Source organism: Coptis chinensis, chromosome 5, assembly GCF_015680905.1.
Source record: "Coptis chinensis isolate HL-2020 chromosome 5, ASM1568090v1, whole genome shotgun sequence".
NCBI lineage: Eukaryota > Viridiplantae > Streptophyta > Magnoliopsida > Ranunculales > Ranunculaceae > Coptis > Coptis chinensis.
The window spans coordinates 78,443,308-78,515,396 of NC_141460.1; the positions used below are offsets into that span (position 1 = coordinate 78,443,308).

At 38.4% G+C, this 72,089-nt stretch overlaps 2 protein-coding genes and 1 pseudogene across 3 annotated transcripts; all 3 read left to right on the plus strand.

Moving 5' to 3' along the window:
- The first annotated feature begins 1,208 nt into the window (after window positions 1-1,208).
- On the plus strand, window positions 1,209-2,806 carry LOC147499081 (uncharacterized). Its single transcript, XM_086563408.1, has 2 exons — window positions 1,209-2,002; window positions 2,428-2,806. Exons 1-2 carry the CDS (start codon window positions 1,209-1,211, stop codon window positions 2,804-2,806), a joined length of 1,173 nt encoding a protein of 390 aa, XP_086419534.1.
- Window positions 2,807-4,281: 1,475 nt separating this feature from the next.
- LOC147499082 (uncharacterized) lies at window positions 4,282-4,731 on the plus strand. The gene has a single exon (XM_086563409.1). The coding sequence runs from the start codon at window positions 4,282-4,284 to the stop codon at window positions 4,729-4,731; it is 450 nt and encodes a 149-aa protein (XP_086419535.1).
- Window positions 4,732-13,200: 8,469 nt separating this feature from the next.
- On the plus strand, window positions 13,201-35,972 carry LOC147499083 (potassium transporter 5-like; annotated as a pseudogene). The gene is made up of 10 exons (XR_015196984.1): window positions 13,201-13,380; window positions 15,669-15,899; window positions 16,053-16,310; window positions 17,227-17,277; window positions 17,983-18,084; window positions 20,936-20,960; window positions 22,408-22,542; window positions 31,969-32,132; window positions 34,532-34,790; window positions 34,930-35,972. The product of XR_015196984.1 is annotated as a potassium transporter 5-like (transcript).
- Window positions 35,973-72,089: the final 36,117 nt, after the last annotated feature.

The following is a 72,089-nucleotide window of genomic DNA, read 5'->3' on the forward strand; positions in this document are numbered from 1 at the left end:
CTTATTATTAGAATCCTAATATAGTAGGATTCTTTATTTAGCATATCTTAACCATTATATAAGGTTGCTTTAGGTTGTAATACGGAGGATAATAAATAATATCTCTTTTAAGCCTTAGGGTTTGGTAGTTAGATCTTCTAATCAAAAGATCAAAGGTGGTGGATCGACCAATCAAGCGATCAATTGTTCTATATAGGATCTAGATCCTATCATCTGGTTTTAGAGCAAGGTTCGATTTTTTTTCGGGTTTCATCATCATGACAGTGAAAGAACTCGAAGAACTCACTGGCTGCCATAACACCACTCTCACAAATCATACCACTGCTATTGACAACAACACCACCACGCTTACCAACCACACCACCCTCCTCAACGTCCTAACCACCAACATGCAGCGCCTCTTAGCAAAGTTAGATGACCCCAACCAGAACTCCTTCAACCCAAATTCATCTAACACTAATCTAATTCAGCAAAGACAGCACCAGCAACCCATCATCCAAGGTCGACGGTTACGCCTTGATTTTCCCCGATTTGAGGGAGAAGACCCAGAGAGTTGGCTATTCCAGGCGAAGAAATTCTTCACTTTAAACCCTATTTCTGAGGAGCAGAAAGTGATAATGGCGTCTATTCATCTTAAGGGAGACGCAATAGCATGGTATCGGTGGCTAAATCAGTCCCTCGGCGAACTTACTTGGAGACAGTTTTCTACGTCTCTGTGCAAAAGATTTGGCTCCAGGAAGCATATTGATCCCATGAGCTCTTTGTCAAAACTAACTCAGCAAGGTACCGTCCGCGAATATATTACCAGTTTTGAGACTCTCATAAACCTTGTACCTGGTATTCAAGATCAACATCAGGTTAGCCTTTTTGTGTCTGGGTTAAAAGCTGAGATTCAAGCTGGAGTTCGTATTCACAATCCTTTAAGCCTTAGTCATGGTATTGACCTTGCATTCAAACACGAGGATGCAATCAAGACCACAAACACATCACTATCTCACAACACCAACAGACCTCCTAACCGTCTGTATCATCGACCCCCTATTCCACAACCATCCACTAAACCTAATGCCACTACAAATTCACTTCCTACAGGGGTTAAAAGACTCTCTTGGGCAGAATAGCAAGAAAGGCGTGCTAAAGGTCTATGTTTTAACTGTGACGAAATATACAAGTCGGGTCACATCTGCCAAAAGCCTCAACTCTTACTTATGGATGCTGCATACCAGGTCTATGATGATGAATATCATGATGCAACCACAAACGAGCCACAAGATGATAGAGCAGTAGAAATCTCACTATATGCTCTCACAGGCACCGTGAGCTCAACTACGATGCGTGCTATAGTTTACTGCAAAAGTAAGCCTTTATCAGTCCTCATGGACTCGGGGTCTACCCACAATTTCATACACCCAAGCGTAGTTCGCAGCTGCAGACTTTCTATCACACAAAAACAGACGTTTGCTGTAATGATTGCTAATGGAGGATTTTTACAGTGCCATGGCTCATGTTTGAACGTCACGCTCAACCTTCAAGGTTACATATTCACTACAAATTTATGTGTTTTAGACATTAAAGGATGTGATGTTGTATTGGGCACACAATGGTTATGCTCACTAGGTCGAATCACTTGGGACTTCAAACAACTCGTCATGCAGTTTACCAGCAAGGACCAGTTCTACACAGTTATTGGGACGGGATCTCCAATAGCCCATTTGATCGATGGCCTAACTATGCGCAAGGCTTTACAGCAGGAACAACATAGATTTCTACTATCACTACATGCAGCTGAGTCGAAGAACACAAAGGTGACATTACCACATTCAGAACACGAGGCTATAAGGGAAATTTTATTATGTTTTCAAGATATATTTGGTATTCCTCCAGCACTACCACCTTCACGTTCACACGACCATAGAATTCCATTGATAGATAATTCCAATCCTGTCAGTGTTAGACCTTATAGATATCCACATTTTCAAAAGATAGAAATCGAGAAGATAGTGTAAGAACTGAGAGATCACGAGGATTCATTAAGCTCTAGCTAGCGTTAGCCGTTTTCATCTCGGTGTTACTAGTTAAGAAGAAAGATGGATCTTGGAGACTTTGTGTTGATTACCGAGCTTTAAACAACATAACCATTAAAGATAAATTTCCTATTCCTATAGTGGATGAACTATTAGATGAGCTCAACGGTGCAACAATATTCTCCAAATTAGATCTTCGGGCTAGATATCACCTAATAAGGGTCCACGAGGGAGATATACATTAGACAGCCTTTCGTACACACGATGGACACTATGAATTCCTTGTGATGCCCTTCGGACTTTCAAACTCACCATCGACCTTCCAAAGCTTAATGAACGAGCTGTTTCGACCTTATTTACGGAAGTTTGTTCTGGTCTTTTTCGATGATATATTGGTCTACAGCAAATCCCTTGAGACTCACTTGCAGCACCTCACTGCAGTCATGGAAATTCTACGCAAACATGCGTTGTTTGTCAAGGCTTCTAAATGCTCATTTGCTCAAACCTCAATTTCGTACCTAGGACATATCATTGGGGCCTCAGGTGTATCAGTTGACAATGACAAAATCAGCGCTATGACAAACTGGCCAGTACCTACATCTCCCAAAGGATTACGGGGATTTCTTGGCTTGACAGGTTATTACAGGAAATTTGTTAAAGATTATGGTAAAATAAGTGCACCGTTAACGCAGTTACTCAAGAAAGACTCGTACAAGTGGACGATTGAAGCTACAGAAGCGTTCAACAATCTCAAAGTTGCAATGACACAACACCAGTCTTAGCACTCCCTGATTTCTCACTCGAATTCTCTATTGAATGTGATGCTTGTGGCTCACGGCTTAGCGCTGATCCTTATGCAACAAGGGCGACCCTTAGCATATTTTAGTAAAGCTCGGCGGGGAAAAATCTTAATCTACCTATCTATGATAAAGAGATGATGGCGATGTCGCTTGATCCACAAGTGGAGACCTTACTTACTTGGCAGACATTTCAAAGTTTTCACAGATCATCGTACCTTAAAATATTTTCAAGAGCAGCGACTTTCTACATTAGAGCAGAAAAAATGGGTTTCAAAGTACTTGGCTACGATTACGAAATCTGCTATCGTGCAGGCAACCTCAATAAAGCAGCTGATCTTCTCTCAAGACTCCCTCTCGAAAATACTCTATTTGCGCTATCTACTCCAAACTTTGAAGGCATTGCTGACATCAGTGAAGAATGCACCAACGATCCAGCAATGAAAAAAATCATTACAGCTATCCAAGCCAACTCCTCAGCACATAAGTTTTTTACGTTTGATCAAAGCATCTTGCGTTATAAAGGATGCATAGTGGTTGCCCCTAACTCTGCATGGTGCGACAACATTCTCTTTGAGTTTCATGCTACCCTAGCAGCGGGACACTCAAGATTTTTACGTACTTACAAACGACTGCAAACATGTTTCTATTGGCAAGGAATGAAAGCAGCAGTGAAGAATTTTATGGCACAATGTGTGACATGTCAAAAGAATAAAGCTGAAGCAATCTCTCCTCCTAGCACCCTCAATCCATTACCTATTCCTGATGACGTTTGGCTCGATATATCCATGGATTTTATTGAAGGCCTTCCACGATCCCTCAACAAAACAGTTATTCTTGTGGTAGTAGACAGACTCAGCAAATATGCGCATTTCAGCACCCTAGCACATCCTTACACTGCAAGCTCTATTGCTAATGTTTTCATCCGAGACATAGTTAAACTGCATGGGCCACCTCGCTCAATAGTCAGTGATAGAGATCCGATTTTCATCAGCACCTTCTGGGAAGCTTTTTTCTGTTCACAAGGAACACAACTGTGTCGCAGTTTTGCCTATAACCCTCAATCGGATGGACAAACTGAAGTCACAAATCGCACATTAGAATGTTATTTGAGATGCTTTGCAGGAGAACGTCCAAGCACTTGGGTGACTTACCTTCCTTGGGCCGAATGGTGGTATAATACCACGTATCACTCAGCAATTAAAATGACTCCATTTGAAGCAGTCTACATCCATGTACCACCCTCCATTTTAGCCCATATACCAGGCTCAACAGCAGTTCATGCAGTTGATATTACTCTAAGAGACAGAGACCGCACACTTCAACTACTCAAGTCTAACATGGCTGAAGCTCAAAACAGAATGAAGATTTATACAGATGCTAAAAGAACAAAAAGGGAGTTTGCAGTGAATGATTGGGTATATTTACGCCTCTAGCCATATCGACAAAGCACTGCAGCAATGCATTCGTATTCAAAACTTTCTCCAAAGTTCTATGGGCCATTCTCAATAGTAAGTAGAATTGGTGCAATTGCCTACAAATTGGATCTACCTACTACATGCAAAATACATCCCGTGTTCCATGTTCCGGCATTAAAGCAATCATTAGGAGCAAGAACAATTGTTTCTACAGAGTTACCAGTACATGCAGATGAATTTAGTTGGGTACCAATGACAGTATTGGACTCAAGATACCAAGACTCCGAGTTACAGTGGTTAATTCAGTGGGATGGTTTTTCTGTTGAAGAAGCTAGTTGGGAAGATGATGCTACTATTCAGAATCGTTATCCATCATTTAAGGCTTGCGGACAAGCCTCTTCTCAAGGGCGAGGGGATGTTGGAAACCCTAACTCAGCCAGTGTGACACGCACCATGACCACTAGGTCTATGCATGCAAACCGTGTTCTATAGGCATATATTTATTTTAGTAGTTTTCTTATTATTAGAATCCTAATATAGTAGGATTCCTTATTTAGCATATCTCAACCATTATATAAGGTTGCTTTAGGTTTGTATCTGAGGAGGATAATAAATAATATCTCTTTTAAGCCTTAGGGTTTGGTAGTTAGATCTTCTAATCAAAAGATCAAAGGTGGTGGATCGACCAATCAAGCGATCAATTGTTCTATATAGGATCTAGATCCTATCATCTGGTTTCAGAGCAAGGTTCGATTTTTTTTTCGGGTTTCATCATCATGACAGTGAAAGAACTCGAAGAACTCACTGGCTGCCATAACACCACTCTCACAAATCTTACCACTGCTATTGACAACAACACCACCACGCTCACCAACCACACCACCCTCTTCAACGACCTAACCACTAACATGCAGCGCCTCTTACAATACCACCAACATGCAACATGATAGGATCTAGATCCTATCATGAACATTGTTTTTTCTTGATCTACAGGATCTATGACTATTTAAAAATATCTTAAATAACCATCAAGCAAACAGTTATATGCATGACCTGCTAACCGTTCAAGCATTTGGTCGATGAAAGGAAATGGGAAATGATACTTACGAGTGACCGCATTAAGTTTGTGATAATCGATGCATATTCTCCATTTCACTGGAATACGAGCAGAGATGCATTCATTTTTATCATTTTGCACAACTATAATGCCAGACTTCTTAGGAACAACATGTACTAGACTCGCCCAAACACTATCAAATAATATCCGCATCGAGTAACCTTAAAACTTCCTCCTGTACCACATCCTTCATGGTGGGGTTTAGACAATGTTACGGTTCACACGACATCTTATCATTTTCTTCAAGATGTATGCGATGGGTGCACATACTAGGGTCAATGCCTTTAATGCCATTGAGAGACCATCCAATAGCAGAACGGTGTTTTTGACTGACATCTATTAAACGGGCTTCTTGATCATCAGTCAATTGTGATGATATGATAATTGGGTGACTACCATCTGGATCGAGATGTACGTATTTTAAATCCAAAGGAAGAGGCTTTAAGTCAGGGGTGGGATGAGTGGGTATTAAAGATTCTTGAGGAGAATCATCTTTGATGGAGAAAATAGATTGATGGTCTTCTAAGTCGTTGGACAGCACTCGGTAGTATTGTCAAATAGTGGTATTGACTCTAATAACGCGTTGACTTCCTATGTATAAGCATTAACATCAAATTTAGAATCGCCAAAGGAAAGAAATTGGTGTACTTCATCGTCAGGAAAAGAGTTGGTTAAATACTCTTGCACAAAGCTGTCAACCATGTTAACCTCACCATCAATGTCAACCTTAGAAATTTGTTTCATCAACTTGAACACATTCACCTTGATTGAAAGATTTTCGAAAGACATGGTCATGGAACCATCCCTACAGTTAATGAGAGCATTAGCAGTCCTAAGATGATAAGAATGGAATCACAAGCAACTTCTGTATCCAGAATGACAAAATCAAAGGGATAGTAAAAGTCTTGGACTTTTACAAGGACATTTTCCACAATGCCTTTTGGATACTTGATGGAACGATCGGCTAACTACAGAGTCATGGTTGTAGGTTTAAGCTCATGAAGACCTAGTTGTTTAAATAAGTAATATGGAAGTAAGTTCACACTAGTGCCTAGGTCTAGTAGTACAGTAGCCGTATATTTGTTACCTAAGGTGTATGGAACTGTTGGTCTACCAGGGTTCTTGTATTTGACTATACTATTGTGTTCGGTGATGGATGGAAACTGTTCGGTGAGAAACGCTTGTTGAGGAACATTGGTTCTCCTTTTTGTGGTACCGGTGCACATATCTTTAAGAAACTTTGCATCTTTTTGCAATAGTTTGAGGGCATCGAGAAAAGGTAAGTTGATTGTTAAATTCTTAAAAGTTTCTCGAATTTCATCAAAATTTTCATCTGGTTTATTCCTTGCCAAACGGGCAGGGAACGGTGCCTTAGGGTGGAATTTAGCATAGGGGTCCGCTTGCTCGTTTCCCAATTTCTGAGTTGTTGACTTTGTTGGACTTTGTGTATCCATTGTAGGTTCATTATTGGAAACAGATTCATTGGAACCTTTGGATACCTTTTGTTGATCATCTGGTATACAGTTTGATTGTCTACAATTTTGCCAGATCGAAGAGTAGTGATTGCGTTTACTTCACCCTAGTTTGGAGTACTTGTACTAGGTGCATTGGTGAGTTCAAAGGCAGTGTTTGCCGGCTTAGGGTTCAGAACTGCTTGTTGAAGTGATTGTTGGATAGACGTTAATATTTGAGATTGTTGGTTCATGTAAGCTAAGAAGGTCTCGCTTGTCCTATCCGTAACTTGTGGCACAGGTTGTGCAACTGGTACTAGTTCACGATTAGTGCTGAGAAGTTGTTGATTGTAGCCAGAGTTGGGATTGGCTGGAACAAGGCTGCAGTTGTTTTGATAGTTAGCATTGGAATTACTTTGAAACTGATTTTGATTTTGTTGGTACTGCTGATTATTTCCTTGGCGGTATGGAATAAAGTTGTTGGGTGGTCGAACAGGTGGATTGGCAAAACCTGGAGGAGCCATCTGTTGGGTATTCGGGCGCCAAGCGAAATTTGGATGTTGTCTCCAAGGTGCATTAAGAATGTTGAATGCGCATGCCTCCTTTGAAGGTTGAGAGGGGTTGGCATATAACAAGGGACAATAAGCATCAGGATGGTCAGGACTAATATAAAGAACACACGGGGAGGTGCTAACGTTCATGACCTATTTTGGTAGTTGATCGTTTACTTGAACTGCGAGGGAATCAAATTTTTTAGTCAGGGATTCTATTAGATTTTTTAATTCAGGATTGGGTTTTACTTCAAAAATAGATGTAGCTTTTGTAACAGTTTCCTTAGATGTCCTTGAAGAATTATTGTTACCCCAATGTGTACCTCTTTTTGCTTGTTTTTCAAGAAAATTATATGCTTCAGTCGCTCCTTTGTCCATGAAGCAACTGCCGTTCATTATATCAAGTGTTTCTTTTTGATGATCGGAAAGTCCATTAAAGAATAAACGAACAAGGACAGCGGTGTCGAGTTAATGATGAAGACATTCTAAAAGAAGATCAGTAAATTGACTCTATGCTTCCGTAAAAGATTCATGAGGATTTTGACAAAGGAATTGGATTTTCTGAAGCATTTCAGTAGTTTTCTTCTGAGTATATAATTGTAGCATGAAAGCTTTCACAAGTTTATTCCATATGTCTATGGATTGTGGCGGTTGGCCTGCTAGCCAAACTGATGCTTTATCAGCTAAAGTGAAAGGAAACAACCTTAGTAAGAGTTGTTCGGTAGAGACTGTTGGATGGTGAAATGTAGTGGTTACTTGCTGAATCCTACGGAGGTGATTGTACGGTTTCTCATGATCTAGACCATGATAAACATGTAATAATCCAAAAATGTTAGGCGGGATTCGAAAATCACCGGCAATATCCTCGAGTTTGATGCAGGAAGAAGGTCCTTCCTGTAACGCAGTATAGAAGTCCGAAAGGGGCTTCTCAATTGGTGGAGTTTCGTCTGCCATAACAAATGAAGGGAATGGCGATAAGGGGTCTTGATGATGTTGATTAATAGATGAAGAACTCTGTGGAGGTGAGAATTTACGCAAATGCTTATCGTATTTTCTCCTACGATAAGTATGTTCAAATTCTTTAGTAGAACCAGACCTTAATCTCATGCAAGCATAAAATTAGATCTAATGCATTGATGAAGCTTATTATTACTTGAATTTTATTATTGTCTGAAGCATTAGAGTTGAACAACGTAGGCCTAAGCTGCTACTAACATAGCAGTGAAGCTAGGAATACGTGTACATAAACCAATAGGTAGGTCACAAAAAAGATATGAGGGAGGATTTCCGTGCAAGCACGGTTCTAATTAAGTAACCCCAATCTTTCAAGTTTCCTAGACATTGTTGGAATATGATTAAGATTTATGGATTTTTTTATTTTATTTTGTTTTAATATTTATGCAAGGTCCTAATTAACTAATTTAATATAATAATAATAATAATTTTTTTTAAAATATTTATGCAAGGGATAAAGTACAATCATGCAAATATAACTATTCATACATTACTAGATACAGTAGCATGTGAATATACTCTACTCATACGTATAGAAATACGAATATGCAAAGTTGTATCATCAATAAATACTTCGATACGTATAGGCAAATACACATAAGTAATACGTATATGTAGGCTAATAGGTAGATATATATTACGTATACGTATATCTACATTAACAAGCAAATTATAATTACTCATATGTATCTAGATACAGTAGCATGCGAATGTACTCTACTCATACATATAGAAATACGAATAGGCAAAGACGTAATATATACGTAAAAACTAAACATGCAACGTATTATACATAAACAAATATATGACCCTTGTTTTGAATAATAATTTGATTTCGTCAATATTCATTGAGATTGCGAATGTCATATAGAGAGCAACTTCACCCCGCAGGGTTTAGAAACAACTTACCCAACTCAGATTTTAACCCTCGTTGGAATGTTCTCCTCTTTCATGACAAAATTGACTTATTAAACAAGACAGTTTACTTATACGTAGATAAATACTAAACATGCAACAATAGGCACTTATACGTATATATAGATATAACCATGCAAAACAGTACCACGAACATGTACATATACATTTAGATGCAATTCATAGTCACTTAACCGTATATAGATATTCACAGGCGTATTCACATGATTCATGCATATTTCTAACCTAATATGCAAATAATAGTCCATGCTACGACATATTAACTACATACATGCGAATCATACAATAATAATATAAAATTCGAAACCTGCAAGCATCCCACAAATCCGTCTAAGAAATGAAACAGTCGTTTCAGCCCGTCGATGTCCCGAACACCAAAAGGAATTGTGCAGTAACAATTTCACTTTCAGAACTTAGGCCCTTTCCTGGAATGAGAAGGTTCAGTAAGTGCTGCTGTTGAAAAACGAGCAAGAATGAAGAACAAACACTAGCACACGCTGAAGTTGTGGGCGGGCGGATCGAAGTTCGATGCAAGCGCGACGCCAGAATTGTCCACAGTGAGCCAAATTTTTTTACAGCAGTCTTGTGTCAATGTATAAATTGTGCTCCAGGTCCTAACTTTTGGTTCCTGTAAGTGCCACAAAAAATCAAATCTTGGATCAGTACCAAAACGTGGGAAATTTTAAAAAAGAAACGATGAAAACACAACAAAATGAAAGGAATGAGAGTGGGGTTTCCACTTGGAGCAATTCCAGTTTGTAAGCACCGGTCCTTGGGTCTTTAGAATGGTAGTGACGCCATTTGATACTCGCACTTTTACGTGTGTTAGAGATTTAAATTCTCTACTCCGTTCGGTGTAAACTCAATCTTTTCCTTACTCACGAATCTTCGTTCGTTTAGTTCGAGTAGGGATTCGTTCCACCTAAAGTCTAGGACAACCTACAACTTGATTATGCTATTTTAAGAAACTAGTGAGTAAGTTCTTTATTTTATGGTTGTATTATACTAAAACTACTTAGCTGTTTTTTTAGATTCTTAAAGTTACATAACATGCGCACTAAAACAAAGTAAAAATCGATTTATAGAAAGGTGTGGAGAGTTAGTTCTTCTCATGTGAAGACAACCTCTATTATTTTACTCTAGTTTATTGCATCTTACATTCTTTTAGAATTCATAGAAAAATCCTAATAAGTTTATATTTTAGATCCCTAACAATACAACTCATCTCTAAGATTATATTGCTAGCATGAGAAACCAAGGCAATGACTTATCTCTAAGTCATCAACTTAATTCCTAACTAGACTCTATACAAACTACCATTTTGGGTAGGATATAAAGTCTAGTTTGTTTTTCCTAAACAACTAACTAGAAAATCAATACAAAAGGGGTTCCTCACATGAGCATCATTAACCCTCTAGAAAGGGAGGGTTTTAGCTCATGATCCTTGGTTTAATTGAAATACTACAAGAGATTTATTCTAATGAGAGAGAGGAAGAAGAAAAAGAAGAAGAATAAAAATGATTTACCTAAAGGAATTGAAGTTTTTATTCAAGAACTAGTAAATTGTTCCACCATTAACATGTTACAAGAAAGCTCTAAGCACTTAGAAAAGAAAGACATAAAAAGTAAAATGAAAGTGAAAGTGCATGTGTTTAATAAATGAGAGAATGAAATTCTATCCAAAAGTAGCTAAAGACTTAACTCCAAAAATCCACCACACTTAAGCTTTCTCTCTCCTTTTTTCCACGTGAAATCACCTCCCCCCTCTTTATTACATTTATTACAAACCTATCTTAAAAACCAAATCATGCCAAAATTTCACTATTTTGGATAACCATGCATTTAACCACATGCAAGGTGTCCATTTGTGCCAATAATTTGGAACTTTTGTCTTGACATGCTCCATGATTGATAACTCATCTCTTCTTGTGGGCTCGGAAGGTGGGTCCATTTGCTATGTCCATTGGTGGGCTCAGACGTCGATTTCTGTAATTTTTGGCCTGAGATAGAGCTAGTCTTACTGATCATCTGGACATCTTACTTGCTGAAATCGGAGTCCAGGTCAAGAGATATGAGCTTCGAAAGTTGACACTTTTCTTCCCCGTCGTCATTGAGCTTCCCACGACTAATTTGGAAGACTTTAGATATATACATTGTTCCTGTGCTTTAACGCAGGTTTAACCAATATTTTTACGTTAACTGCGAAAATCTACAAAAGTACGAAAATATAATTATTTCATGATTATTAAACACATAATTAACCAAAATATTATGTCTCTATGGGGTTTAATATTACAGTTTTGGGTGCTTATCAGAGGGCGAATCAATTTTGCAAAGAAATGTCAGTGGAAGTATGCTTCAAATTTTGATTTGGGCTCGGTTTGTTCTGACTTTGGAGCGGCCTTTTAGATCATTCTATATGTTTTTCCTTAAGTATTCTTCTTAGTAGGCTTTGCTTCAGATGTGAGAAGCTTGGCCTCCATTCCTGTAACTTTATGGTACTAATTATAAAAGAGGAATTTTCTTGCTTTCATTTCTTTTGATTGTGTTCGACTCGATCACCGTCTTATCTTCAAGAATAGTTTTGGAATTGTTAGGTTCCCAATTACCAATGTTTTCCCAATTCAAAATGTTATACAAAAATGTTTACCTACTTACAAATGCTTTCGATGAATTAATGACAAAATTTCTAAAAGTAAAATTATGTGCAACACTGGATAAGTTGTTGCTTAGTGCATTACACTTTCTGAGTAGCCTACATTTCCAATTTTGTTTTCCATCTATATAACAATACAGAGTAGTGTGGGGCCCGAAGGGTCCCATTCGGCAGCTACAATTCATCCTCACAAGTTGTGACTTGGCAGATCCAATGTATTCCAGGCCTTGAGTTGTTTACTCTCTTTGGGTGTGATCCACTGAATCAAGTCAATTGTGGTGGGTCAGTATTGTCCCCCACCCCCTATTAGTCAACATTAGCGGCTGGGTTTTGTCTGATGGGTCTGTCCTTTATGGGCCGGGGCCGGCCCCAGCACGGACAAATACTAGTTGCAAATAAAGCATGTGTAATTTCCATTGCTTAGCATGTGTAACACACTATCGAGGCATCTATTAAATATTAAACATATTAATACCCAATGATTCATAGTTTACATTAGGTGGTGTATTATAATACACCCAATAACTTCACTAAAACATAATCCTATACTTATTGCGTTCAACATCAAGCGTATAACTAACCACTAACCACTATACATATGCTAGCCTTACTCAATACACATATTTACAATTATATAGCAACAATAAAAAAACTACAATAATTATAATAAAATGTTATAGTAACTTTATGAAATCCATGCTGAAGGCACGAGCACTAACTAGTTTACTAACATAATATCACAAATTTTTGACTTCCAAATTTTTGCAACCAAACGTTTAAAACACGTATTAATTAAACACCGCATAATTGCCGTATTACAAATTTTTGACCAAATATTTGACCGTACAGTTTTTTTTCAGTCACCAAATAACTCTTGAATTATTCCCGTAACAAAGATATAGAGTGAAATTCGGATGAGGAGTAAAATCCACCACTTCCCACTCCACTTTTATGGGGATATAGGCCATTGGACTCATCCTTAGATGGACACATACTTGCCTTTTTCTCTATATAAAAGACACCTTGCACTAGATGGACACATACTTACCTTTTTCTCTATATAAATGACACCTTGGACAGTCTTTTTATTTTCTAACTTCCTAGTTCCAACTACTTGTAGTTACTACCTTCCTCGCTTGTAACTCTTTTTCTTTCATATACTCTTATCTCTCTCTATATGATACTCTGATCAGTTGTTGAAAGATTAAAAATCATATCGTTTGAAATATAAGAAACATGTCTGCTGATTTTGTTATTAGTGAAGAAACACTCCAAGAAAATTATGAACAACAACAACAAGAAGTTGATGCAGAGGTTGTGAAGGAAGAGAAACTCATTTCCAAAACTCTTGGACGTTCTGACTCTTTAGAAACTGAATCTGGCAAATTCTTAAAGCTTCATGCTCATGGATCAAAGGTCTGCCTCCTATTCTCTTCACATCAGAAGTATACTTAATAACAAGCTAGTAAAGGTCTGGAGTCTGGTACATATAACCAAAAAATAATGCAAGTTAGTAGGGCTGTAGGAGTTTATTGCATGACAACTTTAAACATTCTTACATAAATCAAGGGTTAAACTAGCAGTGGTGCAGTTCAACTTAGGGGCTAGATATTTGATTGATTTTCTTATTTTTGTATATCTCTATCCCGTGACATTGTCAGTGCCGGCCCTGAGGCAAAGCGACCCAAGCAGTTGCTGTGGGCCACCAAACCAAAACAAAAAATAGAGGCCACACTATTATCGTCACAAAACAATAAACTTTCTAATAAAGAGTTCAGTTAGTTGCCACTTATTTATGACCAAAAAAATAAACCAACCATATTAATTTAAGAAAAAAATAAACACATGATTTCAAGTAATCTCTCAATACGATAACCCAACTCTTTATATTAAACTCTTTGGCAATACTTACCCCACTCGTTACAAACAATTAAAAAAAACAAAAAACACTAAACCAACTCACAATTAAAAAATCCAAACTTTTATCTATATCTAAAAAAACAAATAAAACTCGTCTGTCAAATAACAAAATCACTCACAATCCTCGAGAACCCAACTCCTTATTAAACTCTTTGACAATACTTACCCCACTCGTTAAAAAAAAAAAAACACTAAACCAACTCATAATTAAAAAACCTAAACTGTTATCTATATCTTAAAAAATAAATAAAACTCATCTGCCAAATAACAAAATCACTCACAATCCCCGAGAACCCAACTCCTTATTAAACTCTTTGACAATACTTACCCCACTCCTACTCGTTAAAACGATTAAAAAAAACAAAAAATACTAAACCAACTCACAATTAAAAAATCCAAACTTTTTTCTATATCTAAAAAAATAAATAAAACTCATATACCAAATAAGAAAATCACTAACAATCCCCGAGAACTCAACTCCTTATTAAACTCTTTGGCAATACTTATCCCACTTGTTATAAACAATTAAAAAAAAACAAAAAACACTAAACAAATTCACAATTAAAAAACCCAAACTTTTATCTATATCTAAAAAAACAAATAAAACTTTTCTGTCAAATAACAAAATCACTCATAATCCCCGAGAACCCAACTCCTTATTAAACCCTTTGACAATACTTACCCCACTCGTTACAAACAATTAAAAAAAAAAAAAAAAATACTAAACCAACTCATAATTAAAAATCCCAAATTTTTATCTATATCTAAAAAAATAAATAAAACTCATCTACCAAATAACAAAATCACTCACAATCCCTGAGAACCCAACTTCTTATTAAAATCTTTGGCAATACTTACCCCACTCGTTACAAACAATTAAAAAAAAAACATTAAACCAACTCATAATTAAAAAAACCCAAACTTTTATATATATCTAAAAAAATAAATAAAACTCTTCTGTCAAATAACAAAATCACTTCACTCTCTCTCTCTTGAATTATATTGAATAACACAAGTTAAAACAAAATTGATAACATTAACACATATAGGGCCACATTCTATTGTCTTGCTTTAGGCCATCAAAATGTCAAGGCCGGCACTGGACATTGTATATACTTATATTGACTAAGGGCTTAGTAATGTTGGTTGTAAAAATGTAATTAAATATGAAAAATATCTTATTTCCACATTTTGTTTGTTAAATATAAATTTATTAAACCCTTTGACAATACTTACCCCACTCGTTACAAACAATTAAAAAAAACAAAAAAATACTAAACCAACTCACAATTAAAAATCCCAAATTTTTATCTATATCTAAAAAAATAAATAAAACTTATCTACCAAATAACAAAATCACTCACAATCCCGAGAACCCAACTTCTTATTAAAATCTTTGGCAATACTTACCCCACTCGTTACAAACAATTAAAAAAAAAACATTAAACCAACTCATAATTAAAAAAACCCAAACTTTTATCTATATCTAAAAAAATAAATAAAGCTCTTCTGTCAAATAACAAAATCACTTCACTCTCTCTCTCTTGAATTATATTGAATAACACAAGTTAAAACAAAATTGATAACATTAACACATATAGGGCCACATTCTATTGTCTTGCTTTAGGCCATCAAAATGTCAAGGCCGGCACTGGACATTGTATATACTTATATTGACTAAGGGCTTAGTAATGTTGGTTGTAAAAATGTAATTAAATATGAAGAATATCTTATTTCCACATTTTGTTTGTTAAATATAAATTTATTATTTTTGTATTTTGAAGCGAGACGATTGGTCTACGATACTGATTTTGGCCTTCCAAACCAAAGTATTGGGATTGTGTATGGAGACATTAGGACATCACCTTTGTATGTCTATTCAAGTACCTTCAGCGATGGTATCAAATACAATGATGATATAATAGGTGTTCTTTCCTTGATCATCTATACGCTCACCTTGATCCCATTGATCAAGTATGTCTTCGTTGTCTTACAAGCGAACGACAATGGTGATGGTTAGTTCTAATTTCTTACTCATGATCCTCTTACTTGTGCAACATATTTTTTTTAATATAATCCTATCGATCAAGTACGGTTTGTTAATTTTCATTGTTATTTACTGAAACAATTGGAAATTGAAGCAACATTTTCTAAAATTATTTTTGTAGGAGGAACATTCGCATTATATTCTCTAATATGCCATTATGACAAGGTGAGTTTGATACCCAATCAACAAGGTGAAGATCAAGAGATATCAAATTTCCAGCTTGAGGCGCCAAACAGACGTCTCATTCGAGCCTCCAGACTAAAATATAAACTAGAGAATAACAAGTTTGCTAAGTATGTACTATTGTTTGTAACAATGCTGGGTACTTCTATGGTGATTGGGGATGGGGTCCTGACTCCTTGGAGTACTTGCATCTCAGGTTCTTTTACTACTTTTTACTCGCATGTTGCTCAGCTTACCATTTTTTTTTCTAGACTTAGGCAAGGGCTACTTTTCCAATGAAATCAGCCTTGCGGAAGTATCTTTTGTGGCCACTTCTTTACATAGACTTCAATTAATTGTTCAAAATTTAGATAAAAGTGAAGATTTTTAAGTAGGGTTAACTAGTATTACCCTCCTACTAGATGAGCCAATTAGGATTGTCCCCAACTAGATCGGAAAATTAGGGTCTCCCTCTTGAGTACAAAAAAAAAAAAAAGTCAACTTGGATTGACCGTGTGTTTTTTTGTGTGTATTCAGAAAGAGACCCTAATTTCCCCATCTAGTTGGAGAAAATCCTAATTGGCTCATCAGGGGAGTAATACTAGTTAACCCTAAACCCTTTTAAGTATCCATCAGCAAGAACAAAAAATCAGATTCTAAAAAAGTTTCTGTAAATTTCAGATTGTCGACTTATCAGAGTTTTGAAAACATCGAAAGTCATTACTCTATATGCTTCCAGGTGAAGCAGAAACCAGTTGAAATTTCTGTCGAAGTACAGAAGATGGATTCGGGCGAATCTTTAGTATAATTTGTCAAGACTTTGTATGTGTTATAATACCTTAAAATATTGTACCCAAACTCACAATGACACTTTATAAAGAATATAGTGGAGGCATTCGAATTTTCGTTTTTTAAGATCTATTGTCCATATTCTTTTTCAAATCATGTTGTCGACCTCTAGACTTCAAATCCACGCGTGTGATTTTTATTCCTCCAAGTTTGTTGGACTTCTAATAATTGAATTTAATATAGGACAACGTCTTAACATATAAATGAGTAAATAACTGCTTGCTGTATTTTTTAAATTTTGACGTACGGTTACCAAATTTCTCTTTGTTTAACTTTGGCTGCAGTATTATCAGCAGTTGGAGGAATCAAAGAAGCTTATACCAAGGTTACTGAAGGTACTCTCCATGCTTTACATCATCATCATCATCACTATGAGTCTAAGATAAACCATATCCTTGACTTACATAACCTTATTATTTCGATAAAATCTTTTGACTTAACCAACCATAAAGAAAATTCTAATGAAAAGAAAATGATTGTTGGACTAAGCTAGGTTCCAAAGATATTGGTATGGGTCCAAGGTTTTAAGGTAAAGTGGCAAACACAAACACTCCAAGTTTCTACTTTTCAATCCATATGAACTATGTGATTGGGATTCACATGTGTTTTCGATTTTTTACCACGTGACGATAGACATGGTTGTACACTATAACAATGACAATTTTTTTGTAGATCATACAATTGATAATTAGTTAATTAGTTATTGTTATTACTATTGTTATATTTTATTTCTATGTTTTTGGAAGTACGAATTGGACCACATTATTCACTCAAACTTGTTCGCACAAATGATGATATTCAATGTCAGAAACAGGGGAATAGGGGAGTGTATATTTTATCCACATTTTCACAAATCATGAGAAAATATTGTCATTATCAGATAACAAACATGCTAAGAAAGTAAGAAATTGGTAATACATTAAAAATTCCATTTTGTCATAAATGTAAATTATATTGTTTACATTGATTTTTTTTTGTGTTTATCCGAAAAATAGAAGAAATTACAAAGGAATTCATAGTTTTTTTTTTAAAACATGCAGACATGATCGTTTGGATATCAGTTGTGATCTTGATCTGTCTATTCCTATACCAGAGATTTGGAACCGATAAAGTTGGTTATAGCTTTGCTCCAATTATTTTGTGTGATTCATGCTCATTGGTGGAATTGGTGTCTATAGAAAACTTATTCCAAAAATATACTTATTGTTAAGTAAAACAAGAAATCAAATTGATATAACAAATATATCATGAACAAACCTTTAATTTCAACAAACAAACAAATATTTTAGTTCAACGAATGAACTTAATTTACCAATGATTAAATCCGAGCCTAGTAATGATCACTATGTCCTTAAGACAGATTTTTCCCCCTCATGGTGCTTGAAGGTTGATGGGAAACTGTCTCCCAAGATAGAACGTATTTCCTTCTATAGAAAACTAGCACTTCAATTCTATAGAATCAGCGAATACAACATAGTATTTGACTAAGAATATGGGGAGACGAGAAAGATCAGAACTCTATGTGATCTGGTGTGTCTTTCTCTCCAAATTCATCCACTATTTATAGGTGAGTGGTGCTTCTTCGAAACAACACAGTGACTCTTGGGAAAAAAGTAAGCAACTCTTTGAAAAGTTACATGTTTTGAAAAGACAAACCATTTCGGCATAAAACACTGTTTCGAACCAGTACCTATTTCGAAAGGTCACACCTTTTCGGCATGATACACTGTTTCGAACCAGTGCACATTTCGAAAGGTCGCACTTTTTTGGCATAATGCACTGTTTCGAACCAGTACACCCTTTCGAAAAGGTTTTTCTCACTTTACGTGCTGTTTATTTTCAGAAACCCATTTCATATCAATATGGGATAACTTGGGAGACAAATTACTCATTCATATCTCAAATGGATTTGAGCAAATCATTTTTCTAACAATCCCCCACATGAATAAAAAATTGACTTCTTCTATCATAAGCATCGGATTTCTGTTCTTTTACAAATGAAAAGATACCGCATCAGGTCAAGTAGCATGGGAGGCCTTGAACTTGCCTTAGTGAAAGATGATCGGATTTAATTGGACGATCAGTAGACTTCAATTAATGTCCTTGAACTGTCAGCCGTTTGTATAAACCTAGACAATCATCTTCACGCAGTACCTTCTCGAATACTGTTGGTTCTCACGTTTGTGTTCATTTTGGCCTTGAACACTTCTTGGTTCAGATAGTGCTTTTGAGACATTTGCCTTTAAAATTCTCATAGAAGTGGCCCCACTTCGCACTAACATAGGTGATTTCTATAAAGAGTATCTTGCAATACTCCACTTGGATAACATAACTTTCTAAGATATAGTAAATCATTAAAAGCTTGACTTATCTTGGTTCTCGCGGCAGATATACACTGTCTTATATCCAGTGCTAACTGAGTCACAGACATAATTCAGTTGACTCTTTGAACCTAGATCTTGGGATCTCCAGTCAACTAGGTTGGTTTTTTTCATTATGAGGACTCTTGGTTGATTATCTCTAAAGGCTTTAAGCCTATTCCCCTTGATAATCGTTCTGCTTGCTCTCTTATTAAACCTTTTGTAAGCGGATCCACAATGTTATCTTTTGACCTTACATAGTCGATTGAGATAACTCCATTTGAGAGCAATTATCTAACGGTGTTATGTCTACGACGTATGTGTTGAGACTTCCCATTATACATGCTACTTTGTGTTCTACCAATAGCAGATTGGCTGTCACAGTGTATACACACTGCTGTCTAAGAAATTTTGAAGCCACTCAGCTTCTTCTCCAGCCTTGTCTAACGCTATGAATTCTGATTCCATAGTGGACCTTGCTATGCACGTTTGCTTTGAGGATTTCCAAGAAATTTATGCATCTCTCCTAGAGTAAAACACCACATTTGATGTCTTTTGAGTAATGCTTCAACAAATTTCCAATTTTAAATTAATTAATTCAAGGAGGTTCATAATCCCCCACATTTTCCAATTTCTCATGACTAAGTCAATAAATTGGAAAATCATTTAGATATATGTTTAACAAGTGATGTGTCTTGTTAAAGAATGTCACATATCATTCATATCGTGTCGAAACACTTCTAAGACCTCAATTTTGCTGACAAGTATGCTTACAAAACAATATCTTAAACAATCTTCTTTATTGGCACTCTTTGGCGCAATAGTAAAACACATACATCTTACAAATAATAAAATATTTTTAGAACCCTTTTAGCACCAGCCATTCCTAACATCTGGAATGAAACAAGGATTCTCGGAATCTTGGATCATAATTTCCCCCAAGTGTGGCATTACTACCACCTTGTTCTCTTTCAAAAAGTCCATTCCAAGAATGACTTGAAAATGGTCTAAGCGAGCTACCATCAGGTCCACCTTTTCTCGCCAGTTGTGCATCTTAATGTCAACTTCCAAAGCGAGTCCTTTCACCGGTTCGGCTTCTTGGTTCAAGCCTCTCATAGAGCCTGTACATTTTGCGAGTTTCAATCCAATAGCCTCGGATACATACTCAGAAATTAACGTATGAGTTGAACCAGTATCCACCATTGCTAGTAGACACCCGTAGTTGTTGAGTTCCACTTTTACGAACATAAGGTCGTCATCAGGGACCAAAATGTTCATACCATTTAACGAACTAGTAGGTCTAGCAAATGAAATCGGAACAACATGAATAGGAGAACCTGGTGGTGTTGTCATTTCTATTCTGAAATAGAAACACACTTTGTTATTCTTTAAAACCAAAAAAGGAAAACTGAAACGAATTCTATAAAAAAGATACACTCACAAACTAATATGTGAACTTGCTTCTGTTTGAGAGAGAAAGAACAGTGCATGAGATGTCCTTTTCAGAAGGTTCAAAAATGGAAAGTGTGAAAAGAACTTGTTGTCAAATTTCCTTTGTGTCGGTTCAATATTGGAACCAATGAATGACTTTAGTTCTTCACCGTTTCGTCCTTGATCACATCAATGATTAAAGTACTTTATCACTTTATAGGATTGTTGTGACTCTCTCGCTGGTTATTACCAACTGGTAAAAGTCGATAATTCAAAACCTCGAGACTTTAATTAGAAACGATTGTCTACTTCTGTCGTTTACAGTGTAGAAACAATTTGCTTTTAAAGTCACGTGGAGAACATAACGATTCTCTAATAGAGTAATAGGTACAAAACCTTTATTAAAGTTGAATCGTTAGTTTAGCATGTGCACTTGTACTTTATGACACATGTCATCTATTAAGTAAGTCTCGCGGTTAGGACATTAGACTCTCTAAATTTGTACCTTAAACCGTCTTTTTTACAACAAATATAATTACCAACATAACGGGTTTGGAAGAAAAAAAAATGTACCTGTTCGCAACTTTTCACAATTGTAACATAAATTAATTAACAAACCCCACTTTAACCAACGAGAAGCAACTGCCCTGTGGTTATGCAAATACCATTTTTGGTGCTATCAAAGAAATCCAATTCACATATGACATACCTGATATTTGTACCAATTCCATGCGTCAAATCTAGTATTTATGGTGATAAAATTTTCTGCCACATTACAATCTTTTTCGCTAACGTCTTTACCAATAAAGAACGAAATCCGCTTCAAAATTGTTAGTGCATTTGTACTAAACAATAAGTATAGCCAAAATTAATTCAACCAAATTAATTCAAGGAAAAAAGAAATCTGTCTTAAGTTTGTAGAAAACTTATTCCAAAAATATACTTATTGTTAAGTAAAACAAGAAATCAAATTGATATAACAAATATATTATGAACAAACCTTTAATTTCAACAAACAAACAAACCTTTTAGTTCAACGAATGAACTTAATTTACCAATGATTAAATCCGAGCCTAGTGATGATCACTATGTCCTTAAGATAGATTTTCCCCCTCACGGTGCTTGAAGGTTGATGGGAAACTGTCTCCCAAGATAGAACGAATTTCCTTCTATAGAAAGCTAGCACTTCAATTCTATAGAATCAGCGAACACAACATAGTATTTGACTAAGAACAGAGGGAGAAGAGAAAGATCAGAACTTTGTGTGATATGGTGTGTCTTTCTCTCCAAATTCATCTACTATTTATAGGTGAGTGGTGCCTCTTCGAAACAACACAGTGACTCTTGGGAAAAAGTAAGTAACTCTTTGAAAAGTCACATGTTTCGAAAAGACACACCATTTCGGCATAAAACACTGTTTCGAATCAGTGCCTATTACGAAAGTTCACACCTTTTCGGCATGATGCACTGTTTCGAACCAGTGCACATTTTGAAAGGTCGCACCTTTTAGGCATAATGCACTATTTCGAACTAGTACACCTTTTCGAAAATGTTTTTCTCACTTTACGTACTGTTTCTTTTCAGAAACCCATTTCATATCAATATGGGATAACTTGGGAGATAAATTACTCATTCATATCTCAAATGGATTTGAGCAAATCATTTTTCTAACAGTGTCTACAACTTTGTTATGTATGATCCTACTGTCATTAAGGCTTTAAACCCAAAATACATTGTAGATTATTTCAGGAGGAACAAGGATAAAACATGGATTTCACTTGGTGGGGTTGTTCTAGCCATAACTGGTAAATGATACTTGTCGGGGCAAAACGTTAACCCGACACTCCCGATGTGATGGTGCTTCCGAAGGCTCGAAAGAGATGGGGGATTGGGATTTTTGAGGAAGAGAGACTGCACCAACATTCTGGTTGCCTACATACCCAGTGAGGAACCCGGGATCAAGTCTCTTAAAAACGTAGTTCTGGAGGATGCAGAAGCCTCCGTATATATAGCAATATCCTGCCTTGGCGGCCAAGAAAGTGATTCTTGAAGATTGCATTCTTTCATGAATCCTATCATGACTCTATCTAAAATAGGATCATTCTCTAAGATTCCATTCTATCCTTGCGCAAGATCTTATCGGATTGCATTAGGATCTTATCGGGTGACTGGATCAGAATGATCCGGACGGATTGGGTCCACGAACTTGGGCCACCCGGATGGGCCTTAAACCTGTTGTGAACTCTAACGGATTAGAGGACCGGATTATTTAAAGTGTTTGCCCCCAAACTGGTCCGCCGCTGGTCTTACACCCGGTTCATAGTCCGAGTATACTTTGGACCGGAAATATGACGTAGGGTACACACATTGCCCCCTCTTCAACAAATGATCAAAACGAAAATGAAGATGATGTGTTGAATAATTAAAGTACCGAAAAAACCAAAATGAAGTAAGAAGGAACGTGTAATGGAGATAGGCCAGAAAGTTTGAAAAGCTTAAATGCTTGAGTGGGTAAAACGAGTGACCAATTAAATGATATGACCATGGAAGAGGCTAACCTGGTCGAAAAAAGACTAAAATTGGCTAGAAAACCGGTTGATCCGGCAAGCACACTGCTGACCCAGGAAGAAAAAATAATGACCCGGCTTGAAAATGTAGGAAATTCATCAGACCCAGATCTAAGTAGGCCTAAACCGGCCTGACAACTGTTGGAACCGGCATGTATACCCGATGAATCGGTTGGGAAGTCTTTGGACCCAAGAGAAAACCGCCTGGACAAGCTGGAAAACGCCTGAACCGGCTGGAAAAAGAGTGAACCGGCTGAAAAAATGTCGAAACTGGATGGAAACCACCTGAACCGGTTGGAAAAATGCTTGAACCAGCCGGTGCCGGTGCCGGTTGCCGGTGCCGGTGGTAGAGGGTCAAGAGTTGAAGTGCACTGTTCAAGAAATAGAACTGACCCGGCTAGCAAACTGTTGACCCGGCAAGAAAATATATTGAACCGGCCTAAAAACTAGTGACCCGGTAAGGAAACAGTCTGACCCGGTGCGGAAATAGATAAAAATCGGCAGATCTATATATAAGTAGGCCTGAATTGGCATGAATACCGCCGGAACCAGCTTGTAGACCACTGACCCGGTAGGGAAAAGCCAAAATCAGCAAGGAAAACGCCTGGACAAGCTGAAAAATATGTGACCCGGCTGTAAAAACTCCCAAACCAGCTGAAACCGGCTGAAAAATACAGGAACCAGTGGTAAAAATGCTGGAACCGGTTGAAAAATTGTAGAACCGGTGGGAATAACGCCTGAACCGGCTAGAATATGCCCGAACCGGATGGGAAACTGCTGAACCGGTGGTGAAACGCATGAATCGGCAGGTTGCCGGTGCCGGTCACTGGTGGGAGAGGGTCAAGAGTTGAAGTGTACTATGCAAGTACTGTGAACAGTATATATATATATATATATATATATATATATATATATATATATAATATATATTTTTTTGGAATGGGCCCTTTGGATGGGGCTTTGTTGAATACATGGGAGGCTATTCGAATAATGAATTTCGGATGTCTTGAACGACTGGGCTTGTGGCTGATCAATTATTTGATAGTCAAGCCTTAAACTATATATGCTCTCGCGGCAAATCTAGCCGACATGGTCGACTTCGTAAAGGTCATCAACTAAAAGATGCCCCGCTTGTGTTACCGCGGCCGGTATATAGCACATCATTAGAAATAACATGGGGTTTGTGGCGGAATAACACCAAAATAACATAGTAACTAATGAACCGCACCGCGATCCGTGGTCGCGGTGAAGAACAAAGTCAGTAGCAGATGAAAGTATGAAAGCCAAATCAGGAGAAATAGAAGTGGAATCTTTGGAATTGGGACAACATCTCCAACCGATTCGACACTAATCCGTAAGATTCTCTTCATAGAACCTGCGAAAGTGGACGTAACACGGAAAGAATATGTGTAATATCTTTATAAAATATTATACGGTGGTCTACCGTTGTCGCGACGATAACAATGCCACTAAGTCACTTGACGAACAAGCGTAGTTACACTGCAAAGATTCTCCCATAGACGATCCTTGAGGAGACCAACAGGCAACCCAGAAGTGCCTCAGTAGTTGGGTTTAAATCAGAGTGTAGCTTAGACTCCGCCACCAAGGGTATAACGCTTTGATGTACTCTAAACAATCGCACCGCACCAAAAGCGAGATATTATCGTTCTTGGATTTTTATTGTCGAACCATGATGCCAGGCGTAGGCACACTGCACCACGCAAGCCGAAACTGAAGTGCAGGATTGCCTTCGCTACCCGGGTAAATTTAAAACTAAATGACCAATTTGAAATTAAAACACAACATAAATGGAAAAGAATTTTATTGATGAAAAATGGAAGGAAAGTACAATGTATGTGAAATTTATTGGTGGAACTAATGATAAGTAAATTACTTGTGAAATAAGCGCAAATGGTACGCGTTCCATGGTTTGGTTAGGACATCGCCAACCAAGTTCTTGAGAAAAATAAGAACCTTTGGATGCGAGCCTTTCAATGATAAAAGGCCCTTCCCAGTTCACCGAAGAGTTTCACCGTTGGGTTTTCCGTTTCCTTTGGGTGCGTAAGACCCAATCTTTGGTTTGAATGCTCGTAAGCGTAACCTTGTCATAACCGCGCTTCATAGAATCATGTAAGTCATGAGATTCTGCAGGCTTCATCTCTAAGGTCCTCCACCATGGCTCTCATCGCTGAGCCAAGATGTCGCGATTGACCTCTGTGGAGATGGCTTGTGAGCGCGCTTGTTGGGGCGATTATTTCAGTTAAGGATCTTGCTTCCATTCCATATGCCAATGAAAAGGGTGACATTCCTGTTGAACGACGGGGGGTTGTCCTATAAGCCCAAAGCACCCCTGGTAACTGTTTAACCCAGTTTCCTTTAGCTGATTCAAGCCTTTTCTTCAACGTGTCCAGAATAACCCGGTTCGTTGCTTCCGCCTGTCCATTTCCCTGGGGATAATAGGGTGCGGAGAAGTTATGCCGTATCTTCAGGGATTTGCAGAAGATGTGGATCTCAGCAGAATCAAACTGGCGGTCGTTGTCCGATACCATTTCATTTTGGGACATCGAATCGGCACAACAATATCGCCGGATGAACCGTTTGACGTCAAGACCGAATCGACTCAAGGAGACAGCTTCAACCCACTTAGTGAAGTGTCGATTCCAAGAGAAACCTCACATTACCGGGGCCGTAGGTAAAGGACCCACAATGTCGAAGTCCCCACTTAGCAAATGGCCAAGGGCTAAGTATGGGATGAAGCTCATTCGCAGGAAGCTTAATGATCCGAGCATGTTTCTGGCATGGTACACATATTTGGACAAACCGTTTGGCATCTTTTTGCGTATATGGCCACCAATATCCTTGGGTGAGAGCTTTGTGAGCGAGGCTCCGACCACCAAAATGATTACCACAAATGCCTTCATGAATTTCTTTTAGAATCTGTTGTCCCTGTTCAGGAGTAAGGCACCGGAGGAGTGGGCCTGAATCCATGGGTTTTCTGTAAAGGCAGGACCCCCCCTCCGAGGTAGTTAACAACACAAACTGCCATGCATCCCGTTTGACTTTGTCAGATAAAGCCCTGTCTAAGGGGAGTTCTCCAATTTGTAAGAATTCAACCATATTTTGACGCCAATCGGGAAGTAGAAGTTCCATTAACTCAATGTTGGAAAACTGATCATCAGGTATTTCGGGAGCATTGTCAGCAAGATCCGTTTCGGAATCAGTTGCAGAGTCTTCCTTCTGTACAACCTCATTTTCCGCCACTACAGAGTCAGTATCCACCGTGGGGGAGATGTCAGCATCCTCCTCATGGCTGTGAGGAGAATCCTGAGTGGGATGCTCTTGGTGCTTGTCCCGCGCTTTGCTGCACGTAGTGACCGCATAAATCTGCGTGAATGCCGCGCATTCGGCAGCGTAGACGTCAGCCATATCGGGCAATGGGAGGTCAATGCTAGGCAGTAACTGGACCTCTACCCTGATATTGCGAGGTTCAATGGAATCAACTACGGCTGAAAGGTAGGCCAATGCATCAGCGTGCCGAACATCATTCCTTGGTCTTTGCAAAATTGAGATGCGCTCAAATTTTGCAGCGAGATCGCGTATCACATCTAAATAAGCCGCCATTCGCTCATCTCGAGCTTGATATGACCCTCCAAACTGACAAGCAACTAGCTTAGAATCCGTTACCATATTGATTTCCTTTGCCCCCATTTTGAGCGCCGCTCTCATTCCAAATATTGCTGCTTCATATTCAGCTTCATTGTTGGAAGCAGGAAAGCAAAGTCGGACGGACCTCTCGATTCGGCAACCATTTGGGTCGACTATCACACAACCGATCCCTGACCCCTTCCTATTACTTGAACCATCTGTATACACAACCACCGCCTCGGTGAAATTCTCTTCAACGGAGTCAGGTTGGTGGTTGGGAAAATCTGGCAGTTGTTCCTCCTCGAATAACTCGGGTGAAATCATGATATCTTCTACCGGGAAATCTGCCATCAAAGAAGCTAATGCATGACCTTTTTCTGCAGTGCGAGGCTCATATGTGGTAAGCAACTAGCTAGACCAATCAGCAAGGCGGCCAGACTCTTCGGCTCGTCCGAGTGCCTTGCGAAGGGGATATTCTGTATACACTTTCACCACACGTCCCTGAAAATAAGGCTTAAGTCTGCGTGCTGCATGCACAAGGGCAAGCGCGATTTTCTCAATTTTAGAATACCTACTCTCTGATCCAGTCAACATTTTGCTAATGAAGTAGATTGGGCGCTCCTCCGGGTTTTCCACAAACAATACTGCACTTACTGCGATCTCAGAAGCTGCCAAATAAATTCCAATGTCTTGGCTAGTTTGCGGACTAACCAGGACGGGGGGTCATACCAAGTATGCTTTAATTTCTTTAAAAGCCCTATCATAGTCCTCGTTCCAAACGGAGGCACCTTTCAACGTTTGAAAAAATGGCCTGCATCGATCTGAATACTTTGATATAAATCTATTTAGGGTTGCCAAGCGACCGGCGAGCCGCTGAATTTCTTTTTATTCAAGGGTGGGGGCATTTCGAGAATGGCCCGAATCTGTTCAGGGTTTGCCTCGATACCCCGTCGAGTCATCAGAAATCCTAAGAAATTTCCAGATGCTAATCCAAAAGAACACTTCGAAGGGTTCAACTTCAATTTATATCTTACGAGCCTATCGAATACCTCTTGTAAATGCTGAAGGTGGTCGGGTGTTTCTTTGGATTTGACCACCATGTCATCGATGTAAACTTCCATGATACACCCAATCAGATCGACAAACATTGTATTCATCATCCTCTGATAGGTGGCGCCTGCATTTTTCAGACCAAATGGCATGACTCTAAAGCAATACAGGCCATGGTCCGTTACGAACGCCTTGTGCTCCTGGTCCTCCTCAAGCAGAGGTATCTGGTTATAACCAGAGGAAGCGTCCATGAACGACAGATGCTCAAAACCCGAGGTCGCATCGACTAGATCTGAGATGCGAGGTAATGGGTATGGATACACTGGGCAAGCTTTGTTTAGGTTGGTGAAGTCAATGCAAACCCTGAGCTTCCCATTTTTCTTTGGAACCGCGACGATATTGGATACCCAAGTCGGGTATTCAACGGGCTTAATGAACCCTGCTCCAAGTAGTTTACCAATTTCATCATTGACCTTTAGTTTTCGCTCGGGAGCCATCCGCCTTGGTCTTTGTCGAACCGGTTTGAATCTCAGGTCAATATCGAGCTCGCGGGCGTTTTACATCTGTGTCGACTCCGGGCATTTGGTTGATATCCCAGGCAAATATTTCTTGATAATCCCATAACAGGTGAATTAGAGCCCTTTTTTCGGTTGGGGGTAAGCCGACAGCGATGAAAGTAGTTTCGTGGCTCTCGCCCCCTATCTGAACTTCCTCCAACTAATCGATCGAGGGACCCTTTTCGAGGAGCATCGGGCTTCGCACTGGAAAGCCCAACGTTTCTATAATTGCTATTTGGCATGATCAACCGGAGAATTGTGTTGCCCGGACTTCGATTTCCTCAGTATCTTCTAGTGCCAAATCATGACACTGATGTGACATCATCTGGTCACTGCAGATCTTACATACTCCTGTTGGCGTGGGGAATTTCAACGCCTGGTGGAAGGTGGATACAGCAGCTTGATTTGCATGGATCCAATCCCTACCGAAAATTGCATTGTAACAAGAACCACAATCTATCAGAAGGAAATTTATCCCGACAGATTGATGCCCAACCGTGACAGGGAGATGAACCTTTCCAATGGCATGGGCTGGTTCGCCGTTGAATCCAATGATTGGGTTACGGTCTTCTATGATCAGGTCCTCTGATAGTTTCATTCTGGAGTAAGCCCTGGTGAATAACACGCTTAGCCGAGCTTCTCGCGGTCGATAAGAATCTTCGCCACCCTAAAGATTCCTATCCATGCAGTAATGACAATAGCGTCATTGTGAGGGTAATACACCCCCTTTTCGTCATTCTCAGTGAACTTCAACTCGTGACCTTCATAGGTTTCCGTATTGATACCTTGGTCAAAATTGAAATTGTTGACCTGGTAATGATCTTGTATATGACGAAGTTTCAAGCATGTTTCTATCTTGCGCTGACGACGTGAGACGCTATCGACACGCGCGTGGCATACATCGATAACGTTGTGTTCAGCCAAGTTGAGATGGGCTGACCGAGGTTTGTTTTGAACAAACTCAGTAAGCTGTCCCTCGTCAACGAGGTGTTGAACTTCTTTCTTCAAAGCTCTGCAGTGATCTGTTTCATGCCCAATATCATCGTGATATTTGCATTTTTGATTTTTATCCCGCCTACCTGTAGGATCTTCTGGTAGCGGCCGAGCTAGCAGTAACATTTTTTTAGTTCTGATTTTTTCGTACAGGTCTGCAAGGCTAAGAGTTAAAGGGGTGAATACCTTTTCCTCTATATTTGGGGCCTTTGTATTATTCTGAGTACTCCTCTTGTTACCTTGACTGGCAATCTTATCCTTTGTGGAGTCCTTGGAAGTTGAATCTGCGCCATCCTTTCTCTGTCGAGACTTTTGATCATCTTCCACTCGAACGTACCCTTCCACTCGGGCGAATAAATCAGAAAGGGTGGTAGGCAGCTTGCGAGTGAGAGAGTTATAAAGTCCATCTCTGTTGAAATGCAACGCTTGATGGACGGCTTGTATTGCGAAAGCATCACTCACATCCTGAACTTCGGCGTGAAGCTTCCTGAACCGTCGTACCAAACTCTTAATTGTTTCGCCTTTCTCTATAGCGAGATTGAACAGTGTGCTCGGACTCTTCTTCGTCTTCATGTTGTAATCGAAAACGTTCAACGAACATATCGCTGAGCTTGGTAAATGAATCAATTGAACGCGGAGGCAACTTGTTGAACCAGGATAGTGCGTATCCTTTCAACGTCGCTGGAAAAATACGACACATTAACGACTCATGAAATTCCCATAAGGTCATAGCAGCTTAGTAGCTCATGACGTGCTCGTTCGGACAGCCATCCACGTCATCGTAAGTTGGAAGAGGGGGCTATTTGAATGCCTTAGGATGAGCACAGTCCCGAATGTCATTTACAAAGGGTGAAAATTTCGGACCTCGCACAACCCTTTCCAAGAGTGGATCGTCTCTGATGGTTTGCCTGGTCACGGCTTGGTTAATCAATTCCTTAACCCTTTGTTCATTCATATTCTCACAGTTGTCCTCATCTTGATTCTCTTCTCTCCAGATCCGTTCATCGCGGGCTAAGATTCGAAGGGGATTCGGTCGTTGCCGATGTTTGATTCTACCCCGCCTTCTGCCTGCCACTCTGTTAGCAGGTAGCGGACTCTCATTCCGATTTGTGTGTTGGGATTCATATCTTGATCCGGACACATCCACGGATGCTGGTGTTTCCGAACTAGAACTCAATGCATTTGCTGGCGTTCCAGATTGTTGTGACTGGTGTGTCTGAGGATTCGTGCCCAAACGATCCCAGACATTGTTTGACTGTGAATGAGTGTGGACAGACACGATAGGGTGGACAGTCCGGCTTTGGCTTGGATCTCTAGCTTGACCATTATTGTGAATAAGGTTTTGGCCATTATTAGGATCTTCGCGCTGTCCTGGTTCGGCCCGTTGCCTTTGCCTACATGCAGACAAAAGGGACTCGACTGATTGGTGCTCCGCAGGGTCTCTAGGCCGTTTGCCTAGTTGATTTCTCAAATTTTCGTTTTCCGCAACTACTCTTGTCAAAAGAGAGATTAGAGCTGGATCCGATTGGTATTGCAAGTTCCGGATGGAGGCGCGTGGGTTAGCACGACGGCTCGACTACCCACCTCCGTAGTGGTGCCTGGAATAGTCTCCATGTTTTGCAGAGTTGCTACATGCCGACTGGCAGCTTCTGTATTACTCATCGCAATTTGTTCAGCCATGGTAACAAGGACGTATGAAAAATAAGGCCGATGATATCAAACTCCAACGGAATTCCACGTGGTCGTGGGTTTGGTCCCCACAGATGGCGCCAAAGAATGTCGGGGCAAAATGTTAACCCGACACTCCCTATGTGATGGTGCTTCCGAAGGCTCGAAAGAGATGGGGGATTGGGATTTTTGAGGAAGAGAGACTGCACCAACGTTCTGGTTGCCTACGTACCCAGTGAGGAATCCGGGATCAAGTCTCTTAAAAACGTAGTTTTGGAGGATGCAGAAGCCTCCGTATATATAGCAATCTCCTGCCTTGGCGGCCAAGAAAGTGATTCTCGAAGATTGCATTCTTTCATGAATCCTATCATGACTCTATCTAAAATAGGATCATTCTCTAAGATTCCATTCTATCCTTGTGCAAGATCTTATCGGATTGCATTAGGATCTTATCGGGTGACTGGATCAGAATGATCCGGATGGATTGGGTCCACGAACTTGGGCCACCCGGATGGGCCCTAAACCCGTTGTGAACTCTAACAGATTAGAGGACTGGATTATCCAAAGTGTTTGCCCCCAAACTGGTCCGCCACTGGTCTTACACCGGGTTCATAGTCCGAGTATACTTTGGACCAGAAATATGACGTAGGGTACACACAATACTATCAGTTTCCGTATTTTTGGTTCTGATACTCTGTTCAATGACCATTTGAATCGACTAACAGAATTCACGAATGCTTTATTTCACCAAGAACTGAAGCATTGTTTGCGGATGTTAGACACTTCACAGTAAGATCTATACAGATCAGTATGTGCTCAGTAACATATCCTTCTCTGTTTTTAGCTTATGTAGGACGAGCCTCATACCTTCGTAAAAATAACGAAGATGTCAGTAATACCTTCTATAAGTCCATACCAGGTAAGACACAAATGCTTGATCGTCCTTCATTAATTTTAAGCTTAACAAACCATTCTTTAATTGGTGTGGGATAATAAAAATGGAGTTAAAATTGACCATAGTGCCTAAGCAGGAAGTCTGGTTAAAGAGAGCAAGTCGTTAGAGCGTGGCTGAACGGGGCTCTTACATTTTCCCAAATTTTAGCCAAAAAAAAAAAAAAACAAGTCTGGTTAAAGACGGATAGATGCACTTTCGTAGTCACTCCTAGTAGAAAGTGAAATTTCTTCGTTTGAGTTCGCTTATAAATATTGAAATAAAACACTTTAACAACCTTGCATTACTTTTTTCTTTGGGTCTTTTATTAGACACTAGGGTATGCCCGTGCCGTACGACACTGATGAACTCGACGCGCCTTCGGCACTAATATTAGCTTTTTTTTTTTTACTACATTAGAGATTTGACTCTCTAATTTGATGCAAAAGCGAACTCAAAGTTCCTTACTCACGATCTTCGCGTTCGTAAAGTTGAAGTAAGGATCGAACCAACCTAAATGTTAGGACAACTACAACTTGGTTGTTACTCTTAGGGTACTAGTGAGTAAGTTTATATTAATACTAGGTTTCTTTCCTACACAAACATTAAAGAAAAACATTAAGATTCGAAATATGCAACTAAGACAAAATACAATTTACTAAAGAAAAGGTGGAGAGCTAATCCTCCTCATGTGAAAATAACATTTAGTTGTTGATTTGAAAAGGTTCATTTGATTCTTCCTAGACTCATAGACAAGCCCTAATGGAAGAAAACTTGATCCCTAACATGTATGGCTCATTTCTAAACTCATACATGTTAGCAATTGGAATCAAGCAATGACTTATCTCTAAGCTCATTCCTTGATTCCTAACTAGACACTACACCAACTATCATTTTGGGATAGGATGTAGGTGTAGTTGTCCTTCTTAACAACCTACCAAACCAACAACAATTATTTTCCCTCACATGAGTTGGATTAACTCCCCAAAAGGGAAGTTAGCTCATGATCCTTGGGATAAAGGATTACAAACTAGAAGAACAAAAGAGAGAGAGAAAGAGGAAGAAGAAAAACTAACTAAACTCACTTGCTTTTTATTTATTTTCTAGAAGAAAACCAAGGTTTCCTCCATTAAAACTATTACAAGTTTTTTTTTTGTAAAACTAAAAACTAAATAATAAGAATGACTAAGGAACTAAAATAATACAAGGTAAGGAAAAGAAGTCAAGGGAGTAAATGGAGTGTCCCCCCTTGTTTTGTTTTCTTCTTCATTTGAGAGACATCTCATTTCCTCCCATGTGAAACATCAAACCACATTTACTTCATTTTTATCCACCACATTAAAACAAAGTGACACCTTGCCTTTTTTTCACTATTAACACCTAATCTAATTAATTACATGCAAGGTGTCAACTTTGTACCAATAATTTGTCATTTTTGTCTTAACATGCTCCATGATTGATGACTCATCCAATCTTGCGAGCCCGTATAGTGGGTCCTATGTGTAGTCCAGTGGCGGTCCGGTCTTTGGGCAATTTTACAACTTCCCGCCTATGCGTAGAGTTCATCGCCCTGATTGTCTGAGCAGCTCACTTGTCGCATTCGGAGTCCTGGTTCAAGAGGTAGGAGCTTCGGAAGTTTGATGCTTCTGTGCGGATTTGAAAGAATTCATATACATGTCGTTCCTCGTGCTTTATTGCAGGTTTAAACCATATTTCCATGTTTACTGCGAATACCTGCAAAAGTATGAAAACATATTTATTTCATGATTATTAGACACATAGTTAACCAAATTTATATGTCTCAACGGGGTTTCATAATACACTTTTGGGTGCTTATCAGGCACTATATAGCATGAACTCGATGCGCCTTGGGTGCTATCTCCTCTACCAACCCAATTAGTCATTATCCATAAGCTCAATAGCATCAATTGGGCCAGCCCTATATGCAGTACCATGTTAAATTTGGAGGCCCAACAGTTTATAGGCTGGCCCGGTGTTTATAAGCTTAGCCGCAAGAGTGATTTTTAGATAGATCACATGGATACTGATTTGGTTTAACAAAATTGCACAAACCCCCAAATCACTTGGATTCGCCATGTCATATTTTGTGAGGAAGATTTGTAGCAGCCAGATGGGGCCCGAAGGGCCCCACACCGTTCTGTTTACAACTACGATGAAATTAGACATGCTCCCAATCTAATATCCGACAGTTAAGCTACTTCAAGTGAAAGAAAAAAAATCATCTCGCAGCCGTTGAATATTGGATGGGGGCATGTCTAATTTCTCATAGATTTGGGGGCAAATCTAATTTCACCATAGTTTGCTCAGGTCTTATTTGTTTCAAATTTCTTTAAGTTGCCTTTAACATATTTTTAATTTTGTTGAAGATCGTATATACTGGCCTATGTTTGTGGTGGTTGTTATGGCGGCGATAATTGCTAGTCAATTAAGAAATGATCTCTGGTACATTTTCAATCATCCAGCAATCCCTATCACTTGGGTGCTTCCCTCGAGTCCAGATCATCCACACATCAGCCAAGTACGAAGGGCAAGTCTACATACCAGAGATCAATTACCTCCTCATGTTAGCATGTGTTGGAGTTACACTAGGATTCAGAAAAACCAAACAGATTCGGAATGCATATGGTATGTTCAATTCCATTATTGTACATGTTCTTCCTATTATATTTCTACTGTGTTAAACATAAACAGAGCCAAGTTGATACTATACCAATACTGGTCATTTAATACTATCATTATTGATAAATATTTCTTTGATGTCTAGGAATTGCTGTGGTGTTTGTCATGACGCTCACATCAGCGTTTTTGTTAGTTATAATGATAATGATATGGAAGACTCATATTCTCTTAGTTATTCTTTATGTCCTAGTGATCGGCTCAGTGGAATTGGTCTACTTGAGTTATGTACTGTACAAATTTGATGAAGGCAGCTACCTTCCTTTAGCATTCACAGTGGTTCTTGTGACTGTAGTGTACGTGTGGAACTATGTGTATCGAATGAAATACATATATGAATTAGATCACAAAATTTCTTCTCATCAGTTCAAAGAGATTGTAGCTAAAACAAACACATGTCGCTTACAAGGTCTCACCATCTTCTATTCAGAGCTTGTCCAGGGAATACCACCCATCTTCCAACACTATATAGCTAATGTACCAGCATTACACTCCGTCCTTATATTCGTCTCCATCAAATCACTCCCAATAAGCAAGGTCCCAGTCGACGAACGATTCCTCTTCCGAAGAGTTGAGCCACATGGACTTAACGTCTTTCGGTGCATCGTAAGGTATGGGTACAAAGATGTTTGCAATGAACATGAGTCCTTTGAGAGAACTTTAGTAGATAGACTAAAGGAATACATAAAAGAAGAGTTGTGGATATGGTCATCAATTAAGTCAAATACCAAAGAAATTGTTGAGAATGGTGGTGCAAAGGATAATGTGGGTGCCAACGACGAAAGTGTCCATAATGGTGAAGGGATGACGATGGATGAAGAGGAGAAAAAAGAAGAGGTAGTGGTGGATGACATTGAGGAAGTGGATAGAGGACTTGAAGCTGGAATTGTTCATTTGATGGGTGAGAGTGAAGTGGTTGCAGGCAAAGGGTCTGGTTTTGCGAAGATGGTTATGATAAATTATGTTTATACTGTCTTGAGGAGGAATTTGAGACAAACTGATAAAGCCTTTGATATCCCTCACAAGTGCCTATTGAAGGTAGGGATGACTTACAAGCTTTAGAACTGATGGAGCTAGCTAGAAATATAGAATGGTATATCCAGGAGCCGATCGATCGGATGTAGGTATATATATATATAATAAACAACATGTAATGGTAGTTTTTCTTTGTATGGTAAATTTTTTCATAGAAAGTGCAACTTAGACCCCCCTCCTATGTTAATACACTAGTTAATGCCTGTTCATTCGGCACGGATTTCATAAAGAGGCATCCTTTCGACAGTGTGTTAACGTTATTTTTATTTCTACGTAACTAGATTTTTGGACCCGTTCAACGAACGGGGACCATTTTTATATAATTTTTTTCATTTTATTATTATGTATAAAAAATCTTACTTCCAAACTATATTGAAACTCATACAGTAAATTAATTGATCAAAGTTCCCAATGCCAATAATTTGTTATTTTTTTTTACTAAAAGGTAATTTTATTTAGAAATGGGAAAATTTTATGGAAGTAAAAAAGCAAAAAAGAAGAAGAAAAAAGATACATAAAGCCCAGGTCATTGGAGTGTAACTCCAAGAGCTCAATAAGAAGTAAATCTATAATATGTGGCAGAACTTCCGGTCTACTATTCCACCATTGTTTAGTTCCTAAAGCTAATGCACAACCTTGTCGAGCGTACATGTGTCTGCGGAGAAGTTTACCTCTCTCCATGATGAGGTGATGTTCAGCCATGAGACTTTACTCTTCAACTTGTTCCAGTGGCTTCTAAACCTCCTATGAACATTACCCGATTGAAATGCATGAACTGTGGCTTGAGAGTCAGGCTCTACCCAGATGTTCTTCCAACCCATTTGAACTGCTCTCTCCACTCCTTCAAGAATGGCTTGGCATTCCTCTACATAACATGTTTCAATGCCTATTCTACCAATCCCAGCACCACACACAAGTCCATTACGATCCCTAAGTACTACCCCCCAACCGGCAAGTCCTGGGTTACCTCTTGAGGACCCATCCGTGTTTGCCTTTATAATACCGGGCGGAGGCAGCAACCAATAGCATTCTAGGGCTTTAGACGCGTGTCTGAGTTTGGGCTGCAAGTTGTGTTGCTGAAGCATATGGTGATCAGTTGAACTTGAGTGCTTTTTAGACCCTTTGTGCACAAATGTGAGTGAGCTTCTGATTCCCTTGCAAACAAGAGCATAGTTCGCACGTTTCTGATCATAAAGCATCTTATTTCAATTTTTCCATATGGCAACCATACAAGAGATGGAAGTTGCTGCCCATAACTCTTTTGCCAATGGGCTATGATTCTTGCAAGCTTCGACGACTTCAAGATGAGTAGTTGGGGATTGTTGTAGCTGAAAAGTAGTAGTGACATAGTTCCAACACTTCTTAGCAAACTCACATTCATATAACAAATGTTGTTGGGTCTCGCACTGTTGTTCACAAGTGATGCATCTTGAGGCCAGCTTGAATTTCATGGACTGCAATTTATCATCAGTGTGCATGGTTCCTCTGAAGATTTTCCATCCAATTGCAGCAGTTTTAGGATGTAGTATTACATTCCAAAGGAAACTAGCCCAGAAAGGTTTATTCCCCTCAGCTCTTATTACTTCATGAGCTGACGCGACAGTGAGTTCTTCATTAGGGGTGTGTTCCCAGAGCATTTCATCTTCTATATCTTCATTTGGTTGTGGCAGTAAGGCTACATCTGCCCCTAGCATTGTGAGAATAACATTGAGAGAGGGGGGGAGTTCCGATTGATTGACTATGCAGTCACTCAATTTGGCATTATATAGCCTGCCCAGAAACTATGATCAATGGGTAACATATCCTTAATTGATTTGTTGCCAAGCCAATTGTCCTTCCAAACATTGATTTGCTTTCCATTACCAATCACCCAGATAGTGTGTGGCTGCATTTCTTCTAGTGCCCATCTTATACCGTTCCAAATGGTCGAGTGCTTATTCTTATTCCAGGCTCCTGATCTTTTCATGTATTTCCCTTGCATAAAAGTCGTAGACCAATCATTCTTTTTCTTGAGCATAGCCTAACCCATCTTCATTAACATTGAGAAATTTATGTCTTTGATTCTTCTGATGCCCATACCCCCTTCCTCCTTTGGTCTGCAAGTATTTTCCAATGAAGAAGTTACCATTTTTCTGCTCGAAGGGTTTCGAGACTACACAAAATTCCTTATGATTCTTTCACAGTCCTTTATTACCGACATTGGTCATTTATAAACGGCCATGTTATGTATTGGCATACTGTTAAGAACATGTTGTGCAAGAAGAACTCGTCCTTGAAATGAGAGAAGGCTGCCTGCCCAGCAAGAAGCCTTCATTTTGATCTTGTCCACCAGCGGTGCTAGTGTAGCTCTAGTAACTCTTCCTGTGACTAATGGCACCCCTAAATAATTTTCAGGGAGAGTGCCCGCTTTGATTCCCAGTAAGTTCTGAATAGAGTTCCTTTTGTCATTTGTCATTGGGTTGAGGAAAAGTTTGCACTTATCCTTGTTTACATATTGACCAGCTGCTGCTTGATATCTATCAAAAACTTCCACCACATTCTTGATGTATATTTTGTTAGCATTACCAAAAATGAATATATCATCTGCAAACATGAGGTGTGAAGGGCTAGTGTATTGTAAGTGCATGACCATCTTTCTTATTTTTCCATGAGAGACCATCCATTCTATACTTCTACTCAGGCAGTCTTCAACAAAAGCAAAGAGGAAGGGGGAGAGAGGGATCCCCTTGTCTAAGCCTTCTCTCGGCAGAAAAGAAACCTCTAGGGCCACCATTTAACATAATAGAAAGAAAATTATTAGTCAGGGCTCCTTGAATCCATTTGACCCAAGTAGAGTTAAAACCAAATTGCTCCATAATATTCCAAAGGAAGCACTAGTCTAGCGTGTCAAAAGCTTGTGAAATATCAAGCTTAAGGGCAAGGCTACCCCTATGCCTTTTAGTTTTAAGCTCATTGATGAGTTCAAATGCTAGACCAATAGCTTCATGAGAATTTTTATTAGCTATAAAGCCATATTGTTCCTTTTATATGACTCTTGAAGCTATTGGTGCTAGTCGAGAAGCAAACACTTTGGTAATAACTTTATAAGCAAAGTTTGAAAGACAAATAGGCCTGTACGTACAAGCACTAGAAAACTTGCATTGAAGCTTGAAGGGACTCTGGATCTCTGAAAGAAGTAATTGATTCCTTTGACTAGGTCATTTCCCACAATACTCCAGCATGTTTGGAAAAAATTCCCTTTAAAACCAACTAGTCCGGGTGCACTATCAGGACTGAGCGCAAACACAACATGCTTAATCTCTTCCAAAGTTGGAAATCTAGTTAGAACTAGATTATCTTCCGTAGTAATGGACGGAGTGATCATATGGATTAGGTATGAGTCCTCTATCAGATGCTCCCTTTCAAATTTTCCTTATAATGATGCACAGTATAATCTGCAATTTCATCTTGGGAAGTAAGCATAGTACCGTCTTGGACTTCATGTAAGATCTTGATCTTCTTACGTTGACTAGTGCATGAAAATATTTTGTGTTTCTGTCCATATTGTCATCCCAGTTCCCTCTGGCTTTTTGTTTCCATAGTTGCTCCTCTTGGCTGGGTAATGCCTCGACTACTGCTTCCTGGTTAACAATGTCCATGGCTAGCACTTCATTCTCTGTGTTTTGTTCAAACTCAAGCTGTAGTGATTCAAGTTTTGCATTTTATTCATTAATCTTAGTTTCCAGATGACCGAAGACATTTCTGTTCCATGATTTGATAGCCCTTATCAATCTTTTTAGTTTTTGAGCTAAGATGAAGATTTGACTTCCTTCAATCTGAATTTGCCAATTCTCTTGCACTAGAGTCAAGAAACCTGGATGAGTGGTCCACATGTTGTGGAATTTGAAAGGTGCATTTCTTGGCTTCTGATAGCTCTCATGCCAACCAATAAGAGGAGTATGATCAGATTGTTGCCTACTCAGGGCCTTGTAAGACCATGATGGAAACTTGGAAGACCACTCAGAGTTGTAAACACCTCTATCAATCTTACCCAAAATTCTCTTGTTTCCCAGTTGCCTGTTAGTGCAAGTGTAGAAAAACCCTGTACTAGGAACTTCCAAAAGCTGATTATCATCAAGAAGAGCTCTAAAATCGTTCATAGCAGCTGCTGTTGGCCACAACCCTCCTTTCTTCTCTGACACAAATAAGTAAGCGTTGAAGTCACCAATAATAAGCATATGCATGTTAACCGAGCAAATAGTGCCAATATCAGACCATAATCTCCTTCTATGAACATAAAGGGAGCTGGCATGAACAAAACATATCAAAGAACCTTGAAATTCAACTGTTAAATGTTGTCAAGTGTTGCTAAACAAGGTAGGGGGAGGCAGATTTGCTTTCCAAAATACACAGATGTTCGGGATGGAGGTGCCAATAGCATTATTAAGAAAACTTCAATGCATTCCTAGAGAGTGAAAAAGATGTGTGGGTATGTTGTTGGTTTTAGGGTCAGCAATTCCAACGATATCAGGGTCCCACTTCTTTAAAAGCTTTGAGAATCTTCTCTTGCTATTGGCATTTGCAATGCCTCTTATATTCCAAAAAAAAAACACCTCATTGATAAAAGGTGAGTTTATTCATACAGAAGATAAGTCAAGCAGACGTCACAATAGTCTTGGACCTAGTCTGAGCTGGTGAGGCCTTGCTTACTTGCTGTTGGGCGGGGGTAGCCTGATGGTGGTTTGTTTTGAGCCTACTCTTCCTTTTTGGTTGAACCCAGCCCTCTTCATCATCATCTTGTGCTTCTGAATTGTCAATCCAGCTTGTCGTGCCTTGTTCTAGATGATACAAAACTAGGTTAGGCTCTTTTGCTGCTTGGGACATTTCTGGCTCTGCTTCCAGAAGAACTGGTATAAATGTTTCAGTAAAAAGTCCCCCTTCTGTACTGGCGTTCTCAGACTCCAAATATGATGCATGACTATGCTCAGATTGTGCATCGAGATATGGTTGCTCTTCCACATAGTTGCTGCCAATTTGCAACATATTGGCTTGAATAGCTTCATTAACCTCCACTTCATTTGGTTAAACAATTCCATATTGAATGACCTCGTTAACCTCACTACAAGCCTCATTTTGATCCCCCTCATATAATACATCAAAGCGATTTGAGGTCTCTGATAAGAGCCCAAAACTGTAGTTTTAACCCCTTAACAATATTACTTTTAGACCAATTTTGTGATTAATAAATAAGAGTTAATACTGTTTACGTGCTTTTATGTATTTCAGGCATTGGAGTCAAATATGTGAAGAAATGTGTGCATTTTGTGAGATAATGGAGCAAGGGTTGGTTGCTAAGAAGTTCTATAATTAAAGGCCAAGATTCAAGGAGAAAAAACCTTTTTAAAGCCCGGTCAAAGCTGAAAAGTAAAAGTCAACGCGGGCAGAAACAACGCATAAAAGTCAACAGAACTTCCATAGGCCGTATCTTTGGACTCAGACCTTGGAATTATGCCTACCATATGTCAAAATGACCAGCTCGGAAAGAGCTTTCTAATGGTCTAAGCCTTGACCCAATCAGAGAAGCACAAATAGACCAAAAGGGTGTTGAAGTCATTTCTAGCTGAACCCCTTTGTGGACTGAAGTAATGAAGTTTTGGGCTCGATTTTCTGGCCCAAATCATGGCTCCAAAGCCCATGCACGAAATTGTAAGACCTAGCCTCTCTTATATAAAGAGGACTAAGGATTAACTCTTAAACACTTAGTTAATTATCAATAATCTAGTTTTAGTTCAATCAATTAGTTTATATTTCAGCACTTAGTTTATTATCTAGATACTTAGTTTTTAATACAGTTGAATCATTGGACTCTTCCCAGTTTCAATTATCAATCCAAGTTATTGTTCTTCATTATGTTTTCTTCTAAATTCTATATAAATGATAGTCTAATGACTTCTAGCTAAACCTCCATTAGAGGGGTTTGAGGAAGCTTGATGAAGACTTGATTGTGTTAGTATAGATATAGTTGTGATAATCTATTCCACTGTAGAAAGTAATTATTTCACCATGAGAATGAGTTTAATTTCTTCACATGCTAATTATTAGTTGGTAGAGATTGCAATGAATAGTTAGGGATTAGAAATACCCAACCTTTATGTGAAAACGTAAAGTTTAGGATTACAACAATTCTATGCTAATTTATTAAGTCAAAATCTAAGTAGAATCAAATCCCCTTAATCTTCTTCTCCATATTCACATCTCGTATTTAATTGCCTTAGTTTAAATTATAACATCTTAATTAGTATTTTCAACATCGTAGTATAATTTCCATCATTACTCTTATCGAATTTGGTTAGTATTAATTAAACTATGAAACTTTACATCTAAACAAGCTAGGAGTGGAACGAATTCTCTACTCCACATACTGCATTGATAACCGCGAGTAGATAACTTTGATATTAAGCAGTAATTAGTTTTAGTTTTACTTACCTTGTCTTCATAGCATTCGTAGGTAAAACTATCATTTTACTTTTTATCAAATGGCGCCGCTGCCATCTTAGTTCTGTTTAGAATTGTTTTCGTTCGTATTGTTAGTCCTCCCAAAGTCCCATTAAACCCACCTACCCTTGTTTGGTTCAGAAACTAATTTTTTTCGCTGAGAAAAGTCGAGGGCAACACGCCGCCTCTATCTGAGCAAATTCGAGAGCGCACCACTCGCTGGAAGTGCTGGACATCGAAGTCGTGCAAGCGCACCTCGCCGCTTCCAAGGCAAATTCGGAGCACAAGCCGCGCTGAAGTGCCTGGACATCTAGTCAGGGAAGAGCGTACCATGCGCCCTTCCAAGGCAAATTCAGAGCGCACCCTGCGCTGAATTGCCTGAACATCGAGTCAGACAAGAGCGCACCCTGCGCCCTTCCTAGGCTAATTCCGAGCGCACCTCACACCCTCTTCTGAATAGCCTGATTTTCACAGGTTAGTACAAACTTTCATTTCTTTAAGTTATTCAGTGTTTCTAACTTGTTAAATACACTGAGCTCACGTATACAAGACACTATTCATAAGTGAAGCAATGAGGCATTTAGGTACTTCTTTTTCCACTCCTCGCATCTCCTGTCAGAGGAGTTTTTAATTCTAGCATATCAGGGTTGTTTTGACTGTCTATCGTGTTTAGTTAATATTGGTCTTAGCCTTGCATGAGATTAAGGTCCGGAAAGAAAAAACCGATTAACGTGATATATAGTAAACGTCAACGCACCCGCCTATCTAGAATACCACACATTACACCTGCATTAATGGCTGAACAAGCAGAGACTCCTCTCTCTGATTTTTATAAAGCCCTGAATGATAGCCCTAAATCATGCATTGTTCTTGCAAACCCAGTGGGGGATTTTCGAATCCCCCCGAATATATTTAATTTGTTACTAGTTTTTCAGGGGTTAGACCTTGAGAAGCCTTATCAGCATATGCGTAGGATAAAACAAGTTCTTACCATATTTCATCATCCCTACCGTACGCTCGGAACAAATTAAGTTCAGGGTGTTTCCTTTCACCCTAGCCGATAAGGCGGCGTCTTGGTTAACTACCCAAACGCCTAATTCTGTGGACTCATGGGCTAAACTTGTTCAATTGTTTATGGAACAATTTTACCCACCATTAAAGACAGATGAAATGATATCTAAGATTCATTTCTTCCACCAGAACCCTCTGAATCCTTTTCAGAGGCCTATAATTGTTTCACTGATCTTCTCATTGAGTGTCCACATCATAACCTTGCGAAAGACATGCTAGTTCGTGCCTTTTTCAAAGGGCTTTTACACCACCATAAGGAGGTTCTTGATATAATGGATGGGGGTAGTTTCAGAGGCTTATAGGTTTTTAGAAGATCAATCTAAGCGTAATAATAACTTAGGGGGAGGGGGGGGGGGGTAGTAACGATATCCTCCGCTCCGCTAGTTCTTCTTCAACAGTTAAGGCTACCAGTATGTTTGAGGTTAAATCTGATCCAGAGCTTAAAACTTTAATCGAATCTCTCACTAAAAATGTAGAAGCTTTTTTTGTTCAACAAAAGCCTACCCCTGTCATGAATGTCAACTTTATTCCATGTAATTTCTGTTTGAGTCCTAAGCATCCCGACTCCTATTGTCCTCTCGTCTATGAACAACCACCATCACAGTAAGATAATGTTTGCTCCATAAATAGCTATCCTATTCCTAACACCCCTGGGAGACAAAATCCCAACTTCAGTTGGAGAAATAATCAACAAGTTACACCTCTAGGGTTTAATAATCAAAATGTTAGGCCAGCAAACAATTATAACCAAGCTCCACCACGACAAGGACAAAGTTAGGGTAATTATAATAATAATAATAATAATAATAATAGAGGCCTCATTCCGGTTAACAATAACTATCATAATCCACCTGTAAATAATCAACGTGAGATAGTTCTTGTCACACCACCTGTGACTACTACACATCCATAACCGGATCGTTTCGACACTTTTATGCAAATTCAACAACAAATTTTACAGTCCATCCAACAATCCTTACAGCAGTTAACCCAAGAGAAAGTACAACCAAAAGGTGTGTTTCCATGTCAAGCTATACCTAATCCTAAAATGCCAAACATAGCCTTTGAATTAACCGATAATCCTAGTAATGATAATATAAACGTAGGTGAGTTAAATGCCGTAACCACTCTCTATTCTGGCAAAGTGGTTGATAATGCCTTAACTATGCCTGTCGTTACACCACCCATGGTCATAACAAATGAAAACTTACTAGATACCGAAATAGAATTTGAAGATCCTACAACTGTAGAGGTACCAGTTAAACCACAACCTAAGAAACAAAAGGCCAAGGTTAAACATCCTATTGATCCATATGCTAAATATAGAGAGAAACCATCGTTTCCACAGAGACTAGCGATGTTAAATAGGGATTCAAATTTTGACAAGATTAAGGAAGTTTTTAAGAATCTAACGATAAACCTACCTTTTCTTGAAGCTATAAAAAAGTTACCACAACATGCTAAGTTTCTTAAAGAGTTGTGCACTACTAGGATTAAAACAAATATTCTAAAAGACGCCTTTCTAACTAAACAATTTCCAATTTTATCTGAACATAATAGAATTGTGAAGTACAAGGACCCTGGTCGTCCTACTGTACAATGCACCTTAGGGGATACTCATGCAACCACTGCTTTATTAGACCTGGGGGAGAGTGTTAACTTACTCCCGTATTATCTATGCAAACAAATAGGTCTACAAGAGATGCAATCCACTAAAATGACTTTGCAATTAGCTGATCGGTCTATTAAGTAGCCTAAGGGTGTGGTTGAAAACGTGCTTGTTAAGGTTCAAGATTTTTACTATCTGGATGATTTCGTTATCCTCGACACAGAAGTTGCTAACGACTCTGTTCCTATCATTTTAGGGCGTCCTTTATTGGCAACTGCCAATGCCCTCATAAACTGCCGCGATGGTTCGATGTCCATGTCTTTTGGCCATCTTTCTATTGAGGTAAATGTTTTTAAAATAACGCAACAGTTACTTGATACGACTATCGATGGAGAAGTTAGCATGATAAAGAGCTTAGCTCAAGATTATTTCAACAACACATTTCCCAAAAATCAGATGCATAAATTCCTTTCCTTTGGAAGTTCAGATTTTGCCGATGACTCCTACTTAGAGGAAGTTAACGCCATTTTTTAGTGTACTCCTATCGTAGACCCTTCTGTTGCTCCATCTACTGAGTTTGAAGACCTGCTACCTAAACAAGTCATTACTACTCAAGATGAGGACCCTCAAGAAGCCTTTATCGACATTTTTCCCACTCATATGCTTAAACCTCTTCCTTCTGAGTTGAAGTATATTCAACTTGATCCGGATGGTAGTCATCCGGTGATTATATCTTCACAGTTGTCTACTGATGAAGAGGCACGTTTGATTAAGGTGATTCGGGAACATTGTTCCACGATTGGTTGGTCTCTAAATGACATTAAGGGGATTGACCCTAATGTATGCACACATTGTATAAATTTGGAGGATAATGCAAAGATTTCTCGCGAACCTCAACGTCACTTGAACCCTGGCATGAAAGAGGTAGTCAGGGAAGAAGTCTTGCAGTTACTTGATGCGGGTATCATATATCCCATCTCCGATAGTGAATGGGTAAGTCCCATTCACGTAGTTCCTAAGAAATCGGAGGTTACCATTGTGCGTAATGCTATGGGTGAATATGTTTCCACACGAGTTCCTATAAAATAGAGGATCTGTATTGACTACAAATGCTTAAATGCCATGACATGAAAGGATCACTTTCCTTTACCTTTTATAGATTAGATGCTCGAACGTTTAGCTGGTCATGTTTTTTATTGTTTTTTAGATGGCTATTCTGGCTATTTTTAGATTATTATCGATATTGATGACCAAGAAAAGACAACCTTCATATGTCCTTTTGGAACATATGCTTATAAACGAATGCGTTTCGGCCTTTGTAATGGTCCTAGTACCTTCCAGAGGTGTATGCTTCATATATTTAGTGACATGGTGGAGCGCTTCATGGATGATTTTTCTATCTATGGAGACTCTTTTAGTGATTGCCTGTCTAACCTGTCTAAGGTGTTGACACAGTGTGAGGAGAAAAATTTGGTTTTAAATTGGGAAAAGTGTCATTTTATGGTTAAAAAGGAATAATGCTAGGTCATATTATATCTAGTGACGACATAGAAGTAGATAAGGCCAAATTAGATAAGATAGCGTCTCTACCTATACAACAGAATGTCAGTGACATTAGAGCCTTTTTAGGCCATGTAGGTTTTTATTATTCTATAGGCGTTTTATCAAGGATTTTTCAAAAATTGCTAGGCCTTTAACTAATCTGCTTTTAAAAGATGCCATTTTTTATTTCAATTATAACTATAAACAGGCTTTTGTAACTTTAAAAGCCGCTTTAACATCTGCACCGATTATACAACCTCCCGATTGGTCTAAACCTTTCAAACTTATGTGTGATGCTAGTGATTAAGTTGTTGGTGCTGTGTTAGGACAGAAACTAGATGATAAGTTGACTGTTATTTATTATGCTAGTAAAACTTTAAATAATGCTCAAAGAAATTACACTACTACGGAAAAAGAATTTTTAGGTGTGGTTTATGCTTTAGATAAGTTCCGTTCTTATTTGGTTGGTACAAAGACCTTAGTCTACACGGATCTTGCAGCCCTTAGGCACCTTCTCGCAAAGAAGAATGCTAAACAGAGATTGATCCGATATATCCTTCTCCTGCAAGAGTTCACCTTAGAAAATAAAGATAAAAGAGGGCTTAAAAATGTAGTTGCCGACCACTTATCTAGGCTAACCAATGACAGTGATAGTGATTCTGAGTCTATACCTGATTCTTTTCCTGATGAGCATCTTTATACGATTTTTTCTGCACCATGGTATGCTGACATTGTGAATTACTTAGCTTCTGATATTATTCCTGATGTTTGGTCAAGAAATAAACATAAGAAATTTTTGGCCAGGGTTAAGCTATACTACTGGGATGAGCCCTACCTTTTTAAGTATTGTGCGGATCAGATAATTCGTCGTTGTATTCCCCAATGGGAGTATAATGAGGTTCTATCTTTCTGCCATAACAAAGAGTATGGTGGCCATTTTAGTGGTATGAAAACGATAGCTAAAATTCTGCAATGTGGTTTTTTTTGCCTACTCTTTTTAAAGATGCCCATGTTCACAGCAAGACATATGTCCGCTGCCAACAACTTGGGCGTATCACTAAACGTAATATGATGCCATTAAATCCAATCATGGTAGTAGAAATTTTTGATGTATGGGGCATTGATTTCATGGCTACGGTTTTATTTATATTCTAGTTGCCATGGACTACGTGTCTAAATGGATAGAGGCCATGGCTTGCCTTAGCAATGACCATAAGACAGTTGTGTTTTTTGTTAAGGAATATATTTTCTGTCAGTTTGACATTCCTAAAGCCATTATTAGTGATGGAGGAATACATTTTTGCAACAGAGTTGTTGCTTCTCTAGTTAAAAAGTACGGAGTTACCCATAAAGTGGCAACTCCTTATCATCCACAAACTAGTGGCCAAGTAGAAGTCTCTAATAGGGAAATTAAAAAGATATTAGAAACAACAGTGAATCCTGATAGGAAAGATTGGTCTAAGCGTCTGACTGATGCCTTATGAGCATATAGGACTACTTTTAAAACTCCTATAGGTATGTCTCCTTTTAGACTTGTCTTTGGCAAACTTGGTCACTTGCCTGTTGAATTGGAGCACCGTACTATGTGGGCTATAAAAAGCCTTAACATCAATTTTGATAAGGCAGGTGTTAAGCGCAAATTACAATTAAATGAGCGTGAAGAAATCCGTAGAGATTCTTATGATCTCGCGAAAGATTATAAAGCTAACATGAAACGTGTTCATGATAAACAAATTTTGCACAAATAGTTTGTGGTTGGTCAAAAGGTCTTGCTTTACAACTCCCGCTTACATATTTTCCTAGGAAAATTAAAAACCCGTTGGTCTGGTCCTTTTCTAGTTACTGAAGTCACCCCTTACGGGGCAATCACCTTGGTAAATCCCATGGATAACAATACCTTTTAAGTCAATAGCTAATGGTTAAAACATTTTCATGAGTTAATGTCCCCAGATGTGGAGGATGTCCTTTTGCAGGACCCTGTCTATGAGGACTGACCTTTGATGTTTGGTGTACTTTCTTTCATTTCCATATATTGATAAGTGCACCATTAAGGTAACTGGGCCCTCCTATTGGAATGTGTGGCTGTAAGTACCAGATCCTAAATCCACGTTGAACATAATTCACACTTTCCACTCTCGCATGTTTTATCGAGTTTTGAGTCATGTTTCTCTATGGAGTGATTTACGTCTTTATTGCTTTATCGTTTTCCCTTATATTAAACATAATTCATAAAAAATAAAAAAATATATTAAACCATAAAAATAGTAAGCTAGAAAGTCTTGGGAATCTGACTTTAAAAGACCCACGTTTAAAACAAATTTTCTAAACTCTGCTGTCTAAAATTTGTTTGAGGGTGGGGTGTTTGGTATTTCCTTTTTGATCTATCAATTTCCTATTCTTGTTGTTTATGCTGTTTAGTTGTATTTTGATTCGGGTTGACACTATCTATAACTTTAGATTTCATTTGTTCACATAACTTATGTTATGCACACACTTCGAGGCGTTTCCATCTTTTTATATATCAACCACAGTTAGAATAGAGTGTATTATGGATCATTGGATTGGAAATTCTCTCCTGATTGTTTTCATAGCTCATTTACAAAAATTGGACCGTTAATGAATCGAGAATTTCAGTTTTAAGTTTGCGCGCATAAGGACAGAATGGGTTTTTTTTTCGAATTTGTTTGGGCTTGGGCCCAATACCTCGTGGTCACTTGCCTCGCACGTGAGTGTCCAAAACAACCCAAAAATCCTTTGCAAGTTCTTCATCTCCCTCACGCCATCAGCCTCCATTAAACGATCGAACCAAAAAAAAAAAAAAAAAAAAAAAAAAAAAACCACCACCGATTTTTTCCACTCCAATCAAACCACACACTGCAAATTCAACCCTTACACCAATTCATCTCCTCCACCTCCATTAAACCACCCAAAACATAACATAAACCAAATTTTCTCTAAAATCGCACCAATCAAACCAACCAAATCAAACCACATTTCATCCCTTGATCAATTTACTCTCCCCCACCTTACCCTAACCCCATTTTCAAAATAAAAAACAACCAATGGCTCAAACCCGAAGAATTCTTCCAGAACAAGCTTTTACTGCCAACCATTTTACGCCTTTTTATAGTGACGAGATGATTAGTAGGAGGTGGACGAAGTTGTGGTATTCGACAAATGACTTTTATCACACCAATTTGGTATTGCAATTCTATAAAAAGAGGGAGTTGGACGGTCAAATTTTTTGTTAAGGTGAATATTATGAGGAGAGAAGTGTGTACAGAGGTGTTTTCTAGGATTCTAGACGTTAAGGCAAGATACAATCTCGTAGCCACAGTGCAGGAATCCAAGCATGGTGGGGTCGAGGCATTGATGAAATAAACTGGTTTGGAGGGACAGTACAATGCAAAATCGCATTGCATCCAATAGTCGTCTCTAAGAACCAACCAGCTGGCTGTAGCTCAGTGGGTTGGTAAGAATGTCATTGGGAAAAAGAAGTTCAGTGACATCAGTTTGAAATGTCTGCACGTTCTCTGGGTATTACAATAGAAGAGGTATGATTTTTGCATCCTTGACTTTTTGCTAAATATGATTAGAGGTGTTGGAAAATGTATTGCACCCTTTCCTATTTTGATTACTAAGATCATGTTGAGTTTTGGAGCTATTCCAAAATCTGAATGTATTATGTTGAAGTTGCATGCAAATACAATTGCTTATACGGAATGTATCCAGAAGACGTGGCAGTTGCTTGAGGATAGGGTTGTTGAGTCGGATGATGATGACGAAGACACGACATGTTTTGATGCCGATGCCTTGGACAAAGCTACTTCTGATATAGAAAGCATGGCATTGTTGCATCGTGGCTTGCGTTCTCTGAAACATATTTGTGAAGACTTGCGGAATAGGCAGGTTGCCATTCATAATTAATGAAAATGTTAACCTGCAGAAGACTGTGGAGACACAAGCCCAGCGCGAGGATGAGCGTTGGGTAGAGATGAGGGCATTTATGGAGGCACAGTGCAGGTTTCGAGTGGAAATTCTACAGCGCATGCCACCCCAGGAGGGTTCTTTTTCAGATGAGTCTGTGAGGCATGAGCGCCGTCGCCGAAGGCCGGATGACTCTGGCCCATCTTCATCTCATGGCCCTTCTTCATCTCGTGGCTAGTGGTTTAGGAAATTTGTTGTTTTGATGTATTTTTTTTTATTGTTTTCAGTAGATTGGATGTTGAGTTGTTTAAATTCAGTAGTTAAATTTGAATTATGTAGTTAACTGTTATTTGAAATTCTAATTTAATTTAAATTTGGTTTTCTCCAAGCATGCAATAATTTTTCTATGAATTCCACCTTCCTGAATTGTTTGGGGGTGGTATTATTATTTTTAGCATTGCTTTTATCTTATCCACCATTTTAGAAGTTAATATTGCAAAACTGTGAAAATATGAGTTGTGTAAGAATGCTGCTAATATTGGTGTGGCTAGAATAAGCTACTTTTGGTTTGTGCAACCTCAAGGTTTAGAAATAGGAAGTGTGTTATTTTAGTTTAAGCCAAAAAGCTATTGGTGTGATTTTGGAATATGCACCTAACTTGTTTTCGTTTTGGTTTTAGAAATTTCTGTTTCCATCATCCTGCCTTAACAATTTTGGCAACTTGTGGATGTTAGATTAAGAAACTAGTTCTCTATAAATCTTTGGTTCACTCTAAACTTGTTCACACACCTCTCACCTTGCACTCTCACTTTTCACTTCTCACTTTTCTCTTAGTTTTTCACTGCAGAGCACTCAAGGTATATGGAGTGCACCCTACGCCCTTCACATCCCAATTGTGAGCACACCCTGCAGTGAAATGCCTGGAACTCGAGTTAGACAAGAGCGCACCCTGCGCCATTCATAGGCAAGTTATGAGCGCACCCTGCACTGAAGTGCCTGGACCTCGAGCAAGACAAAAGCGCACCCTACGCCCTTCATAGGCCACTTCTGAGTGCACCCCTCGCCTTGACCTTTGCATCCACTTAAATTTCTAATTTTTTGTGAGTTTTTCCAAGGTTGTTTGCAGCACTTCTAGAGTGTGTTTGTTGTGATGACATCACCTCGCATCATACCAGAGCAGTCTTTTGAAAATTTGTTCCAAAGTGACACCTATGGTGCGTAGTTTCGCAAGGTGATCATACAAGTAGGCTGGGAACCGCTAATGGTAAGGCCTGATGAACTTTATTCTCCTATTCTTTGATAAACCGGATGGAGAACAAGTGTGTTCTCCATCACCATTGAGGATGAACCGATGGAAATTACCAGGTTCTTGTTAGCCTTTGCTCTCGGACTTGCTATGCCCGCTGAAATTCAAGACTCAGGGGCATATTTGGTAGATAATATGTACCTCTATAACTATGAGAATTTGCATGAGAATTATGGGGTAGGAACCTTTAGGATAGAGGACCAAGGGGAATATAACGTAGCCCTTGGTAGCCTGTCCATGAATGTGGGAACTGTTATGTTTTGGATCATGCTAAACATTAGAGGGGAATGACGTTATTCTTCTGCGAATGACGAAACTTGGGATATTTTCCTTACTTTAGTTGGGGGACGTATGCTCTATGATATTCCCTAGACCTTAATGTCTAGTTTAGCACGAGCCCATAGTATGAGGCATAAGTACCTTCTTATGCCTGTTTTAGTTTGTTGTATTATGCTATGTTTCTTCCCTATTTTTTGTACCCGTTTCATGAATTGGGTTGGGGTCGACATTATGAGACCCACCAATTGAATTATTCGATCTTTCCGTGCAATGACTTGGCAAGGGTGGAGGCTACAATCTCATCGGGTTGCGCCTTACACCCCATCCGACCAAGTGGCGCTTGACAGGTTAGCTATAGTAGATGATAAATGGCGTGAAGCCTGGCAAATTATAATGGCATAACAGGATGCGAAGGAACCTCACTTCTTTATAGAATAGGAGGATAACGTTTAATCGTGGAGATAATGTAAGTTTTTAGTTTCAGTTAGTGTCTGCTTATGTCCCAAGCAATTTAATTTTTGTTATCCCTATAATGGGTGGAACTCATATAGAGTTGCATCTATTTTTATTTATCTATATTAGTATGTTTTAACTTTGTTTTGCAGATGCCCTAAATTTCACGTCATTTCTATGATATTTTTCTACCCTTATTATTTTTATACTTTGAGGACAAAGCATGCTTTTGTTTGGGGGTGGCATAGAAACACGAGTAAATTAAAGCACCTGTTAGGATAAATATATGTATAATATGCACTTGTTTTCTAGTAAAAAATTTAAAAAATTAAAAAATATAAATAAAAAGTTTATGCTATACACTTAGTAATATTGGTATTGTGTCTTATTCTATGATGATAATTGTCTAGAAGTTTCATGTTAGCTTTGCATTATAATAGTTTTTAGAAACTTAGGTTAATATGTAGGTAATAATCATTACATCTTTCTATAAATATATATTGCATGAGCATCTATGTTTGCATTGACAGTAAGTTTATGAAAACTAGGCTAGTTACTTATTCTACAAATCCGGTGAGAATACAGCCTAAAAGCCTTATGAGTGAAATATTTGAGTAATGACACAAGGGAGAATTATATTCCAAATAGAGAAATCACACGTCCACTTGCTTGATCACTATACCATATCCTAGAGAGAATTTAGGCATTTTTTGGATCGATATAGCCGGCAATTCAAACCTATATGAAATTATTTTCGCTAGTCGCCCCTCTGAGCCTTACTTTAACCTTTCATAACCACAATTCCTTTACCCTTTTATAACAACAAAACAAAATAAAAAATCAGCCTACCTATATTTGAATGAGTCTGAGAATAGAGATGAAATGAAGAAAAGAGAAGAACCTATGGAAAACCAAAAAAATTGTTAGTTGCTTCAAATAAGAAAAGAAAGATAGTTCCATCCAAAGAAAAAAAATAAAAATAAAAATAAAAGTTAGAACTCCAAAAACAGAATAAAAGGAGTCAAAAAGCCAAAAAAAAAAGAAAACAAAATGGGTAAGGATGGAAACAAAGTGTAGAAGCAAAGTAAGAACAAGGTTCCTCTAGTTACATAATATGAATACTCTATTATCTTAGACTTGTCCTTTTGAATATCCATTTCCTTCCTTCTTAAACCATCTCCTAATCCCCGCAATACCTAATAAAGACCACTAGATCAATTAGGAATAGGTTAATGTGATAGTAAGTGGCAGATGTGTTTGATCGACTTCGGTTTCCTTGTGTGTCATTGAGATTGTAAGGTAAAATGTGCTCACTACACACTGGAGTAGCGAAACTTGAGTGGAAAAATCAGAGTGGTTTTTGTCTTGACATTTATGTGAGGACCTACTTAAAGATGATATTCCAAAGTTTCAGAAACGAACCTGTTAGTGTATTTCATAGCATAGCTTATTATATATATGTTTATTCGTAGATGATTGATTATTATGCATATATTAGCTTAGGTTTTGACTTGATTATTCTTATTCATTGCTAGTGAGATGTATATATATATCTAAGAATAAATAAAGAAACAGTGGTTGTATTTCTTAGTTATTGTAGTATAGATGAAGTTTGTGAGTACCTTCACTGGAAAACTCTCACGAGGCTATAACTTGTCCACTAGGGAATTCCTAGTGGTTTAAGGCCTTGTTGCATATGGTTAATGCAATCGCACTCGGTGAAATGAGATTAGTTAGAACTCTATTTTTGGCAACTTATTCTAATTTCTCATATTTGCTTAAGGACAAGCAAAATGCTATTTGGGGGTGGTTTGATAAGAGCCCAAAACTATAGTTTTAACCCATTAACAATATTACATTTAGACCAATTATGTGATTAATAAATAACAGTTAGTACTGTTTTTGTGCTTTTATGTATTTCAGGTATTGGAGTCGAATATGTGAAGAAATGTGTCCCTTTTGTGAGATAATAGAGCAAGGGTTGGTTGCTAAGAAGTTCTATGATTAAAGGCCAAGATTCAAGGAGAAAAAGCCTTTTTAAAGCCCAGTCAAAGATAAAAAGTCAAAGTCAACGCAGGCAGAAATAACGCATAAAAGTCAACAAAACTTCCACAGGCCATATCTTTGGACTCAAACCTCGAAATTTTGCCTACCATATGTCAAAACGATCGGCTTGGAAAGAGATTTCTAATGGTCCAAGCCTTGACCTAATAAGAGGAGCAAAAGTGGACGAAAAAGAGTGTTGAAGTCATTTCTAGCTGAAAACCCCTTTGTGGACTGAAGTAATGAAGTTTTGGGTTTGATTTTCCAGCCCAAAACATGACTCCAAAGTCCATGCACGAAATTGTAAGACCTAGCCTATTTTATATAAAGAGGACTAAGGCTTAACTCTTAAGCACTTAGTTAATTATCAATAATCTAGTTTTAGTTCAATCACTTAGTTTATATTTCAGGATTTAGTTTATTATCTAGATACTTAGTTTTTAATACAGTTGAATCATTAGACTCTTCCCAATTTCAATTATCAATCCAAGTTATTGTTCTTCATTATGTCTTATTCTAAATTCTATATCAATGATAGTCTAATGACTTCTAGATAAACCTCCATTAGAGGGGTTTGAGGAAGCTTGATGAAGACTTGATTGTGTTAGTATAAATATAGTTGTGATAATCTATTCTACTCTAGAAAGTACTAATTATTTTTCCATGAGAATGGGTATAATTGCTTCACATGCTAATTATTAGTTGGTAGAGATTGTCATGAATAGTTTGGGATTAGAAATACCCAACTTTTATGTGAAAATGTAAAGTTTAGGATTACAACAATTCTATGCTAATTTATTAAGTCGAAATCTAAGTAGAATCAAATCCCCCTAATCTTCTTCTCCATATTCACATCTCGTATTTAATTGCCGTAGTTTAAATTATAATATCTTAATTAGTATTTTCACCATCGTAGTATAATTTCCATCATTACTCTCATCGAATTTGGTTAGTATTAATTAAACTATGAAACTTTACATCTAAACAAGCTAGGAGTGGAACGAATTCTCTACTCCACATATTGCATTGATAACCGAGAGTAGATAACTTTGATATTAAGCAGTACTTAGTTTTAGTTTTACTTACCTTTTCTTCATAGCATTCATAGGTAAAACTATCGTTTTACATTTATCAGTCTCCATATTGTGTAATTCCATTAGAGAAGCTACTGGTATAACCATATCTTCAATAACGGTCACATCCTCAGATGGTGGTGTATCAGCTTCCACCTCTTGAATATCAACAACCTCCTTACTTACACCTGATGTATTCCCAACTCGTGTTACTGCTTGAGGCTGCCATTTTTGATTGGTATTCTTTTTTCTTGGTGGTGCCGGTTGAGCTGTCTCTTTGGGGGTTACATCGGCTACCACATTCTTTCCTGTACATGTTATGACTCCTTTGAGTTTCTTACATTCTGTAACCAGATGACCTACCACTTTGCAGTGGTTGCATAATTTGGGCAGCTTCCCTACACCCACCATTTGCCAGAACTCCTTGAGAGGGGTTTTGACATATATCTGGTCGGGGATAGGAAGTGAAAGATCCACATTTACCAGGATATTTGCAAAGTAACCATATTCCCTCTTCAAGGTCTTATCGTCAACCACCATGAGGTTGCCAACTCCCCTTGCAATTGACATGAGGACTTCCCCGGTCCTAGTATTCTTGCCCAAGTTCAGGAAGTTTTATCCATACCAAAGAGTGGGTTTGTTTTTGGACTTCCGGGTTGAAATTGGGGGTCCACTGTTGCAATCTTAAAGGAGCATCATCAAAGTAGTGTGTTCCACCCATCCAGACAGAGTTGAGGTCGTCACCATTGGAAAAATGAATGAAGAGGAAGCCCCTTCCAATTGGTGTGATGAGCATATCCCCTTTTGGCTTCCAAATCTGTTTTGCTAAAGTTCTAACTCTATCAAGAGGAACTTTGTATAAGTCGATTCTGCTAATTAGCTTAGACTGAATTTGCAAAACTCAAGGCCTCTTTCAAGGGCTTGTGGAGAAATGGTTACTGATGGGTATTCACCTATCTTCTCAGGCGTTGGCAAGTTAAAGTTTTCAACAGGGAAAGAAGATTTTTTGGCCATATCAGCGTAAGTAGACTTACCTCCATGGTTGTGAGTAGCATCTCCTGACTGGTTTGTTTCCAATGTTCTGTTCTCTTGGATTGAATTCTCGAGTTCGTAGAGATCCATGTTGTGTTAGTTGATGAATTTCTTACCCAAAACTTACTTAAAATGGAAATTTGGTTGAATATTTGAGGATAAGATTAGGTAGTTTCTATATAAGTTTCCTAAAGAGGCAAATATTTGGTGTACTGGAACGACGTGGGCAATATAATTAGGTAATACCTGGTCACCTAAATAATAACCCCATTGTGTGACTGATAAAAGCCCAAAACTGTAGTTTTAACCGCTTAATAATAGTATATTTAGACCAATTATGTTTATAATAAATAAGAGTCAGTATTGTTTACGTACGTTTATGTATTTCAGTTATTGGAGTCGAATATGTAAAGAAATATGTCACTTTTGCAAGATAAAGGAGCAAAGGTTGGTTGCTAAGAAATTCTATGGTTAAAGTCCAAGTTTCAAGGAGAAAAAGCCTTTTTAAATCCCAGTCAAAGCTGAAAAGTCAAAGTCAACGCGGGCAGAAATAGAGTGTAAAAATCAACAGAACTTCCGCAGGCTGTATCTTTAGGCTCAGATCTCGGATTTGGGACTAATATATGTCAAAATGACTGGCTCGGAAAGAGCTTTCTATTGGTCTAGGCCTTGATCCAATCAGAGGAGTAAAAATGGACAAAAAGGCTATTGCAGTAGTTTCCAGTAGATAAACCATTTTTAGACTTAAGTAATTAGGTTTTGGGCTAGATTTAATGGCCCAAAACATAGCTCCAAAGCCCATGCATGAAATTGTAAACCTAGACCTCTCCTATATAAAGAGGACTAAGGCCAAACTCTTGGTCACTCCTAGATTTCACCTATTAGTTAATTAATTAGTTTTTTTTTTTTTCTCTTAGTCTAAACCTAATTATTATTATTTTCTAGCCAAGTTATTGTTATTGTTTCTATGATGTCTTATTCTTATTCTTTTAATTATGATAGTCTAATGAATCTTAGCTAAACCTCCATTAGAGGGGTTTGATTAAAGCTTTGATAAAGACTTGATATGTTAGTATAATATAGTTGCAATAAGATATTCCAATCTAGAAGGTAGTTAATTCACCATGAGAATGAGTTTAATTTGCCTTACATGTTAACTATTAGTTGGTAGAGAGATGCCATAAATAATTAGGGATTAAAAAGACCTAACCTTTATGTGGAAACATAAAGATTAGGATTGCAACGACTCTGTACTAGCATATTAAAAATAAATCAAGGTGAAATCAAATCCCCCTAATCTCTTCTTCTCATTCACATCTTCTCATTAAATTGCCATAATATAATTTAGAACATCCTAATTAGTTATTTTCACCATATTAGTATAATTAAACCATTGCTCTCATTGATATTGTAGAATCGTTAAAGTTAGGGAAATTGCTAAGTCTAAACAACTAGGAGTGGAACGAATTATTTACTCCAGTTATATTATAAGATAATTGAGAGTAGAAACTTTGATAAACAATAGAATAAAGTAGTTTTTACTTCTGCCTAGTGAAAATAGTTAAGTAAGAGTAAAAACTTATTTTTAGTATTATCAAATGGCACCGCTGCCATTTTACTTGTGTTTAGATTAGTTTCTCTTCGTGTTTTAAATTCTATCAATATCCATTTCACCCACCCACCCGATTGTTTAGTTCTAACTGTGTTTGTTCTTTTCAGAAATTTTTTTCCCAAAACAGTACTTAAAGCGCCCGCGCCCTTGTGTACCCTATTTTTTGCGCTCGCCGTCTAGTTACTGGATTTTTTTTTTCCGAACAGTAGTTAGAGCGCGCCCGCACCCTCTTGTACTATATTTTAAAGCGCACCCGCGCCCCTTTGAAGAAAAGCCCGATTTGTACAGGTTAGTTCCAGGCTCTCGTTTTGTTCAAGTTATTTGTTATTCAGTGTTTTGAACTTCTTCAATACACTGAGATTGCGTATCAAAGATGCTATTCATACGTGTAGCAAGGAGGCATTCATGTACTCTTTCTTTCACTCCTCGCCTCTTCTATTAGAGGAGTTTCAATTCTAGTATATTAGGGTTGTTTGACTGTTATTAGTGTTATTTCTTTCATATTGGACTTAGCCTTGCATGAGGTTAAGGTCTGGTAAGAAAAAACCATCTAGCATTATATATCGTAAACGTCAACGCACACGCCTATCTTATTTACCACACACTACACTTGCATCAATGGCTGAACAAGCAGAGACTCCTCTCTCTGATTTTTACAAAGCCCTAAATGATGGTCCTAAGTCTTGCATCGTTCTTGCAGACCCAATGGGGGATTTTTGAATTCCCCTGAATATTTTTAATTTGTTACCCATTTTTCAAGGTGTAGACCACGAAAAGCCTTATCAGCATATGCGTAGGATAGAACAAGTTCTCACTACATTCCATCATCCTAACGTAGGTTCTAAGAAAATTAAACTGAGGGTGTTTTCTTTCACCCTAGCCGATAAGGTGGCGTCTTGGTTAACTGTCCAAACACCTAATTATGTGGACTCATAGGCCAAACTTGTTCAATTGTTTATGGAACAATTTTACCCACTGCTGAAGACAAATGAAATAATTCAATGAATTTATTTCTTCCGCCAGAACCCTTATGAATCCTTTTTAGAGGCCTGGAACAGGTACACTGATCTTCTTATAGAGTGTCCACATCATAACCTTGCGAAAGATACGCTTGTTCGTGCCTTTTTCAAGGGGCTTTCACATCATCATAAGGAGGTTCTTTATATAATGAATGGGGATAGTTTCCTTAGTAAAGGAGCCACAGAGGCTTATAAGTTTTTAGAACATCAATCTAAGCGTAATAATAACTGGAGGGGGGAGGGGTAATCACATCGCCCGCTCTGCTAATTCTTCTTCCACAGCCAAGGCTGCCAGTATGTTTGAGGTTAAATCTGATCCCGAGCTTCGAACTCTAATCAAATCTCTCACAAAAAGGTCGACGCCATTCTTATTCAACATAAGCTTACTCTTGTCATGAACATCAACTCTCTTCCATGTAATTTCTGTTTAAGTATTGAGCATACCGACTCGTATTGTCCACTTGTCTATGAATAACTATCTCAACCACCATCACAGCCGGATAATGTTTGCTCTGTTAATAGCCTTCCTATTCCTAACCCACTTGGAGACAAAACCCCAACTTCAATTGGCGTAATAATCAACCTGTTACACCTCTGGGATTTAATAATCAACATGTTAGGCCAGCAAACAACTACAACCCAGTAAAAAATTACAACTAGGCCCCACAAAGACAAGGACAAGGACCATGTAATTATAATAATACTAATAGAGGTATCGTTCTGGTTAATAATAACTATCACAACCCACCCGTTAATAATCAACATGAGATAGTTCCTATCACACCACCTATGACCGCTACACATCCATAATCGGATTGTTTCGATGCCTTCATGCAAGCTCAACAATAGATTTTACAATCCATTCAACAATCCATACAACAGTTAACCCAAGAGAAAGCCCAACCAAAAGGTGTGTTTCCAGGTCAAGCTATACCTAATCCTAAAATGCCAAACACAGCCTTTGAAGTAACCGGTAATACTAGTAATAAAAATTTAAACATAGGTGAGTTAAATGTCGTAACCACTCTCTATTCTAGTAGAGTGGTTGATAATGCCGTAACTATGCCCGTTGTTACACCACCAGTGGTCATTACAAATGAGAATTTACTAGATAATGAAATAGAAACTGAAGATCCTACCCCTGTAGAGGTATCAGTTAATCCACAACCCAGGAAAAAAATAGCCAAGGTTAAACATCCTATTGATCCATATGCTAAATATAGAGAGAAACCACTATTTCCTCAGAGACTAGCCATGTTAAACAAGGATACAAATTTTAACGAGATTAGAGAAGTTTTTAAAAATCTAACGATAAACCTACCTTTTCTTGAAGCTATTAAAAAATTACCACAACATGCTAAGTTTCTAAAAGGGTTGTGCACTACTAGGCAGAAAACAAACATTCCAAAAGAAGCTTTTTTAATGTAATAGTTTCCAACTATATCTGAACATAATGGAATCGTTAAGTACAAGGACCCTAGTCGTCCTACTGTACAATGCACCTTAAGAGATACTCACACGACAACTGCTCTATTAGACATGGGGGTGAGTGTTAATTTACTCCCTTATTATTTATATAAACAAATAGGTTTACAAGAGATGCAACCAACTAAAATGACGTTGCAATTAGTTGACTGTTCTATTAAGTACCCTAAGGGTGTTGTTGAAAACGTGTTTGTTAAAGTTCAAGATATTTTCTATCCAGCCGACTTCATTATCCTCGATACAGAAGTTGCTAACGACTCTGTTTCTATCATCTTAGGGCGTCCATTCTTGGCCACTGCCAATGCACTCATAAACTGCCGCGATGGTTCGATGTCTATGTCTTTTGGCCATCTTTCTGTTGAGGTAAATGTTTTCAAAATGATGCAACAGTTACCGGATACGACTATCGATGAAAAAGTTAGCATGATCGAGAGCTTAGCTCAAGATTATTTCAACAACACGTTTCCAGAAAATCAGATGCACCAATTCCTTTCTTTCAGAAGTTCCGACTTCGATGATGACTCCTACGTAGAGGAAGTCAACGCCCTTTTTAAGTTTTCTCCTATCTTAGATACTTCTGTAGCTCCATCTTCCGAGTTTGAAGACCTCTTACCTAAACAAGTCTTCACTACTCAAGACGAGGACCCTCCGGAAGCCTTTTTACCCATTCCTCCCACCCCTGTGCTTAAAACTCTTCCTTCTGAGTTGAAGTATATTCAACTTGATCCGGATGGTAGTCATCCGGTTATCATATCTTCTTAGTTGTCTATTGATGAAGAGGCACGTTTGATTAGGGTGATTAAGGAAGATCGTTCCGCGATCGGTTGGTCCCTAGACGACATTAAGGGGGTTGACCCTAGTGTATGCGCGCATCACATACATTTGGAGGATAATGCGAAGACTTCACGCGAACCTCAGCGTCACTTGAACCCTGCCATGAAAGAAGTGGTCAGGGAGGAAGTCTTACGGTTACTCGATGCGGGTATCATATATCCCATCCTCGATAGCGAATGGGTAAGTCCCATTGACATAGTTCCTAAAAAATTGGGGGTTACCATTGTGCATAATAATGCGGGTGAATATGTTTCCACACGAGTTCCTATGAAATGGAGGATCTGTATTGACTACAGACGCTTAAATGCCATAACACGTAATGATTACTTTCCTTTACCTTTTATAGATTAGATGCTCGAACGTTTAGCTGGTCATACTTATTACTATTTTTTAGATGGCTACTCTGGCTATTTTCAGATCATTATCGATCCTGACGACCAAGACAAGACTATAAACGAATGCCTTTCGGCCTTTGTAATACTCCTAGTACCTTCCAGCGGTGTATGCTTCATATCTTTAGTGACATGGGGGAGCGCTTTATGGAAGTTTTCATAAATGATTTTTCTATTTATGGAGACTCTTTCAGTGAATGTCGGTCTAATCTTTCCAAGATGTTGACATGGTGTGAGGAAAAGAATATGGTTTTAAATTGGGAGAAATGTCATTTTATGGTTAAAAGAGGAATAATGCTAGGTCATATTGTATCTAGTGACGGCATAGAAGTAGATAAGGCCAAATTAGATAAAATAGCATATCTACCTATACCACGGACTATCCGTGATATTAGAGCCTTTTTAGGCCATGCAGGTTTCTATATACATTTTATCAAGGATTTTTCAACATTAGCTAGGCCTTTAACTAATTTGCTTTTAAAATATGCCATCTTTGATTTCAATTATGACTGCAAACAGGCTTTTGAAACTTTAAAAGCCACTTTAACATCTGCACCGATTATACAGCATCCCGATTGGTCTAAACCATTCGAACTTATGTGTGACGCTAGCGATTATGTTGTTGGTGCTGTGTTAGGCCATAAACTAGATGATAAGTCCAATGTTATTTATTATGCTAGTAAAACCTTAAATGATGCCCAACGAAATTATACTACTGCGGAAAAGAAATTTTTAATTGTGGTTTATGCTTTAGATAAGTTCCATCCTTATTTGGTTGGTCCAAAGACCTTAGTCTACACTGATCATACAGCTCTTAGGTAACTTCTAGTCAAGAAGGATGCTAAACAGAGATTGATCCGATGGATCCTTCTCCTGCAAGAGTTTACTTCAGAAATAAAGGATAAACGAGGGGTCAAGAATGTAGTTGCTGATCACTTATCTAGACTAACAAATGACAGTGATAGTGATTTTGAGTCCATACTTGATTATTTTCCTGATGAGCATCTTTATTCTATTTTTTCTACACCATGGTATGCTGACATTGTGAATTATTTAGCTTCTGATATTATTCCTGATGTTTGGTCAAGAAATGAACGTAAGAAATTTTTGGCCAGAGTTAAGCTATACTATTGGGATGAGCCCTACCTTTTTAAGTATTGTGCAAATCAGATTATTCATCGTTGTATTCCCTAGTGGGAATATAATAAGGTTTTATCTTTCTGCCATGACAAAGAGTGTGGTGGCCATTTTAGTGGTATGAAAACGACAGCTAAAGTTCTTCAATGTGGCTTTTTTTGGCCTACCCTTTTTAAAAATGCCCAAGTTCACTGCAAGACATATGTTTGTTGCCAACAATTTAGGTGTAGCACTAAACGTAATATGATGCCTTTAAATCCCATTATGGTAGTAGAAATTTCTTATGTATGGGGCATTGATTTCATGGGTTCTTTTCCTGTTTCCCACGGTTTTATTTATATTCTTGTTGATGTGGACTACGTTTCCAAATGTATAGAGGCCATGGCTTGTCGTAGCAATGACCATAAGATAGTTGTGTTTTTTGTTAAAGAATACATTTTCTGTCGTTTTGGCATTCCTAAAGCCATCATCAGTGATGGCGGTATGCATTTTTGCAATAGAGTTGTTACTTCTTTAGTTAAGAAGTACGGAGTTACTCATAAGGTGGCAACTCCTTATCATCCACAAACTAGTGGCCAAGTAGAAGTCTCTAATAGGGAAATAAAAAAATATTAGAAATGACAGTAAATCCTGATCAGAAAGATTGGTCTAAGCGTCTAACAGATGCCTTATGGGCGTATCGGATAGCTTTTAAAACTCCTATAGGTATGTCTCCCTTTAGACTTGTGTTTGGAAAACCTTGTCACATGCCCGTTGAATTGGAGCACCGTGCTATGTGGGCTATAAAAAGCATGAACTTCAATTTTGATGAGGGGGGTGTCAAGCGCAAATTGCAATTAAATGAGCTTGAAGAACTCCGTAGCGATTCTTATGATCTCCCAAAGGATTATAAAGATAACATGAAACACGTTCATGAAAAGCAGATTTTGCATAAAGGGTTTGTAATTGGTCAAAAGGTTTTGCTTTACAACTCCCGTTTGCATATTTTCCCAGGGAAATTAAAAACCCGTTGGTCTGGTCCTTTTCTGGTCACTGAAGTCACCCCTTACGGGGCAATCACCTTGGTAAATCCCAAGGACAATAGTACCTATCAAGTTAATGGCCAACTGTTAAAAATTTTCACGAGTTAATGTCCCCAGATGTGGAGAATGTTCTTTTACAGGACCCTGTCTATGAGGACTGACCTTTGATGTTTGGTGTACTTCCTCTCATTTCCATATATTGGTAAGTGCACCATTAAGGTAACCGGGCCCTCCCTTTGGAGTGTGTAGCTGTAAGTACCGAATCCTAAGTCCACGTTTAACGTAATTCACACTTTCCACTCTTGCATGTTTTCTCGTTTTTGAGTCATGTTTCTATATGGAGTGATTTACGTTTTTATTGTTTTATTGTTTTCCTTTATATTAATCCTTATTCATAAAGAGTAAAAAAAATATTAAAACTATAAAAATAGTAATCTAGCAAGTCTCGGGAATTTGACTTTAAAAGACCCACGTTTTTAAACAAATTTTCTAAACCCTGTTTTGAAAAATTTGTTTGGGGTGTTTGGTCTTTCAATTCTTGATCGCTCAACTTCCTATTCTTGATTGTTTATGCCGTTTAGTGGTATTTTGATTCGGGTTGACACTATCTATGAATTTATATTTATTTTGATCATATAACTTATGTCATTCACACACTTCGAGGTGTTTTCCATCTTCTTATATGTCAACCACGGTTCGATTTGATTTTTTTTTATAGATCATTGGATTGTATTTTCTCTACTGATCGTTTTTATAGCTCACTCGCAAAAATCGGACCGTTAACGAATTGTGGATTTTAGTTTTAAATTTTACGAGGCATAGGACAAGATTGGCATTACAGAATTGTTTTGGGCTTGGGCCAAACCACTTAAACTCTATGCGGACTCCCTAAAAAGAAAAAAACCCTTCGCGAGTTCTTATTCTTCTCCACCTCCAAGAATACCGACCAAAGAAAAAAAAATAAACAAAAGAGCGCGCCCTAACCTCTACCCAAATCCTGTCCAAATTTCGATCGAGTGTTTAATTTACTCTCCCCTACCTTGAATTCACCACAAATTTGAAATCCAAACCTTAATGGCTCCTCAACCCCAAAGATTCTTCCGGAACAATTTTTTGAAGCCCGACAATTCTCACCCTTTTTCGGTACCGAGATGTAGATTAGGAAGTGGAATGGGTTGTGGTATTCTAAGGATGATTTTTATCACACTGATTTGGTGTTTGATTTTTATAAGAAGAGGGAGATTGAGGATCATAGGATTTTAGTGAAGGTGAATGGTAGTAGGAGGGAGTTGACAATAGCAGTGTTGTCCGAGATTACTGGCATTGAGCAAAGAGACATCATACTCACAATGTAGGAATCTCATTTTGGTGGAATCGGTCCTTTGATGACAGAGACTGTATTGGAAGGACAATACAATGTTGGCTCGCATTGTGTTTGTCAGACGTCTCTGAGAACCAACCAGCTGGTTGTAGCTCAGTGGATTGGTAGGAATGTTATTGCCACCACTAAAGTAAGTGACATTAATGCGAATTGTCTGCACATTCTATGGATCATTCAGAACAAGAGGTATGAGTTTTGCATCCTCGACTTTTTGATAAGTGAGATTAGATCAATTGGTAAATTTACTGCAGCCTTCCCTACATTGATTATGAAGGTTATGATGTATTGGGGATGTGTTCTGAAGACTGATACGGTTATGCTGAAATTGCATGAAAATGCACGTATTTATCGGGAATGTGTTCAGAGGAGTTAGCATTTGCCTGAGGTTTTGGGTGCTGAGATGGTAGCGGATGAGGAAGACACATCATGTTTTGATGCAAACGCTTTGGAAAGGGCTATTACGGATGTAGCCCACGCCTCATTACTTCATCGTGGCCTACGAGCTCTCCATAACGAGAATAAGACGATTTGTACAGGCCAACGTTCTTTGAGAGACCTCTGTGAGGCTATTCAGACTAGGCAAGGTACTATTGTCCGTGGCCAAGCTAACTAACTTCTAGGCTAACATGGAGACTCTCGTCCATCGTGAAAATGAGCGTTGGGAAGCCATGAATGTTTTTTTGGAGCAACAGTGCACGTTTCAAGTAGAAGTTCTACGACACTTGCCACCTCATGAAGGTTTTTCTTCTGCTGACTCTGGAAGGCATGAGCATCTTTGACGCAGGACGGATGACTCTGGCTCATCCTCATCTCGTGGCTAGTTCTTTAGTTGTATTGTTGTTTTAGGAATATTTCCCTGTTTTTAGTAGAATTTGATTCCGAGTTGTTAGTTAAGTAGTTAATATTAAATTATGTATTCGATTGTTATTTAAATTTCAAGTTAATTAATTTTTTTGTCCAAGCATGTTGTCTATTTTTCATGAATCCCACCTTCCCGACTTGTTTGGGGGTGTCATTATTTGTTTAGCATTGTATTTTACCCTATCCACCTGTTTTTGGAAGTTAATATTGCAAGGTTTTGAGAATATGGTTTATATGAGCATGTTGCTAAATTGGTGTAGCTAGAATTAGCTATTGTTATTTGGTGCAACCTCAAAAGGATAAAGGAATTGAGATTGCTATTTTGATAGGCTGTTAAAACCATCTAGAATTGCTACTAAGCATGAGCTCTCAACCTGTTTCTATTTTGGTTTTAGAAATATTTTCTTATTCCATCTCTTTCCTTATCAAATTGGGAACCTTGAGGACCTTTGTTTAAGAAACTAGTTCTCTATACATAGGTTCACTCTAAAACTTCACACCGCACCTCTCTCTTTCACATCTCACTTCATACCACAGACAGCACATGGAGCGCGCACGCCCTCTCTTTGGCCTTACAACAGAGCCCGCCCGCGCCCAAGTTACTAGCTTACTTTGTCAAATTGAGCGCACCCGCGCCTTTCCATAGGCTATCCTGAGCGCGCCACGCCTTCACCTCAACAAAACTTCAGTTCTATTTTTTGGGGTTTTCCGCACTCACCTCCAAGAGTTCCAGAGTGTGTTTCTTTGCTATGAAATCTCCTCAGATCATTCCGGAGCAATCCTTTGAAGAGTTGCTCGAGAGTGGCATGATAAGCACCACTACAAGAAAAAAGGCTTTTATATCACTGTTAAAAACAGTAACAAAAAGTCTTTTGTGACGGTTTTTTTTTTCCAAAACCGTGACGGAGTGAGAGTCATTTATTTTTTTCCCAAAACCGTCACAAATATTTGTTCCAGACTAGCCTCTCTCTACCATAAAAACGGTAACAACTGCTCAAAAACCGTCACAACAAATCATATCATTTGTGACGGTTTTAAATAAACGGTTATACATTCATCCTTTTTAACGGTCATAAAACCATTAAAAAACGGTAACAACTGCTCAAAAACCGTCACAACAAATCATATCATTTGTGACAGTTTTAAATAAACGGTTATGCATTTATCCTTTTTAACGGTCATAAAAAGTACCATTAGTCATGACGGTTTGGGTAAAACAGTGATATGTATATATATATTTTTTTTATTAAAAATAAAAATAAAAACGTGAATATATATAAAAACCCCCAAAATTGGGGACCTGCAATAAACTACACACCTGAATAAACTACATATCTGAATATGATCCATTAAATTTCAAATAACACATATATATTGCTAATTTCATTGAAACATTCCAATCCCATTGGATAACCAATATATATTTGTACTTAATCGTAAAACGTAATGAAATAAATAACACATTTCCAATCTAATTCATATAAATATAATCAGCCTCATCCAAATCCAAATGAAAAAATAACCTAATCTCGTCAAATTCAATCACCCACATATATGTCTTCAGCCTTATGGTCCATCTTCATCTTGAGGATAGTTCATAATACATTCTTGGATGAACATAACAAAATCCATTCGAACTTCATTTATTTCCTTGTCGGTGAAAGCCTTTTTATTGCTAAGATTTTTTATCTGGAATATAAGAAACAAGTTTAATATTTTGCAAAATAGAGAATAAAAAAAAGTTAAAAACACAGTTGCTAAAGATATCAAAAGCATAAATTAAGTTAAAATGTGAGGTATTTTATTTACTTTCAATGGCAAAGGAGAAGGATCACTCATTATGTCTCGCATAAAGCGCATTGCATGAATACCACATTGTTTACCATCTGGTTGCAGAGGGCCCTGCAAAAATATCAAATTGAATTAAAGGTGCAAAAATATCAAATTGAATTAAGGGTGCAAATTATTTATTAGGGGCAAAACTGTATTTTCATTACAAATTAGTTCTAAATAGAAAAAACACAATCGGAGGCAAGGGTTTCACAATAAAAATTGCAGGGCATGTATCGACCAGTTCTTTGCAAGTTCTTATCCTTCGATGAACTTGTTTGGTCTCTTCAGAAACGTGTGGACAATCTTGTCAAGGCTGTAAGCCATGGAGCTCAAGGTAGTGGTGTGGCTAGCTAAAGTTGTACAGGCTCTGGATAAAGCTCTGACTGTGGGAGACGTCAAATAAGCTTATAGTTATCTCTTTGAGGATCTTTGTGATAGTGGTGGTAAGGAAGTCTGGATTGCTGAAGTTAGTCCTTGCTTACGAGCATCCTTGAAGTGGATAGGTAAAGTCGACTTTGTCACCGGTGTGTGTTCGTTTTTTTCCTTTGTGAGTGAGCAACCTGTGATTTTAGAGATTGTCGGACTACTCATCCTCCTGGACTGAAACTCACTCGCAGAAAAGACTATTCACAAGTATATACTACAGTTCTGCTTTTGAAGCTGTAGATGGAAGCTATGCTTGGTTCTGCGCCTTCCAAGGAAAGCATACCTGTAGGAATCGAAAAAGTTCCCAAAGGTGCCAGCCAATAATGTTATGTGATCCTCTCTTGATTCAGGAGATGGGGAAGACTTTTGGTAGCGAATAGTTATCTTGTTTCGTGTGTCCCTTGTCTTTCTCTATACCGGAAGAAAGCGTCAGGTAAGCGATCCTCACATTTCCTGTTCTGCAAGGAATAAACCAACCAGAGAAGTACCTAACCTAAGGATGGATCATGTTTACTCTTTCTGGTCTCCGAGTCATTCAAGAGTTCTACGAAGGGTTCTTGGCTAGGGTGTTATCAATAACCTGCATGTAATTTATTAGCTCAATCTACAGGGATAGCAAGTTTGAAAGGGTCCTACGCAATGATTTTGACCGGTGGTCTATGTAATGTAGATCAGATGGATTAGTTTCTTCTCGTTTTGAGAGGTGTATTCCACATGCGTCAAAGTGCGTTGATCGAATATTGGTTTGACGCTTAGGCAGGAACTCTTGGCATCCTTACTTTTGGTAAGGAAGAACCCCTGCTGAATTGCAGATGTATTTGGTGTTAAGACACACAGCCGGGTTGTGCGGGTCCCTTTCCCTGGTAGGTCCGATTGGATGAATATCTCGTGCCGAGGTATGAAACTACTAAGGGATATCCCACTACTGTGGAAAAGGTTGCTATAGTTCGAGAACGCAGAGGTGATGAACCGAGAAGCTCCACACAAGTAGTTGTTAAAGGCGATATCGATTGGTACAAATGAACCACTCATTCAATCATCGTGAGTTCGCGGAGTTGACCTTGTTGATCTGGTACACGAGGGCAGTCGTCTTAGCTTAGAAGAGATGGCGTGCTCTCCGGCTTGGGTATGGAGAGCATATGTGGTAAAGGGGAAGCTATGAGTCTTTATTCTGTAAGGCCCTTGGTCTTCTAGTGTAGTCTCTTCAGTCTCGTGCTAGTTGGTTGTCGGGTTTCCTTGCCTGAATGTGGTTCCTACTGCTGTCATGTTGGTTAACTGTGATGTCAGGGTATAGTTTTTTCTGCGTACTACATAGGCACTTTCGTGTCCAGTTCTTCCAGTTGTAAGGAAGCCAGTGAGTGAGGGAGTTCTCTTTCGAGACTGCAACTCCGGCTTAACTAAGCATGTGTTTTCCTTGAGGGAAGAATAAGTTGGGCATTGACTCCAAACATCTTTTTGGTGGGACAGCTGTTGGAGGCAAGGACAGACTCTACAAATGTTATCTCCTTCACGAAAAATAGGAGCAACACCCCGTGGCAAGCAAGGAAGCTTACAGATGCATTGGAACTTATGGGTCAAATGGAAATGTTTTCTATAAGACATGTTTATAGAGAATGTAATAAATTAGCTGATGCTTTAGCAAGTAATGTACCCGATGTAAGATACATAGAAGTTATCCCTAGCTCATTTTATGAGGATATAAAGGAAATAGTCTATGATGATGCTATGGGGAAAGTGTATGTCAGGATGTAATACAATTTTTACAATTATTAATGAAAAGGCCGGGGTAGGGGACCTCTCAAACAACCTCGCTTGCTTAACAAAAAAAAAAAAAAAAATAGTAACTGTAATCGTTTACCTTGATGTGGTGCCAACATGGTTTTTGAGAACTTCTATTAACTTAGATCCCTTTTAAAGCTATCAACGCACTTCAAGTTAAAAAATTAAGCAATTAATGTCAATATAAGAAATAAAAAGGTCTACATATATAATAAAAAAAGTATACCAATAAATGCGTATGGAAATAGTTACGTACGTGTTGATAATGATTTCCATGTCACCGGTGCATTTACCATGTAACGAATCCAACCAATAAACATCCATACTAGACAAGTCGATGACAATCACAATCCAATGGAAGCTAAAACCAAACAAGTTATTAACTAGCATTTAATATGTACTTGTAACCAAATATGAGTTCAACAAAACCAATATAATATATGTCCATACCATGGGTTGTAAGGAATGAAAACAATTTCCTTCATGTTTGCTTCCCTCAATCTATCAAGAACAAGTTTAGTTTTTTCTTTTGAATCCGCAACACTAAAGACAGCCGGGTTGACAAACAAATATCTATCTCTAGAACAAACACATTTCTCATACAAGCATCTGAAATGTGAAAACACAACTCATTTTATAAGCGCAGTAAACATTCAATAAAATAGTTAGTAACAATGTAAGTTTTATCACCTCATATATGCAACCATACAAGGAGACTCGATAGATTCAAGATTACAAACATCCTTCACATCATTTGTCTCTATGTATGAAAACTCTATGTTATCTCCGAATAATTCTTGTTCATATGGAAACTTAAGTCGACCACTTTGAATAATTATACCAATCATGGCACCAAAGGAAGTGCATAGATCGCTTCCTTTGCTGTGGCCAGTTGACTTAGTTTTATCGCCTTTACTTTTACTCGGTTGCCCTATTTTTTCCTGATTCAGAAACCGAAGAATAAAATATAAGCATAAAAAATTATAATGTCATGTCTAGAAAGGGTGGCCACAACATGGCCTATGTGTACGTGGACTGGAAGTGGTCTGTAGGTGGCCGACAGTGGCTTGAAGTGTCCTGCAGTGGGCTGTGTTATGGCCTGTAGTAGGTTGTGTTATGGCCTATGTGTACGTGGAGCGGAAGTGCCAGATGCACATCTACACAAATTGTAGGTGGAATGTTGAGTTGTGTAAGGATCATGAGGTGGATTAGAAGGAAGAAATGTATAAATAGAGGGAGCTAGATAGAGAAAGGGAGAGGTCCGATCCTAAAGGGGGATTCTCATAAATTTACAATCATCGATATTTTTACCTGGTTGGCTTTCACCACTAATTCCCTGGGCCAAGCAATGTGTGATCCAATAGCGTCTTCCACAAATTTCAACTTATCACCAACTGGTACAGGAAGAAGAGCTTGTTCTTTACCTTCCAAAATCTTCCCAACTGCTACATGTGAGTTGTATTGCCCTAAGGGAACATTGTGCACCTTAGTTTCCGGTCCAAGCTCCTCGTAGACTATACCCTTAGCAACAACATTGGATTTGAAATCCACAGCCAAACTGCAACTCCGGCCCTAAGATGAATTGTAAAGTCATAATGGGTTAATTGCAAATACAACATAAAA

Excerpts from the sequence above, each read along its gene's own strand:
- LOC147499081 (XM_086563408.1), top strand. The coding sequence starts at position 1,209 with ATGGATGCTGCATACCAGGTCTATGATGATGAATATCATGATGCAACC. Across the intron at positions 2,003-2,427 it reads ATAGAAATCGAGAAGATAGT|CAAATCCCTTGAGACTCACT; the intron begins GTAAGAACTGAG and ends ATTGGTCTACAG.
- LOC147499082 (XM_086563409.1), top strand. The coding sequence starts at position 4,282 with ATGCATTCGTATTCAAAACTTTCTCCAAAGTTCTATGGGCCATTCTCA.